The 71,850-nt window shown below is 36.2% G+C and overlaps 4 protein-coding genes across 19 annotated transcripts; 3 read left to right on the forward strand and 1 right to left on the reverse strand.

Annotated features, from left to right (window-relative positions):
* Positions 1-13,947: 13,947 nt before the first annotated feature.
* LOC110809453 (ABC transporter C family member 10-like) lies at positions 13,948-25,597 on the reverse strand. Of its 2 annotated transcripts, XM_088217839.1 has the most exons (12): positions 25,463-25,597; positions 17,547-19,636; positions 17,058-17,378; positions 16,887-16,973; positions 16,151-16,729; positions 15,894-16,058; positions 15,486-15,780; positions 15,158-15,372; positions 14,753-15,058; positions 14,598-14,661; positions 14,281-14,520; positions 13,948-14,185 (listed from the first exon to the last, which is right to left on the reverse strand). In XM_088217839.1, exons 2-12 carry the CDS (start codon positions 19,599-19,601, stop codon positions 14,079-14,081), a joined length of 4,434 nt encoding a protein of 1,477 aa, XP_088073965.1. In that variant the 5' UTR covers positions 19,602-19,636; positions 25,463-25,597; the 3' UTR covers positions 13,948-14,078. The 2 variants fall into 2 exon arrangements, with proteins under 2 accessions (XP_088073965.1, XP_088073966.1); XM_088217840.1 differs by lacking the exon at positions 16,887-16,973.
* Positions 25,598-33,404: 7,807 nt separating this feature from the next.
* Positions 33,405-37,577, forward strand: LOC110809449 (V-type proton ATPase subunit E-like). Its single transcript, XM_022035291.2, has 6 exons — positions 33,405-33,615; positions 33,767-33,867; positions 34,804-34,960; positions 35,422-35,630; positions 36,263-36,362; positions 37,322-37,577. The coding sequence occupies exons 1-6, from the start codon at positions 33,514-33,516 to the stop codon at positions 37,355-37,357; spliced, it is 705 nt and encodes a 234-aa protein (XP_021890983.1). The 5' UTR covers positions 33,405-33,513; the 3' UTR covers positions 37,358-37,577.
* Positions 37,578-38,057: 480 nt separating this feature from the next.
* LOC110809447 (hydroxyproline O-galactosyltransferase HPGT1-like) lies at positions 38,058-54,220 on the forward strand. 13 transcript variants are annotated; one of them, XM_022035280.2, is made up of 13 exons: positions 38,058-38,216; positions 38,324-38,438; positions 38,557-38,629; positions 39,177-39,226; positions 39,353-39,546; positions 40,856-40,919; positions 41,007-41,079; positions 51,159-51,282; positions 51,907-51,994; positions 52,100-52,150; positions 53,028-53,099; positions 53,208-53,320; positions 53,788-54,220. In XM_022035280.2, exons 2-13 carry the CDS (start codon positions 38,326-38,328, stop codon positions 53,808-53,810), a joined length of 1,038 nt encoding a protein of 345 aa, XP_021890972.1. In that variant the 5' UTR covers positions 38,058-38,216; positions 38,324-38,325; the 3' UTR covers positions 53,811-54,220. The 13 variants fall into 13 exon arrangements, with proteins under 13 accessions (XP_021890972.1, XP_021890980.1, XP_021890973.1 ...); XM_022035288.2 differs by having other exon boundaries at positions 38,557-38,624; XM_022035281.2 differs by having other exon boundaries at positions 38,566-38,629.
* A 1,822-nt stretch (positions 54,221-56,042) lies between these two features.
* On the forward strand, positions 56,043-59,380 carry LOC110809454 (Galactose mutarotase-like superfamily protein). 3 transcript variants are annotated; one of them, XM_088217847.1, is made up of 8 exons: positions 56,043-56,671; positions 56,784-56,876; positions 56,976-57,032; positions 57,144-57,307; positions 57,576-57,710; positions 58,088-58,190; positions 58,368-58,464; positions 58,877-59,380. In XM_088217847.1, the coding sequence occupies exons 1-8, from the start codon at positions 56,570-56,572 to the stop codon at positions 59,053-59,055; spliced, it is 930 nt and encodes a 309-aa protein (XP_088073973.1). In that variant the 5' UTR covers positions 56,043-56,569; the 3' UTR covers positions 59,056-59,380. The 3 variants fall into 3 exon arrangements, with proteins under 3 accessions (XP_088073973.1, XP_088073974.1, XP_021890992.1); XM_088217848.1 differs by having other exon boundaries at positions 56,056-56,671; positions 58,886-59,380; XM_022035300.2 differs by having other exon boundaries at positions 56,063-56,671; positions 56,802-56,876; positions 58,886-59,380.
* The last annotated feature ends 12,470 nt before the right edge of the window (positions 59,381-71,850 follow it).

The following is a 71,850-nucleotide window of genomic DNA, read 5'->3' on the forward strand; positions in this document are numbered from 1 at the left end:
ATGAGATCGACACTCATCTATAGATGGACTTAATTATATTAAGTATTTGGATAAATTTTATGACATCATATTTATTAATGATATTATAGATTATTTGTGATTTTGACTTTGTAAACCAAATCAACTATAAATTTATTACACTATTTGTTAGATTTTATCATATTATTAAAGTTAAATATGAAAAAGTAGCATATGATAAAAGAGTAATCTTGTTATTAGTACTAGTTAAACAAACAACAAAAATTTTATAAAATTAAATAATTTAATAAAATTTTATATAGAAGTCCGTTATTACTCAAATGATTGATTTACGGTTAACATATTTCCAACAATAAAAGAAGCTTGCAAGCCTTGAATGAGTAGTACCTATCTTATTTGTGATTTCACCAATGTTCTAAAAAGAATATGTAGCAAAAGCACTTCCATATTCGTATAGTTTAAACACACTATAATTATAGTGATAAATTCGAATTTTCTTACATTTGTTACATTAAATAAAATCACAAATAATCTAACAAACGATATATAAATGACAAAATAAACACATAGGTAAATTTTCTCCTCATATAAAGGAGAATTTAGCATATAATTAACCATATGACTTATTCACAAAAATTTTATTAGTAGCACAAATGTTTATTAAAATAGTAAAAGTTTTTATAAAAAACATGCACATAGGCGCTTTATTAATGTATCATATGTAACGCCCATTAATTTTATAATTTTTATTATTATTATTATTAATTTTTTTTATTTAGTTTATTTTATAATTTTTGAATTTTAATTGATTTATTTAATTTAATATTAATTTAATTTAATAAAAATAAAATAATAATAATGATAAAATTAGGTAAAAATATTATTTGGATTTAATTGAAATTGATTTTGGGAAAAAGGGGTGCAAATTTGGATTCTGGGGGTATTTTTGAAAAGAAAATCGGAAACCGATGGTCAAAACGCAATTTAGAAAAATTGCACCCCGTCAACGCCACGTCAGCGGCCCAGTCAGCAGCCCTGGCCAACCAGGACCTGCCGCGTGGCAAGACCACTCGACCCGGGAACGGGCCACGTGGGCGATCCGCGTGCGCACGATCGGACTGCCCAGATACGTCCCCGCGCGCACAGACGGCCCAGATCAAGTGTGTGCACGGACGGCCCAGATTCAATCAAGTACGAACGGCCCATATTTAATTAAGATGGACGGCTGTGATTAAAAGATAAAATGGTATAAATAAAACCCCCACACCTGACCACAAAAACCCTAGCCGCCTGCCCTCGCCGGAGAAGACGAACCAGACGCAAGAGGAGCTGGCCGCCGCCACCCGCCGCCGCACCGGGGAGTTTTTCAACCGCCGATCGAGGTAAATTTCATACCCCCGGCTCGTTTTTCAATGCTGAGTTCCCCTGTGGCCAAATTGGAGCCAAAATCCCGGCCAAACGGCCGGAAAACACGGTCAAAACCCAGCGGCGCCGCCGCGCCCCTCCTCGGTTTTTGCCTCCGATGAGGCTCTTCCCGGCCTCCGTTTGATACAATTTTTATATCACCGTAATCACCATTCTTTTCTCTACAGGTTGATCAGAGCCAAATCACCAAAACACGAACCTCGCCGGAGAGCCGCCGCACCCGAGAGCACCACCGCCGGTAAGCTTCGGTTTTTCGTAATTTTTTGGCCCTCCGAGGGCCCTAGGGTTGTTTTATCGCAGGGACTGATGCAAGTGTGGCCGAATTCGGCCGGAAACGGCCAAAAACAGCCAACCCGAGGCGAATTGCCGCTGCAAGCGGCGGCGCCGTCGCCGGAGCACGGCGGAGCCGCCGTGCCGGAATTGCGATATTGGCCGAAAGGGGCATTGGGTCTAATTTGGGATTTTTGGGACACGTGGAGGTACCAGTAGTGCATTTCAGTTCCCCGGGAAAAATTCAGGGAAAATTAGGAACAGCCTGTAGGCACACTGTAGAGCCGTATTCAGACCCCGAAACAAGTAAGGACCCCTCACCCTATTTTCTATCACGGTATTAAAGTTCAATAAATGATAAAACGGTATTTCATGAATCAATAGATGTGTAAAATTGTTTAAGATCGCTAATGGAGCCCGAGTCTGGTGTGTTTGTCGGTCAGCTGTTGTTTGACCTATTTTACAGTTTTAAATACAGTATGGAGTCTGATGTTTTCATTTCATAGTTTCGTGTGCATATATCACTGTTTTATTGATTATGGGTTGAATGACTAAGAACCCGATGTTGTATGTTGTCTTGTTTGGCATAAATTACTGGTTTGCTTGTTTGTGTGTGAATTGATGATGCTGACTGAAGAAAAGGGGAATGAAAGGTTATGTAAATTGATAATTGTATAATGTGGTCAGCCTGACTAGATATCTTTAGAGATGGTAGACGGACCGGGTCCGTAGGGAACCCTACCAGGATTGTGGTCTCTCATACCGGACGGGGTATGGGGACGGCCTGTTTCTCCCTTATACCGAACGGAGTATTGAGGTTTATAATTTTGGCGCCCATACCGGACGGGGTATGGGGACGGCCCTGGAATCTGATTACAAGTGTTAAGGGTTCACGGGTAGCGGGACCCCTATGGATCCCCATGGATACTAGTAGGCTGTTAAATGAGGAAAAATATGTTGTGTAATGATTGAATTGCAAAAGGCGTGATAAGCATTATGTTATACAGTTCATATGATTCCATGATGATGATAATATTATTGCTTTCGTATGTTGTTTTATGAATTTCACCGAGGTAAGTGGATAGTAAAAGATTTTATTATTGATAAAAGAATTTGTTGTAAATTATGCTCCATTGGTCTTTTTGTGTTTTCTACCCACCTTTACCTCCGTGACAGTGAGATAGTGTGATGTCTTTACTGGGCTGGTGTAGCTCATTCCTTATTTAATAATTTCATATCAGGAAGACGGCAAAAGGGATGCCTGAAGACTCCGTAGTTATATTTATAGCTTTCATTTTCGAGTTTCTCTTTAGTTAGTTTGTTCTTTTATACTTTGAGCACGTTTTTGGTTTTAGCGTAAGGGATGTTAATCAAGATTTTTATTACGCTTCCGCATTTGACCTTTTTAACACACATATTTAATTTTAAAATTTCGGGGCCGTTACAGTTGGTATCAGAGCCGCGTTTCCTCGAACCCATCCCTTACACAATAGTGTTTTAGAGAAATACTCACCGATAGATCGTTACTCAACCATTCCTTGTGAATGCAGGTACACGAAAATAAGGAGAGGAAGGCCCCCACTAAACCGAGCGGCCCAAGATAATTCGCTTCGGGAGGATTTAGACAGACTATTTGAGATGGTGGAAGCTGTCGTAACTGCCCAGCAAAGGCGAGAGGAGAGAAGGGAGTTACCTGGACCTCCTTCGCTATCGTAGGTTGAGCCCCCGCTACAGCAAGCTGATCCCGAGCCACCTCGGCAGGAGCCTGCTCCTCCACAGTACCACCCGGCACCACAGCCGCGGTACGACCCGGTACCACAGCCACGGTACCACCAGGCACCGCCACAGCACATTCCAGTACCCCCACCACATCAGCAGGTGCCACCACAGGGCCCCCCAGTTCACCCTCAGCCGGCCCCAGTCCCTCTACCTCGGGACCCCGCTCCTTCCTTGATCGACCCTGGCTTCATAGAGAGGTACAGAAGACTGAACCCTTCTACTTTTACAGGGGGATCCTCTTTTGAAGAGGCCCAATACTGGCTGGCAGAGACTGAGAGAGCTTTCGAGACCTTGGGAGTAGTTCCTGAGCAGAGGGCTGCCATTACCTCCTACATGCTGGTAGGGGAAGCAGTACGTTGGTGGGAGCACAAGCGGACCACCCTGCCTACACCAGCTACTTGGGAGCAGTTCTTAACGGCCTTCCACGCGGAGTATCTCCCTAAACACATCCGACACCTAAAGGAAATGGAGTTTGCTCAATTGGTCCAGGGAAACATGACAGTATCCGAGTATGCCCGTAAGTTCCTGGAGCTGGGCCGATATGCCCCGGAGACATTGATGGATGAGGGCCGAAAGGCCAGGAAATTCCAGTGGGGTCTCCGCCCGGAGATCAGACAGGACTTACTGGTAATGGAGCTCGAGACATATTCAGCAGTCCTAGCAAAGGCGCATATCATAGAAAGGAGCTTCGACACCCATTCTCAGCTAGCGGGGAGTTCCCGACCCTTAGCCCCACTCCGCAGGCCAGCACCTACCGCGCCTGTCCAACCCAGTAAGAGGCCCAGACCTGCCATCCAGGCCCCTCCTCAGGCTACGGGGGCAGCACGTGGAAAGATCTGCCAGCACTGCAGCAGGGATCATGGGGATCGACCCTGCTACCGCCTCAGCAACACCTGTCGCATATGCGGCAGTGCCCAGCACTATGCAAGGGAATGCCCGAGGAACCAGAATCAAAGAAGGTCTCAAATCCAAGGCAGAGTTTACAACCTTACCTAGAAGGATGCCGACGCAGACCCGGACGTGGTACATGGTATATATACTATATATGGCCACATTGCTCATGTTTTGTTTGACACTGGTGCATCACATTCTTTTGTTTCACATGTTCTTGCTTCCAAAATTTGTGTATCACCTGATAGACTTGATTCATTGTTGCTTGTATCTACCGCTGGGGGGGAGACATTACTAGGAGAGGTTATCTACAGGGCATGTGCCGTAGAGATAGCAGATAAAAAACTGAGAGTAGACCTGATAGGGTTAGACACGGGGGATTTTGATGTAATCCTAGGAATGGATTGGCTAGCGGCGTATCACGCCACCATAGACTGCTTTAACAAAAAAGTTGTATTTAATCCTCCCAACGAGGAGCCATTTACAAGTTAATAAAATCATTCAGTACTGATTTTCCCTGATGGCGAGTTTTCTTAATTCCCAGTGCCTTAATCTTGTATTTTCTCTAACTAGGTAAGCCTAAAAAGGAAGTTTGTATCCAAGAGATTCCAGTAGTCTAAGACTTTCCAGACGTATTTGCGGATGAACTGCCCGGTCTACCAGTGGACAGAGAGGTCGAGTTCACCATAGACTTACAGCTAGGTACCTAGCCCATCTCGGTTGCTCCTTACCGAATGAGCTGCATTGAGATGGAAGAACTAAAAAAACAGATCACTGAGTTACAAGACAATGGTTTCATTAGACACAGCGTTTCCTTTTGGGGTGCCGGAGTTACTTTTGCAAGGAAGGGAGATGCAACGTTGAGACTGTGCATTGATTACAGAGGGATAAACAAGGTAACAATTAAGAACAAATATCCTTTTCCCCGGATTGATGACCTTTTCGATCAGTTGCAGGGTACACAGGTCTTCTCTAAAATAGATCTACGATCAGATTACCATCAAGTAAAGATAAGAACAAAAGACATCCCCAAGACGGCATTCCGAACCAGGTACGGACACTATAAGTTCCTTGTCATGCCATTCGGGCTAACCAATGCCCCGGCAATCTTTATGGATCTGATGAACAGAGTTTTTAGAGAGTTCTTGGATCAGTTTGTCATCGTGTTCATCGATGATATCTTAGTCTACTCAAAAAGTAGAGAAGAGCATGCTCACCACCTGGCCCAAGTTTTGCAGGTCCTTAGAAACAAGAGGCTATATGCGAAGCTGAGTAAGTGTGGATTCTGCCTTGAGCAGACTGCCTTCCTAGGACACATCATATCGAAGGAAGGGGTATCAGTGAATCCTGAAAAGGTTGAAGCGGTACTTGGTTGGGAGAAACTGACATCAGTTAAGGAAATCCGTAGCTTCCTGGGAATGGCAGGTTATGACCGCAGGTTCGTTGAAGGATTCTCCAGTCTAGCAGCTCCTCTAACTCGACTCACCAAGAAGAATGCCAAGTTCGAGTGGAATGAAGACTGCGAAAGAAGTTTTTCAGAATTAAAGAAGCGGCTGACCACTGCACCCGTGCTAGCCTTATCGAGTGGATTGGGAGGATATACAGTTTATAGTGATGCCTCATATCTGGGGTTGGGTTGTGTCCTAATGCAGCATGGAAAGGTTATAGCATACGGGTCCAAACAGTTAAAGAATCATGAGAAGAACTATCCCACCCATGACTTGGAACTTGCTGTAATCATTCATGCCTTGAAAACCTGGTGCCATTATTTGTACGGAGAGACCTTTCAGATCTATACCGATCACAAGAGTTTGAAATACATATTCACTCAGAAGGATCTCAACATGCATCAGAGAAGGTGGATGGAACTCCTTAAGGACTATGATTGTGACATCTTATACCATCCGGGTAAGGGCAACGTGGTAGCAGATGCCCTCAGCAGGAAAAGTGCAGGTATCTTAGCCCATTTGATGGTTTCATAATGCAGACCAATTGGGGCCACACAACAGGTTCGACTTCATGATATGAAGAGAGTCACATGTTTGGGCCGCTTGACAGTCCAGTCCGAGTTAATTCAGAGGATAAGGGAAGCCCAAACAGTTGACCCCGCCCTGGTAGCCCGCAAGAAGGATGCAGAACAGGGAGGGAGCTCAGAATTCTGAATATCTGCCGATGGACTACTTCGTTTCCAAGACAGGGTGTGTGTCCCAGATGACAGTGAGTTAAAAAGGAACATCATGACAGAGTCCCAATGGCTCGAAGTTTGCCATGCATCTAGGAAGCACCAAAATGTACCAAAGCATGCGACCCCGGTTTTGGTGGCATGGGATGAAGAAAGACATAGCCGACTTTGTATCTAAATGTTTGGTATGTCAGCAGGTCAAGGCAGAGCATCAGCGCCCAGGTGGGTTACTTTAGCCTTTACCGATCTCGGAATGGAAGTGAGAACATATTACCATGGACTTCGTATCGGGGCTACCCAAGGCGCGTTCAGGACACGATGCCGTAATCGTTGACCGACTTACCAAGTCTCCCACTTCCTAGCCATCAGGATGACCGATTCATTGGACAAGTTGGCAAGGATGTATATCCGGAAGATAGTCAGATTGCATGGGGTTCCAGTAATAGTAGTGTCCGACAGGGATCCCAGGTTCACCTCTCGGTTTTGGAGTAGCTTCCAGCAAGCTATGGGAACAAAGCTGTCTCTTAGTACTGCCTTCCACCCCCAGACTGATGGACAATCAGAGAGGACAATTCGTACGCTTGAGGATATGCTCCGAGCTTGTGTCCTTGACTCCGGGGGCCATTGGGACGACCATCTACCCCTGATAGAGTTTGTCTACAACAACAGCTAAGCAAGTATCGGCATGGCTCTATATGAGGCGCTATATGGGCACCCGTGCAGGTCACCGATTTGTTGGGAGGAAGTGGGCGATAGAAGATTGTTCGGCCCGGAGTTGGTAGAGGAGACCACGTCCAAGATAGTTAAAATCAAAAAGGACATTCAGACAGCTCATAGTAGGCAGAAGAGTTATGCAGCTATCCGGAGGAGAGACCTAGCGTTTGGAAAAGGCGACCGTGTGTTTCTTAAGGTCACTCCTTTCAAGGAAATTAGTAGGTTCGGCAGGAGGAAAAAATTAAACTCTCGATATATTGGACCCTTTGAAATCTTAGACAAGATTGGTACCGCTGCCTACATACTAGCACTATCTCCCGAGCTCTCCCGAGTTCACAACGTGTTTCACGTATCTATGCTACGTAAGTACAACCCGGACCCTTCTCATGTCTTGGCTCATGAACCGCTTCCACTCCAAGAGGACTTGTTTTATGAAGAAGTGCCGGTCGGTATCACGGATTGAGAGAGCAGAATACTCTGCAACCGGGAAATATCATTTGTAAAGGTCGTGTGGTAGAACCACACGCCCAGGGAGGCTACTTGGGAACTGAAATCAGAATTTAGAGCCCAGTATCCCCATTTGTTCAACCAAGAGTAAGAGGCAAATTTGGGGGACCAAATTTCTTTAAGAGGGGAGAGTTGTAACACCCACTAATTTTATAATAATAATAATTATTATTATTAATTTTTTTATTTTATTTAGTTTATTTTATAATTTTTGAATTTTAATTGATTTATTTAATTCAATATTAATTTAATTTAATAAAAATAAAACAATAATAATGATAAAATTGGGTAAAAATATTATTTGGATTTAATTGAAATTGATTTTGGGAAAAAGGGGTGAAAATTTAGATTCTGGAGGTATTTTTGAAAAGAAAATCAGAAACCGGGGGTCAAAACGTAATTTAAAAAAATTGCGCCCCGTCAGCGCCACGTCAGCAACCACGTCAGCGGCCCAGTTAGCAGCCCTGGTCAACCAGGACTTGTCGCGTGGCAAGACCACGTCGACCCGAGAACGTGCCACGTGGGCGATCCGCGTGCGCGCGATCGGACGGCCCAGATGCGTAACCGCGCGCACGGACGGCCCAGATTCAATCAAGTACGAACGACCCATATTTAATTAAGATGGACGGCTGTGATTAAAAGGCAAAAGGGTATAAATAAAACCCCCACACCTGACCACAAAAACCCTAGCCGCCTGCCCTCGCCAGAGAAGACGAACCAGACACTGGAGGAGTCGGCCGCCGCCGCCACCCGCCGCCGCACCGGGGAGTTTTCGACTGCCGATCGAGGTAAATCTCATACCCCAGCTCGTTTTTCAATGCTGAGTTCCCCTGTGGCCAAATCGGAGCCAAAATCCCGACCAAACGGCTGGAAAACACGGCCTAAACCCAACGGCGTCGCCACGCCCCTCCTCAGTTTTTGCCTCCGATGAGGCCCTTTCCGGCCTCCGTTTGATACAATTTTTATATCACTGTGATCACCATTCTTTTCTTTACAGGTTGATTGGAGCCAAATCACCAAAACACGAACCTCGTCGGAGAGCCGCCGCACCCGAGAGCACCGCCGCCGGTAAGCTTCGATTTTTCGTAATTTTTTTGCCCCCCGAGGGCCCTAGGGTTGTTTTATCCCAGGGACCGATGCAAGTGTGGCCAAATTCGGCCGGAAACGGTCAAAAACGGCCAACCCGAGGCGAATCGCCGTCGCCGGAGCACGGCGGAGCCGCCGTGCCGAAATTGCGATATTGGCCAAAAGGGGCCCTGGGTCTAATTTGGAATTTTTGGGACACATGCAGGTACCAGTAGTGCGTTTCAGTTCCCCGAAAAAAATTCAGGGAAAATTAGGGACAGCCTGTAGGCACACTGTAGAGCCGTATTCAGACCCCGAAACAAGTAAGGACCCCTCACCTTATTTTCTATCACGGTATTAAAGTTCAATAAATGATAAAACGGTATTTCATGAATCAATCGATGTGTGAAATTATTTAAGGTCGCTAATGGAGCCCGAGTCTGGTGTGTTTGTCGGTCAGCTGTTGTTTGGCCTATTTTACAGTTTTAAATGCAGTATGGGGTATGATGTTTTTATTTCATAGTTTCATATGCATATATCACTGTTTTATTGATTATGGGTTGAATGACTGAGAACCCGATGTTGTATGTTGTCTTGTTTGGCATAAATTACTGGTTTGCTTGTTTGTGTGTGAATTGATGATGGTGACTGAGGAAAAGGGGAATGAAAGGTTATGTAAATTGATAATTGTATAATGTGGTCAGCCTGACTAGATATCCTGGGAGATGGTGGACGGACCGGGTCCGTAGGGAACCCTACCGGGATTGTGGTCTCTCATACCGGACGGGGTATGGAGACCTTATGTGTTTTGGCGCTCATACCAGACGGGGTATGGGGACAGCCCGTTTCACCCTCATACCGGACGGGGTATTGAGGTTTATAGTTTTGGCGCCCATACCGGAGGGGGTATGGGGACGGCCCTGGAATCTGATTACAAGTGTTAAGGGTTCACAGGTAGCGGGACCCCTATGGATCCCCATGGATACTAGTAGGCTGTTAAATGAGGAAAAATATGTTGTGTAATGATTGAATTGCAAAAGGCGTGATAAACATTATGTTATACAGTTCATATGATTTCATGATGATGATAATGTTATTGCTTTCGTATGTTGTTTTATGAATTTCACCGAGGTAAGTGGATAATAAAGAATTTTATTATTGATAAAAGAATTTGTTGTAAATTATGCTCCATTGGTCTTTTTGTATTTTCTACCCACATTTACCTCCGTGACGGTGAGATAATGTGATGTCTTTACTGGGCTGGTGTAGCTCATTCCTTATTTAATAATTTTAGATCAGGAAGACATTTTTCCCGAGCCCGTTCCGTAGGAAGACGGCGAAGGGGACGCCTGAAAATTCCGTAGTTATATTTATAGCTTTCATTTTCGAGTTTCTCTTTTAGTTAGTTTGTTCTTTTATACTTTGAGCACGTTTTTCGTTTTAGTGTAAGGGATGTTAATCAAGATTTTTATTACGCTTCTGCATTTGACCTTTTTAACACAGATATTTAATTTTAAAATTCCGAGGCCGTTACATCATAATTTTTTTTTTATTTTAAACAAAAGTCGACTCATCGTATTTATTCAATAAAAATATAAAAAATGTATAAAAATAATATTAAAAAATTATAAATAAGGTAGTGGAGATGAGTACATAAATTTACTTATAATAATAGTTGTCTCGTTATTATTATTAGTATTGTTAGCATTGTTCTTTTCCTTCTGTATTTATTTTATTAGTTTTTAATTTTACTTGATTATTCATCTTAAACGACACAAAATAGTAATTTACTTTATTACTCTTTAAGAAAAAGTGTTTGAAACAAATTTAAAGTTTTTCATAAAATTTCTTTAAAAAATTCATAAATTAAAATTTTTGACGGAAAGAATTAGAAATCCAAAAAAAAAAAAAAACTCCTTTAACTTGCTCCATATATAAAGCATAGTTTAATTAGGAGCGATAACAAAATTTATTTGAAAATTATAAAAATTAATTGACATGGAATTTCAAGGATTGTTGGACTAATAAATTCTCTTTTACCTAAACAATTTGAATTATGAAATAAATTTTGTGAAATTATTTGATTTATTTTTTAATCGTAACAGGCAAGTGGTTGAAGATTCGTGTTGTTTTAGCTTTTATTTGATAACAAAACTTGACATTTTCTGTAGCGCCCAGAAAGAGGCCGGAAAAAAAAAAAAAAAAAAAGGGCCACGTCAGCAGGCCCGGTCAGCAGTCCCGGCCAACCGGGACCTGCCACGTGGCAAGACCACGTCATTCCAAAAAGGGCCACGTTGGCGATCCGCGTAGGCGCAATCGGACGGCCCAGATCAAGCGTGCGATCGGACGGCCCAGATTTAAACGCACGGACAGCCCAGATTTAATCAAAAACAGACGGCCCAGATTAAAATAAAATGGACGGCTGAGATCAAAAGGCAAAGGGTTATAAATAGAACCCCTACACCAGACCACAAACCCTAACCGCCTGCAGCTCGCCGGAGAAGACGAACCAGAAGCCGGCCGCCGCCACCCGCCGCCGCACCGGAGGAATTTTCGACTGCCGTTCGAGGTAAATTTCGTACCTCCAACTCGTTTTTCCACGCTGATTCCTCCTGTGGCCAAATCAGAGCCAAAATCCCGGTAAAACGGCCGGGATACACAGCCGAAGCCCAGCGGCGCTGTCGCGCCCCTTCTCGGTTTTTGCCTCCGATGAGGTCCTTCCCGGCCTCCGTTTGATGCAATTTTTATATCACCGTGATCACCATTCTTTTCTCTATAGGTTGACCGGAGCCGAATCACCAAAACACGAACCTCGCCGGAGAGCCGCCGCACCCGAGAGCGCCGCCGCCGGTAAGCTCCGTTTTTCCGTGATTTTTTGGCCCCCCGAGGGCCCTAGGGTTTTTTTCTCGCAGGGACCGATGCGAGTGTGGCCGAATTCGGCCGGAAACGGCTGAAAACAGCCAACCCGAGGCGAATCGCCGCCGGTTGCCGGAGCACGGCGGAGCCGCCATGCCGGAGTTGCGATTTGGGCCGAAAGGGGCCCTGAGCCTAATTTGAGATTTTTTGGAACACGTGCAGGTACTAGTAGTGCGTTTCAGTTCCCCGAGAAAAATTCAGGGAAAATTAGGGACAGCCTGCAAGCGCACTGTGAAGCCGTGTTCGGACCCCGAAACGAGTAAGGACCCCTCACCCTATTTCCTATCATGGTTTTAAAGTCTAATAAATGATAAAACGGTATTTCATGAATTAACGAATATGTGAAATTGCTCAAGGTCGCTAATGGAGCCCGAGTCTAGTGTGTTTGTCGGTTAACTGTTATTTGGCCTGTTTTACAGTTTTAAATACAGCATGAGGTTCGATGTTTTTATTTTATAGTTTCGTGTGCATATTTTACTGTTTTATTGATTATGGATTAAATGACCGGGATATTGGTGCTATATGTTGTCTGTTTGGCATAAATTATCGTTTTGCTTGTTTGTATGTGATTGATAATGCTGACTGAGGGAAAAGGAGAATGAAAGATTATGTGAATGGGAATTGTATAATGTGTTCAACCCGACTAGATATCCTGGGAGATGGTGGACGGATCGGGTCCGTAGGGAACCCTACCGGGATTGTGGTCTCCCATACCGGACGGGGCATGGAGATCTTATGTGTTTTGGCGCCCATACCGGACGGGGTATGGGGACGGCCCGTTTCACCCTCATACCGGACGGGGTAATGAGGTCTATGGTTTGGCGCCCATACCGGACGGGGTATGGGGACGGCCCTGGAATTTGATTTCAAGTGTTAAGGATTAACGGGTAGCGGGACCCCTATGGATCCCCATGGATACTAGTGGGCTGGCGAATTAGGAAGATATGTTGTGTAACGATTGAATTACGAAAAGTGTGATAGGTATTATGTTATACAGTTCATATATATGTTTTCCATGATGATGATGATGTTATTGCTTTCGTATATTGTTTTATGAATTTCACCGAGGTAAGTAAATGGTAAAGGTTTTATTATCGATAAAAGAATTTGTTGTAAATTATGCTCCATTGGTCTTTTTTGTGTTTTCTACCTACCTTTACCTCCGTGACGGTGAGATATCGTGATGTCTTTACTGGGCTAGTGTAGCTCATTCCTTATTTAATCATTTCAGATCAAGGGAACATCGTTCCCGAGCCGGTTCCGCAGGACGACGACGAAGGGGACGCCTAAAGACTCCATAGTCACATTCGTAGTTTTTACTTTCAAGTTTCTCCTTTAGGTAGTTTAATCTTTTATATTTTGTGAGCATGTTTTGATTTCAGTGTAAGGGATGTTATTCAAATTTTGACCTCGCTTCCGCATTTGATATTTTTGAATATAAATTCCATTTTAAATTTCCGGGACTGCTACATTTTCCTTCTAAAGTATATATATATATATATATTTGATTTTAATTTACAACATGGACCATCGTCTAAAGTTTCGTAGGTGTAAAATTATAATTGGGTTCCAGCAAATTTTTTCCATTATTAAAAATTTTAAGTAAAAAAGAATCTATTATTATTATATCTCTTAATTATTTTCTCTCAACTCAATCCATTTCCGTTCCCCAAAACCCATAAATTCTTACACGTCCGACCCCCAAAACTCAAACGGTGCCGTTTCGGATCACGCTTCGTCTCCCGGCAAGAGCAGACCCTCTTTCTACTTCCACCTTTTCTGCCAATTGATGTCAAAAGGACGGCGACAAGAAAGTGGAACGAAGTGGAGATCAAGCAACGGATGCCCAGAGGTATATTAGGCGTGCGGGGAATAGTGGAGCTTGGGCCAAGTAGACTAGTATCGCAATAGGAAAGGAGCTTTTAATCGAGGGACTCACAGCAGGTGTTCTCACCGAGGCAATTAGATGCTCAGATTTGCTGAATCAGAAGAAGCAGAGGAACACGAGGAAAAGGCTAGATGGAACCGGGGATCGGGTGACGATTGAGTTTCTTATGATTTTTCTATCAGGAACGAAATTTTAAGTTTGGAAATTCTATTTTTATTTGGTTACTTCGGATCCCGACGAGAGAATGAGAAATGGAAGGGGAGTTTTGGAAGTTTATGGTTGTAACAGATAGGAGGCTGCTAGGGCAAAATTAGGGAGAAACAGAGAGCAATTGATGAGGGAGATTCTGTCAACTTTTTTATTAAAACGATAATACAAAATAAATGAAGTCACTCTACAGGCAATATTTAAGAAAAACCAAAACTTGTTCTTCCTCTCCTCAAACAAAAAATTAGGAGAGTGTCAATTGGCGACTGCATTGTGAGACCAATATTCCTTAACAAGCTGTCCGAATAGTGATCCCTGTCTGCTCATTAGCTTCATCGGCTCATCGTACTCTATTAACTTTCCTGTGAAGTATTACCAAAACCACAATCACTCTATCAAATAACTACACTTTATATATGTTACCTTCAAATGTATAATAATGAAATAGTTTACTCACCATCACTAATACCAACCACCATGTCGCAATCCATTACGGTGGGTATTCTGTGAGCTACTGTTATCACTGTACTCTCTGCAAATTCTGTTCGTATACTTCTCTGTAGAATCAAATCCGTTTGATTGTCCATTGATGCTGTGGCTTCATCTAACACCACTATCCTGCTTCTCTTCAATAATGCACGTCCCAGACAAAACAATTGTCTTTGTCCCATGCTCCAGTTTGACCCATCTTGCACAACTGCACTTTCACCACTTTGATTAATACTCATAATCTTTACAGCAAAAAACTATAGCTCTTTATACTTGATCTCTTACCTAACGAATCCAACCCTTCTCCTTTCTCTTTAACAGCCTCTCGAAGTTGGCACTTTCCAAGAACCTTATTAAACACCAAAAGGTCCAGTATTTTAGCTTGAATTAATTCTATCTTAAGTTAACAATTGCTCTGCAGTATAGGAATATTAAATTACCTCCCAAATTTCTCTATCAGTATGCAGGGATAAAGGGTCTAGATTGTATCTGACTGAACCGCTGAAAAGTGTAGGATCTTGCGGGATTATACCTAGATGAGACCTTAGATCATGGAGTCCAATTGTGGAGATGTTAAGATCATCTATGAAGATTTTCCCATCTGCAGGCTCCACTAAACGAAATAAAGAAGTGATAAGAGATGATTTTCCACTACCAGTCCTACCAACTATCCCTATTTTTTGACCTCCTTCAAATATGCAACTTATCCCCTGAAGAACTAGAGGTGCATTGGGCCGATATCGAACCTGTTTCATGCCATTTTAATGTTATGCATAAATATCAGTATAATTTTGATGCTTCTGAGTAGATAGGACAGTTTTTTTTTTTTTGGTTAATATATTCACCTGCAAATTATATATCTCCACTTTGCCAACAGACGGCCAATCCTGCGGAGGTCGAATACTTTCAATTATCTCTGGAGCTTCACTAGGAATATGCATGTACTGTTCTAGCCTTTCTACAGACACAATTAAATTTGCTAGCAAGCACTGTAACTGAACTGAAGAAACCAAGAAAACATTTAATGAAAGGCCGTAGGATAGTGCCATGCCAACAAACCCTGTAAGGAAAATAAGGTGAACAAAAATCTCAGTTAGAGATAGCTAATACCTGTTGTCATAAAGATTGAATAAAAGAAGATTATGAGAAAGAGTTTGTGTAATGATTGCTAACCGGACGAAGAAGATCCATGAGGAAGCATAGTCATGGCAAGGGTTGAGGATGAAAGAACAATGGCGCACAGCATTTCTAGACGTTGTATCAACCACTCATTGGCTGAAAAATTATGGAACTCTGGCCTTGCATTTGCATCAATGACCTCCAGATGCTTTGAAAAGAACCGTTCTTCCTCCCCGAAAGCTCTGATCGTCATGGCTCCCGAAATGGCTTCAGCAAGATTACTAGCAACAGCGGATTTTGTAGTGCCGGAGATTCGCATTAGCTCTTTGGCAGAAACAGAATAATACCTCTGCTTTGTCAAGACGATATCAAAAGGCAAGCAAATTCTCAACTAGTAATTACTAGAATTTCAAGTAGCAGAAGGGATTTCTATGAAGCATTTCTTGTCAAATGAATGCATACCTGCAAGTACACACTTAGATAGACCATTGGTAATATGACAAATAGGACCGGCCAGGTAAGAACAGCTAGAATAAGGAAGCTGGAATAGGTATTCATAGTTGTCCCAAATGTAAGTGTTAGCTTAAAAGCCACTTCGTTGTCCACTATACTCAAATCAGAAGAAACCTGGCAAAAAGTTCAAAGCAAATGTCAACGTACATGATCTTATTAAATCTAACATGGGGTTAAGGTTAAAGTTTTACTTCAGTAATTCTTACCCTACTTAGTATCCTTCCCAAAGGCGTTGAGTCATAAAAAGACATTGGTGCACGAAAAAGAGAGCCAAGCAATTTAACAAAAATAGATTTTGATGCTCCACAACCTAAAAAGACTATTGAAAAAGATCTGAGGAGCAAAAAGACTGCCAAGGCACACCCAGTGACTGAATAAATAATCAGCAATTTCGATTTGTCTACATGAGAATTGTTAAGGTCAACAGCCAACAAGTATGTCTGTAACATTTGACCCACTATGAATATCATGTGTAACACAATCGCTAGGGTGAAGTAAATGAAACCATTGCTCTGATGGAGATATTGCAGATAAGGCTTGAGGCCAGTGTCTCCTGTTTCTCTTTCTTCTTGCTTAATCAATTGATCTCCTAAAGGTGCTTCAAGCTGTTCTCTAGTATATGGGATCTCTTTTTTGGAAGTTGTAGATCTAATATCAGCAGTAGAATCAACAGTCTTCTGGGTGTTAATCTTATTATGTGCATTGACAAGGTCTTGAAACTCTTGACTAGAAGCAAGCAGCTGATCGTATGTAGCAGCTTTTACAATTTCCCCACCGTACATCAACTGTCAAAAGGAGATTAAGAGTTAGTGCAAACTCATTGCTTAGATTCAAAATTCACTAATAGATCATTTACACATTGTTAGATCAAGTAGAATTTATGTGTACAATGGAAAGACCAATCAATAACTAAACTAATATGGTAGTGGAATTAGTCATAACCAGGATAGAATTAAAAGCTGGCAAAAAATCAACTTGGTGTGTCACCAGCAAGACTGTCTTCCCCGATAGAGCTCCCATGACATATTCCTGAGAACTTTCGACATTAGATTTACCACAGAAAATTCTTTTTGTAGTGAAAAGATCTGTAATTGAAAATAAAATTATAATTACATTAAATAGACTCGTGGCAGTTTGTGCATCTAAAGCGCTGAAGGGATCATCAAGGAGATAGATATCTGCATCCTGATAAAGTGCTCTTGCTAGCTGGATTCGCTGCTTCTGTCCACCACTCAAATTAACTCCTCTTTCTCCTATACCAGTCTGGTCCCCATATGGAAGCATCTCAAGATCTTTTACCAGACAACACTTTTCGAGAACTTTATGGTACTTTACTGGATCCATGACTGCTCCAAATAGAATATTTTCTTGTATAGTCCCTGTCTGGATCCAAGCAGTCTGAGAAACATATGCTATTTTTCCATGCACATTAGCCTGAAAATTTTACACTGAAACTTAGATAAAACATCTTCTGAATTATTCAAAGGCTTAAATGTTGTCAATCATCATAGATGATAAAATGAAAATAGCAAAATTATAAACTAGAATTCCATGAGAAAATATGGGCACATGCTGTGGAAAATGGTAGACTAAGTGACTTACCACCCCACTAATTTTTGGAACTTCCCCTAGAACAGCAGCTAAAAGTGTTGATTTGCCTGAGCCAACTTCTCCACATATAGCAATCTTTTCTCCTGGCTTAACGACCAAATTTATATTCCTCAATGTGGCTTTTGATGAAGAAGTAATTTCCCAGGAAATCTCAGTGGACCTTATAAAAATTGAGTAATTGAGTTGTGTGTAACTGCACCCTTGCCTTGTATTTCTGTTTTCCAATTCTTGTGCATCAAGAAACCTGACTATCCGAGACAAAGAAACTTTTGCTTCAATGAAGGCTCCGGCAACATCAGGGATCAGCCTTATTGGCTCCTGAAGAATACGCAAACTAGCTAGAAATGTGAAAACATTAGCAGTAGTGAGTGAAATTCCTAGAATGTAGCATGTCCAGAAGGTGACAGCTGATACGAAAATGGGAGATGACCAAAACAAAACCAGATTGTAACCCCTTTGCAACATAATTTCTAACAGGCATTTAGATTCTTCTGTCCTCAACCCTTCTATGAGATTCTTGAAATGTGTTTCCCAAGCATAAAGTTTGAGGATCTTCATGTTTTCAAATGCCTCCGAGGTGGCCATTAATCTTTTATCTTGAGCTGTCATGAGCTTTGTCTGATATTTATGCTGCAACTTGACAAGAGGAGAACTTGCAAGCACTGTCAATATGACAGCAACTAGAGCTGCAACAGTTGCCATTCTCATTGAATAGTAGACAATAGCTAATGCAAGGCAGAGCTGAAGGCATGTTGACCATATTTGATGAAACCAAAATGGGAATTCACCAATTCTATAGGCATCAACTGTTACATAGTTCACTATCTGACCTGGAGAATGAGTCATTTTAGCGGCATTTGAGAGGAGTAATTGCTTTCTATAGATTGCTGCAGATAGCATAGATCTTACTTGGAGTCCAATCAGTCTAGTCCTAAAGTACCATTGTCTCTCTGATAATGATTCTAAGCATTTTACAACAAGCAGGCCAATTGTCAGCATGTAGCCCTCGTACTTAAAATCTTCTTTACCCTCAGCTACACGAATAAAGGCTTTAAGAAACAATGGCCCAGTTGACAGAGTAAGAACCTTCATCAAAGCGAACAACCCTGAAACCAGAATGCCCCTTTTGTGGGAGCTAAGAATTATTGATAACAAAATTGGTGTTTCAGGTGATTCCTCATGCTTTTGTTGGCCACGTTTCTCACTATACACAGAATAACATGTCTCTGCTTCATCCAACTTCCGCAGTTGGGGGATATCTTCGTCCTCGAGGATTTTCTCTCTACCTTTCTTCAATACCGGATTTAACCACCAAAACAACATCCTGTTAAAAACACCAACCCTCTCAAACTGGGTAATATTATTATCTGAACTCGTCTCGCTGGTGGGAAAGGATATGTAGGAACCACCATTATTCATTTCTGTGTTCTCATCCTCTATATGTTGTTGTGCTCTTATTGAGTAAGAAAGCAAAAAAATTGATCCAGGAAAACATAAGGTGTTCAACACAGTGTCAGCTGTCACTGATTTTGCTAGGATTGCTTCCCAGAGAGATGAAATGCAAAGAAACCCTGACAAGAAGAAGGAGATAACTGCTGAAAACTTCATGGTTCTTATATATGAAGCATGTAGCTTTTTCATAGAAATCCACAGACCTAGAATCAACCATGTAAATCCTTGGAATAACATAACAAGCCACCTATGCAGAGGCAAAACATCATGATCTCTTGCTAACTTGTTGTAGATTATCCATGCACCAAAGCTAAAATAAGCCAGACCCAAAATGACACCGAACATGGCTGATAGAAACAACCATAAAGGCAAGTATTGAGATTGAGAAGGTGCTGTAATCTTCGTGGTGTATGATTTATGAAGGAAGATGAAAAGGAAGACTGAGACCAGCAGAACGTCAATGGAAATTATGAAGGCATGGTTGACACAAGAATATGGATTGAGTAGGTTTGAAAATTCACAGGCGAATTTGCTTCCAGATTGTTGTGAACACTTGGAGTTGCTACAGAACGCATGCCATGCACCCCACAACATGTTTTATATATGTGTATCTCGGTGACTTGAAAAATCTGCAATTTTAGACAGGAATGTATAGTACTTCACATTAGTTTCTGTTAACATATTGTTTAAATAATAAAATTAAACTATAATTTGTACATTTAATTCACAACCGAGTCAATATCCTTAATAGTTGGTAATATAATATTTGCCAATTAGCTAGAATTTCCATTGCATGTTACTCTCTTGTTATTCTATTATGTCAAGTAGCCAAACTGTTGGGAGGTCCTAATGAGGTGTCTCAGCTACATATGTTACCTAGATATTCTTAACATAAAACAGTATGGATCCATCCAGTTCCTTTACAAAACCTTATATTCTTTCTCATATTCTTGATTCACAGATCTCTTAAATTTTCTAAATTACCTATTTGAGTTCTATCTCTAAAAATTCTTCATTATTGTCCAATTTTTGTCAAGATTCACTATGTTAGGTTTCATGTCAAAAGATCCTGACATATTAGTATTCTAACCATCTTACTTTGACAAAGTGTTTGCTTCCATCATTACAATGGCGACGACCAAAAAGAAGAATGCTATGGTTTGATCATGAATGTGTGTAACAAGTTGATTATTTGATTAAGGTGTAAGATCAGACATTTGAAGAATTTATGATAGAGGACTATAGAACCTCAATCCACTATTGATCATCTTCATGAGATGAAAAGGGCAAATCAATTGCATTTCAAGCGAAGGTTAGAATATTTGACAAACATGTGGCATGCTTGTTGAAAGAACAATTACCTAGCTTTGGCTATGAGGACAAGGTTTCTTTTGAAATAAAGGTTGATCTCATGATTCGAACTAATTCTTTTAAAAGAAAAGTTGATATCAAGATTCATGTCTGTGAATGTTTTTGTAACATCCACCTAAAGAAAATAAAAGAAATGTAAAATAAATCAATAAAATTAGAATTAGAACGTAAATGAAAGAACTTTATAATTTTAAGAATTTTTATTTAATTTCAAGAACATAAATGAAAACATGTAAGAAAAAATAAGGTAAAAACATAACTAAGTGAAAGTAAAAGGGAGCAAAGAAAATCAGAAAAATCGGACCGCTTGAAGAGATCAGATGGTTGAGATTTAAAAAGAGAACGGACGGCCCAAATTGAGTTAGGGAGATCTGACAGTTGAGACGAACGGGTATAAAAAAGAAAAATTAGGGTTTCTCTCTTCATTTGTAAAGCAGTCGAAAAAGAAAGAGAGAGAAGAGAGAGGAGTCAATCGGGGAGAGAGAAAGAAGAAGGTTATCGTACAGGGAAAGCCGAGAGGGAAAAAAGAGAGAGGAAAAGAAGAGGGAGGCCGAAAAGGAAGAAGGGAAAGGAAAAAAAAGGGAAAGGGAAGAAATGTAAAATAAAATAAAACAAAAAAATTAGAATTAGGATGTAAATGAAAGAATTTTACAATTTTGGGGCTTTTTATTTAATTTAAAAAAAATGAGGTAAAAACATAAATAAGTGGAAGTAGAAGATGACAAAGGAAATCAGAAAAAATAGACCGACCCAGATCGAACCGCTTGAGGAGATCAAATGACTGAGATTTAAAAAGAGAACGGACGGCTCAGATCGAGTCAGGGAGATCCGATGGTTGGGACGAACGGGTATAAAAAAGAAAAATTAGGGTTTCTCTCTTCATTTATGGAGCAGTTGAAAAGAGAGAGGAGCCGATTGAGGACAGAGAAAAAAGAAGCCTGTCGCACGGGGAAAGCCGAGAGGGAGAAAGAGAGAGGAAAAGAAGAGGGAGGCCGAAAAGGAAGAAGGGAAAGGAAAAAAAAAGGGAAAGGGAAGAAAAGAGAGGAGTAATTGAGTGGGAAGAGAAGGATAGCCGATAATGGCCGCTGCAAGGGAAGAAAAGAAGAGAAATAGTGGCAGAGGTGGGAGAGTGGTGGAAGTCGAAGTTGAAAGGAAGAAGAAGGAAGGGAAAACGGTCGAGACTCTGTGCAAAGGCGGAGACCGACGCAAGCAAGGTAAAGTTTCGTTCTTCTTCTTCTATTTCTTTATATTCTTTTTATTTTGCTTACTAATCGGTTTGTAGGTTTGAGAAATCACTATCCGAATCTTAAATGAGCTAGATAACCACAGGGTGGCTGAAAGATCATCGGGAGCCAAACTGAGGCCGAATCGCCCCACGCTGGAAAGGTAAAGATTTTTTATGTTTTTGGTGGTTGTTGAGCGGCTGTGGTGCAAGGCTAGTGTCGAGCCGATCGCACGAGCTCGGCTGGGTCGCCCACCCACACGAGAACCGAGGAGCTTTCCTCAGGAATGGGGAAATTGACCCACCCGTGGAAGCCAAAGGGCCTTCCTGGGGAATGGAGACCAAATTCACCCTTTTGGAATTCTAATTCACCGTTCAGGAAGCTGAAAAGTCTTTTTCGAAAATGAGAATCTGGTCTACCAAACGAGAAACCAAAAGATTTTTTCGAGTATGGATCCTGATAATTTCGGATATTCCGTCGGGTTGTCGTTGAAATCCGTAATTTCGATTAAATTAATTTTATTTAGTATTTAAAAATATATTAATTAAATTATGTCGTGTGTGTACAGGGAATTATGACATTTAAGCGGATTCGAGAAGATGCGTAAGAATGTAAGTATTTCTAATTTTCAACTGGATTTAAATTTTGAAAATTGTATGTATTTCATTAAATTATGGTATTTTAAAATTTGAATGGATACTAACCCAATTTTCGATGAAGAACATAACCTAAACTTATGAACAGTGAACCTAAGCAACTGAAAATTTATGAAGAGACGAAAACAGAAAACAGACCCAAAAGACTAATGATTAATTAGACTGTGATGAGATATGAATTTAGAAATTAAGAGAAATTCCTAATTAAGTAGAAAATTGAAACAGAAAATGAAATAAAATAATAAGGTAAAAATATAAAGGAAAAGAAATAATTATGGTTGTGAAATGATTAGTTAAATAAATTTCACAAAAATTAGAATAAGAGTAAAATAAATAAGAAATTAGAAATGAGGAGTTGTATAATTAGAGTATGGACTTTGAATGCCATTTCATTTAGTCTGAATCGAGAAGGGGAGTGTGTGTGTGTGTCTGAAGTTCAGCAGACATGGTGAACCTATACATGGATAGAGTCTAAAACTTAATATAGACGTAGATATGTAGTTGTGAGTGTGAATCACCAATTAAATATACCTGTTGTGGCCATTGTAAGATTTGTATATGTGTTATCCATGCGATGAGGGGATCCATTTCACCTCTCGTCGATGACGACATAAACGACATCAAGTGATGAAACTTTATAAATGACATTTCGAGTGTATATGTGATCTTTCGTGTGTATGTGATTATATTTTAAAATGATGATTGATATTCGAGTGTATTTATGTATTTCGAGAGTACGTGGATATAAATTTGAGGATTGTATATGATATTCGAAAGAATTCAGAAAGTCGACAAGAAACATGTGACATGGTGAAAATAAGAAAATGAACTTTGTATTGAAATATTATTATTATTTTTGTTTCTTACCATGTATTTTGCATAAAATTTTATCTGGGTTGAGAGAACGGGAATATTTATTGAGTTGGTGAAATTTATTAAATTTTACCATGATATTTTTCAAATAAAAAAGAAGAACTAAAACCGTTGCCGGACGAGTTGAACCTGTAAAAATAGTTCCTATTTTGTATATTTTTTACATATTCGAAAAATTTTCTTTTTGTTTTGTTAAACTTTAAATTTTAATATCATATTTTGCATATATAGTTACTGTACATATCATATGGGATTATAGATTATATGATAAATTTTGAACTACGTATGTATATATTTTGTGTGCTCAATGGCATGAACAAGAATTGCGGCTCGAATCGAGTGTCGGGGCGTTACATTTTTTGTGTGTGAATCACCTAATTAATCAATGTATGAATATATTTTAAACAAACATTAGACAATTAGCTAGTAACTCCTATTATATATTTTTCTCTTGTTAATCCCTCAAGTATTCAGATTGTTGGAAGTCATGATGAGGTACATATACATGCATGGAGTTACATTTTAATAAAAATACAGTTGTATTGAATTCTTCAAACACTTGAATACATTTCTTTTCATCTTCTAAATTTAATTTTCTGAACCCTAATTTTTCTTCTATTATTTCTATTACTGTTCGTTCCTTCGTGCCAGGTTAAATTTATGTCCAAAGATTCTGTAATCTCATTTTTATTCTCTTCATTTTCGTACTTAGAGAAAATATTCTAACCAAAAGTGCCTACAAGTATAAATGGTCAGTGTCCTTTAGAACCCTCTGTAAATTAAATTTTCAAAATTATATATTTTCATGGTTATTCTTATAATTGTTGTTGTTGTTAATTAAAAATATTAATTTTGCATAAATAATATTATGTGAAAATGAGGAAATTGAGATTGTTGTAATATGCACATGGCTGTTTGGATTATTCAGGAAGGGGCGAGGATCCAGGCTAAAAATAATCTTTCTTTAAAGGGCTTTTATTGGATAGATTTAATTCTTCTAACAAAAATGATTTACATACATATATATATATATATATATATAGGAAGAAGTAATAATTTAATCAAGACGAGTGTTACTTTCAATAGATGTTTGTTAATTAGGTTTTAGAGTTCCATCTGTTTCCCACGCAATGCATACTAGAATACATATATATATATATATATGTATATGTGTGTGTATGTGTGTATATATATATATATATATATAGAGAGAGAGAGAAAGACTTAAAGAGAATAAAAAAAATTAAGAAGAATGAATGATTCAAGAATATTCAACTAAAAAAGTATTAATCAATTAAAAAAGAATTTTTGCACCACAATTTTTAATTACTTCTAATAAATATTATATTGAGGGTAAAAGCTTCAGTTTTACTTGAATATACCTAATAAATTATTAAATTAAAATTTAAAATTTTACGCATGTTATAATTTAATTTTTAATATTTTTTTCTTAAAATTTGAGTTATAATATTTTTTATTTGTTATAAATGTTCAATTTTATCACAGTTTTATAATAAAAAAGGTAAAATAGTTGAATCAAATTTAGAAACTTTCAAAAATTAATTTTAATTAATTAATAAATATAATATTATTTTAACTTATTAATACATTAATTTAATTGATTAATTAAAATTATTTTTTATCCAACTACTTTCTAAGGCATCCTAATATAATCTAATCATTAAAAATTTTGTTTTATTAGAAAATAAATAAAAAAAAAAATTAAGCAAAAAAATGTTAAGAGTAAAATTGTACAAAAAAATAAAAATAAAAATAAAAATTAGGGATTAAATTTTAATAAATCAATTTATTAATTTACCTATTTTTTTGGTTCAAAAGTTATATTCTTTTTACCTTTTAATAAAAAGCTTTTATATTTATAACTTTTTAATGTACAGAGTAATTAATAGGAAGCTTTTTAACAATTTAACACGATAGCTTTACATTTTCAATTTAAACGTAAATTCTCGTTAAAAAAAAATAAAAATATTTCAAGGACTAGTTGGAATGTTAGTCAAAATTAAGATAAGATAGTTATATAATTAAGTTGAAAAATGTATAGTCAACAGAGAAAACTAAATCTGGAACTTTTGCTTATGGAATTAAACAGTGATTAGTAAACTAAATCTGGAAATTATACGTTCTAAACAGGATTTCGCATAGTTAAACAAAAGGAAACTCAGTGCCAAAGAGAAGCAAGTTTATAATATATGCGTAAATATATAATTATGTGATGAAAGAGGAAGTTGTCAGAAACCTAAATAAGAAACAGATGAAATTGTTTATATCAGCAAGAAGATGAAGTTTTGTTTATATATAAAAGGAAGCGTACCTTAGCATGAACTGATCTTTGCCTCTATGCTCCTGCGGACGATCCTACTCTTGCTCCTCAAGCAATACCAACACAACACCATATATATATATATATAGTATAAGTCAACGTAATTCGTAATGGCCCTTTTTTAAATTTTCTTGATCCACACATACCAAGAGAACTGTCTACTTGTGTTCCCATCAACTAGGTAATAAGTAATTAATTAATAATTACCAGTTCAATTGGGTGTATTGTACAACAATACTACCGTAGTAGTGTATTTACCATAAACTATTAAAAATCATAATAATTTTTATGGGGTTGTTGGTAATTCTCTTCCCCCTCCAACAATAATATTGAAGAAGAGTGTTTCTCTTTTTTCATGCAGTAGGTAATTTATTGCATTCAACAATATCGGGTAGACCTGGATCAGCTGCGAGTTACGAAGCAAATTACAAATTATATTTATGGGTGTTGGTAAAAGAAATTAAATAAACAACTGTTGCTGTTGCGTGACGAAGATATTATATCCTTCTTATGCCGTATCTGGTTTGTCTTTTGGAGTATATTTTAAGCCATGCTGATTTACAGTTTCTTTACCATGTGCACCACGAGTTTTGTAATTATAAACCCCTTACATTCAGCATGCTCCATACACACGGACGTGCACACATACAAGTTAAACATGGCCAAACTGCTCCAGAACCTTTGTCAATGAACAGTCAAAACAAAACTAGCCAACCAATGCTTTTGTATAACTTGTCCCACTGTGAATATCGCGTAGATAGACTTGTGCCCTGATTGGCTTGAGGTTTCTCTTTCTTCTTTCTCAATTCTCTTTATATTTTTCTTCCTGAATTTGTTCTTTGAAATAACTGTTCGCCTCCCAGAAGCATTTTTTCTTAATCCCCTAATTATAATCTGATTTTATCCCTTACAGAACCGAAGACAACAGTTTCTTTTGTTTGAATCCATTCAGTCCGATGAACATTAATCTGCAAATTTCACAAGAACTTGTATCAGTCAATCCTCATCACGACACACAGACTGATGTCCAGTTCTTGATCACTGTAACTTGGCAAATCCGCAACTTCCCAAGGAGACTGTTAGATCTTTTGGTACTTCAACATAGTGGATCAAGTATGATGACTAAAAACCAGAAAAATCATTAATTTACTTTTCTTTTCTTTTTTTTTCCAATTCATTAAATTAATGTGGAATTCAAATATAAGCAGAACGCTTTGATGCTATAAATAGATCCTGGCATTTACTTTTCCACAACCGTAAAAATATATTCATCTTCTCTGAAACTTTTGCACAAAAGCTATCGGTGTATGTAAATCTTCATAAAGCTACTCAATATATTCACATACACGGAAAAAAAAACATCTAACTTGGAAAGCTTGATTTAGATTTATTGAGCTTATAGACTTATTTGCAAGAGTCAGATTTAAAGATTGAGATCAAACAAAAGGTAAACGCCATATATTAGGAATTTTGAAGACAATGTCTGGGAAAATCAATCAGTCATAATGTATGTTGGAAATTTGGGTATTAAAATATAGTAAAATGTAATTTGGGTAACTTGTGAAAATGAAGGGAAAAAAAGAGAGTTTATAATGACGTTTACTGTAGAAGTTGCTTTGAATAGTAGAAATGATGAATTGTAATACGCTGCACAACATGCAGTGAAAGAAAAAAAAAAAAAATTAAAACATATTTAACAGCGAATTTTTAAATTAAAATTATTTAAAAACACGAATACTTTATGAGTACCGACACCAAAATTAACTTTTGTTATTCAACTCTTTAATTAACGGAACAATATATATGTTAAAATTTTCAAACAAAATTTTAACAGAAAATTTCACTAATTTTTCTTTTTGGTGTGAGGTTGATATTTTAATTCAACTCTTCATCTTTTTTCCAAAAAAAAACCCACACACCTATATATATAGGTGGCATGGGTGGAGGAGTTTCTTTTGGACTCATCAACCCTTTTTTTTAACACCTAAATATTCATATATATATATATATATGTTTATCCTTTTTAATTATTATTATTTAATAAAATAATTTTATAAACCAATTTAATTTTAAATTAAATTTTACAATAATCCCAATTATTATAGTAGTCACATATATTATATTATTACACTAATAATATAATAACTAAAATATAAATATTAATTTTTTATTTTAAAAATAGAAAAATTTAATTTATCTTAAATATTAATTATATTCTCGGTACTAGCAAAGAATATGATAATATTATATTTAGACCAAAAATTTTATTTATTTGATTAAATTAAATTCTCTAATTTAATTCTCAAATAATTAAAATAATTAGTATATTCAGTAAAAGTCAGAACACTCGTTAGTGTGTGACCCATAGGTTTAACACTAAACTGGTAACAAATTATTCAAACTAATTTACTAATTAAGGTTGACATTTAGCAACACTTTTTAACATTCGGATAATATGAAATGAACAATTACAGAGATTATCTTATAGAGATTATCATATATATATATCAATCTTTCCGGATCATTAATATATCATTTTGATGATCCAACGACTAAGAACATTTTAAATTAAATCATAAAAAGTTTACTCTCATTATCAAGATCTCAATCTTGATGTAAAACTTATAAGTTTAATTATAAACTTTATCACATAAATTAAACGATAAGATAATAAATATAATAATAAAATACTATTGTCATATATTAAAATAAATTGTTAAATAATAATATATTCAATATATTTCACGAATAATTGGATCGTAGACATAACACTTATATCCCCAATAAAAAATGCCTTTTAATTTGAAATTGGGCTCTACCAATTTGTACTAACTTTTTTGGGTTTCGTTGATTCATGCGTGATATACATTATATATCTATATATAGCCTTTATAACCGCCAATGCCCTCTTCACATATTCTTCTTTTTCTTCCTCACCTTCATTCAGAATTTTCATCTGAACTAATATTCCCAATTCTTCATCACTGACTTTAAATGACTTAAGAACATAAATTATTTGTTCAACACCCTCTCTTAATTTGTAATCTGTACCTACTTTTTAATTTCTTTAAAATTTTCTATTGAAATTATTTTAGTAAAAGTTCTACTAAATCCTCTTTGATACTTACAAACTCTAACTGAGTTGGACGAGATTTGTATAAAGTAATGTTATAACTTAATATGTTTCGTTCTATTATGAAAAATAAAATTTTTTATCATGATGATGGTAAACATATTCTCACAATAAATAATTATTAGATCATTTTCTTACTGTTGCAAGTCTAATAAAATACTTCTTAATCATATATTATGCTACATGATGCATGCTGCATTAGTTATTGTTATATATTCTGCTTCTACTAATGAAATAACTATTATTTTCTTTTTCTTTGATGATCACCAAACTAGTTTGGAGCCCATACAAAATAAATATCTAAATATACTCTTTAATCATGAATCGAGCCTGTCCAATCACTATCAATCTAGGGAACAAGCTTGTTTTCTTTTTTCCTTAGCATAATGAATTCCAAATTTCTTCATGCATTGTATATATCTTAGCATTTGTTTTGTTGTTGCATAGTGGATCTTACTAAGCTCTTGTATAAATCTTTAGATTAGATTGAGTGCAGAAACTATAGTTGGTCTAGTGTATGTTAAGTAAATTAATGAACCAACTAAGCTTCAAATAATCTTTTATATGTCTTTGGTGTATCATCATTTAGTTGTAACTTTTCATTTGTTAGGAAATAGTTAACATCGGTTGCAATTACTTTATATCGAGTGGGGCATGATGCTCACTAGATAATGATATTGGGAAAATCTATAAGAAAAATTAGTTTACAAAACAATCACGCTCAACACTCACTCACGCGTTTTACTCAAAATTAGCTTTTACCCTCTTTTAAGATCACACTCTCAAGTCTTTTACCACTCAATCTTGATGAATAAAAAAAATAAGTTTTTTTTTATTGACACAACAAAGAATTTTGATGAATAAAATTATAAATATATAAGATAAGAGGCAAAACGATAACAAAAGCAAAATTTAAACATATAAATTAAAGAGTATCTTTATTTATTATTAATGTTAAGAAGCTAGAATGTGATCACCTAAATGTAAAGGAACAAACAGTATAACAAAGAAATAAATTAAGAATGCAACGAAAACGATATGAATATAACGTAGTGAATTCGATTTAACTCCTAATGAGAAACTGAATATACAAACCTAAATACTAAAATCTAATAAGATACAATTTAATATAGTGATTTTCTTTTATGTTATATAATGTGATGTATGTGAAGTAAAGTGATGATTCTTGCTAATTTTAATGTGGATAGAATTTGATTAGTAACTACGGATTAAATAACAAGAGACAAAAATAAAGTTATATAGACAAATTTTAAATGACGTGAATAACTATGATAAAACTATTTGAACAAGTTGAGAACTGAATAAATTAAAGAAGAATAATAATGAGCTAACTTGGACATATTATAAATTGATAAGAATATAATTTGAATTGATCAACTTAATGAATATTAACTTGGACAGAATTTGTTACGAGAAAATATACCTTAATTTGATGAAGGGATATTGATTTTGGTCAACTTGAAGCAACAATAGAATGAATTAAATTGATCAATGTGAAACAATAAACAAAAATTTGCAATTATTTAGTATCATACAAGATTAAATGAATTACATTAAAAAAGAAACCAAATTAGCAATTGATGAGCATTATGGTTTGGACAAGATTTTAACTACTAATTTTTTTTTCTCCATGGAACAAACTAAGATAGAAACTTAAGAAAAAAATAAACAAAGCAACTAAGAACAAGAAAAAAACTGAATTTGTTTAAGATGAATCGATTCAGGTTCATCGTGAGAATAAAAGAAAAGAACACAAAATAAATAAGATACATTAAGGTTTATTAAGTGCTTAAGCTCTTATACCAATTTGATGTGGAACCCTAGATTAATATGCAATCTAAATCCACACATACACAATTAGCATTAAAACTTAAATCTAAACAAACCCTCCCTAGTTTTAATTGCAATTAAAGTGATTGGAATGAAGAGAAAATGAATAAACACAACAAAAAAAAAAATTCAGTAAATTGAAACCAATTATTACTGTAACAAGAAAATTAAAGAAACTCACAAATTGCAAAGATAGTCTTACGCCAAAATTATTTATCAATAGCATAATAGAGAAAATAAACATAAGAGAGTTTTATATAGGGAGTGTCACACTAACCTCAAATCTTAGAGTGGGAAATAATTTTATTCTTTAAATCTAATATACTTCTAAAGCTAAAACCCAATCCTTATAAGAAAAGGAATTATTAATTCGTGTGGATTAGTGAATTCTACATGACTATTAAGTCTCATCTAGCCTAATTAATCTTGCTTAGAAATAATTTATGTATTATAAGATTCCACATTACACATAAAAAAAATCAATAAATCTAACTAAATTTTTAACCAATAAAAATATGACCAACACGTTAATGAAGCACATGCATGGCATAAGACTACTTAATTAATTAATTGGGCTTTATTTTTCATGAATTTGAGCTTCGAATTTGACCCAATGACTTGTAGAAGATTAAAAGGCTATTTCTCCATGTGACTTAGTAAAACATATGCATGACACATAACTATTTAATTGATGTGATTCCAGGAGGTTTAAACTTAGTTTCAAAGATGTAATTTCACATCAAGGAGGAATTTCACGGTGATAAGGATTCTAACGAGATAATTACCCACGAGTTTGCAGCCAAATAGTGGATAGCATGTAGGCGCAGTGCACGTACAGGAAAAGGAAAAATCCTTTTCCCACAAGGATTCCTGCAGGTCCCACCCCCAAGTAGAATGGACTGAGATAATTCAAATAAGGCCTGAAGCCCATGAAGAGACCCACTGACTTGGAAAATCACAAGGCAAGAAGAAAAACCTACTTTTGGCCCAACCCAAGAAGGTCCCAAGGCCTCACGACCTAAGAGATATTATGCCAAGACAGGCTGCACAAACCAGCAACTTTGCACACATATGTGGGCATGCACATGCATGAGAAAAGAAGACTCGCACATGGGGGATGTGTCACATGTAAAGGAGTATATAAGGCATGCGAGAGAGTTGTGTTCGCGTGCATGTGCACAAGCACGCATTAGTATTTAAGACTTCAGATAGAAATATGTGATCTTACTACGAGTCAGATTAGAAAATAAAGATTTATAAAAGGACCTTACTCCTTAGGTTATAATCACAATTTAACAATTCAAGAATTCAAAAAATTAATGAAGTTCAAGTTTTTGTTTGCTTCTTAAAATTAGTTTTGTTAATTTTGTGAGTGTTTTTCAAATCTTCAGGTTAGGAAGCTTTCAGAAGTTTTGTTGAGTTAGGGAATTAGGATTGACTTATCGAGTAAGTTGTGACGTCTTTTCTTTTTTTTTTTTAATAATTTCTCAATTATTTTGATTATTACATTCTCTATTGGTGAGTATAGATTTAAGTAGAGAGGAAAATTAGGTGATTGAAATCTTCTAAACATAAGTAGTGTGAGGTTTTAGGAGTATTACGATCATTTCAAGTCATTCCTGGATCATTAATTAATTAATTAGTTTTAGTTTACATGAATTTGAGCTTAGAATTCGGCCCAATGACTTGTAGAAGATTAACATGCTACTTTTCCATGTGACTCAGTGAAATGGTCCACTTCTTTTATGGCTCTCTAAAGCTTTCCTTTTTTATTAATCAATTCATGAATATAATCTTGAAAGGATTGCTTGAGTCTCTTGTCCATTGATCTAGTAAGTGATGCACTTGACATAATGATGTTTGGCCCATGTGATCAATATAGCCCATATACATCTTAGGTTGTATTCATACCATACTTGTATTCATATTAAACATTTTGTTCAACACTATGCTTTATGTTGACTCTATGCTCATCACCTTGAACACGTGTTTTATTATGCTTTTTTTTTCTTGATCTCTATCATATACTCTCATGTGATGTTACTATAAGGATAATGAATCTTTGTAGCTTGTGTTCAACAAATTTGAGTACTTATCTCAAATCTCCTAATTGTTAAAAGCGAATTCATTTTGTTGTGCTTGAAAATCGCTAGAGCCAGTGTCATCCCTTGCATTCAAATCTAAAGTGACTCTTAGCTTGTCGCCAAGTTCATCAACCAAGATAGTAAAGTGTCGTTCAACTGGAAAATAGAAAAAGTAATCAAAGAATTTAGAATTTTACAAAGAGAGTCTGTTTTTCATATAATCAAATGCAAGAAAGCCCTTTGTATGTAAAATAGGACTTGCGCTCAGACTTTTTAGAGCCTGAAATGCTTATGCTATAAACTTAATTTTTGAGTATTTTAATCCTTAATATTTTACACTTAAAAAAAGAGGGTAATGTCAAATAATATTATTATATTTTTATTTTATATCAAAATTATACGGTACACTTATAAAATGTACTGCACAATTAGGAAATGACATGGTTTAAGCACAGTTTTGTGTAAAAAGTAACATATAAATAATTTGATTTTTTTTTTTAACTTTAAGTTTTGATTTTGATTTTTTAAATATTTTACAATTTTTTTGATAAAAATAAATTTGACATGTGTTAATTTTCTTAATTATATGGAGTATTACGTAGTTAAAAGAAATTAAAATTAACGACTATCACAACACAATGAGTTATTTGATCAAGATCATAATTTAATTTGCAAATTGTTATAATTGTAAATGTATGATATGATTTAATATAGATGTAGAATATAATGATGCATTTTGATGATACCCTTATAATTTTCGCTTTTTAATTTTTTAACTGTTTTACTCGAGTGTAAATTATTTAAAAAAAAAAAAAAAAAAACAAACAAACACGAATACAACACAGCACATTGAGTATAAAACTGCTGCTGTACACGCAGGTACAGATGACAACCTTGATTGACGACCGAAGAAGAAGCGAATAGTCTCTCCCTGCTCCAAACTCTCTCGATCTCCGTCTGATTCGATAGCCAAGATGAATGACGCAGATGTCTCCAAGCAGATCCAGCAGATGGTGAGATTTATCCGCCAAGAAGCCGAAGAGAAGGCCAACGAGATCGCTGTATCCGCCGAAGAGGTACTATATCCTCTCATCGATTTTCTCGATTTGCTTTCTGTTTCCCCTAATTTATTCGTGTATCTTACCGCACAACTACTCAATTTCAGTATCTTTCAATCTCATTGGTCTCTGTATATAACTTATAAGTATATCTGTGACGGCTGCGCAGGAATTCAATATCGAAAAGTTACAGCTGGTTGAGGCAGAGAAGAAAAAGATCAGGCAAGAGTATGAGAAGAAGGAGAAGCAAGTTGAAGTTCGAAAGAAGATGTAAGTTTATTTACTATTAATTTTCAATTTCACTCCGTTGCTTTTTCTTTTGCTTTCTCATTAAAATATTTTTAGTTCATGGTTTATTCAATTAACCTGTTTATTTGTGTATTTCTTTGGGCGGTTGCATGATCTGTGAAACTAATTTTGAAATTTGTTTGTCTTTAAATTGACATCATGTTATATGTTACTGGACTTGTATTTCAATGCATTTTTACTGGATTTGGATTTCGATGAATGTCTACTGGTTTATAGTTTAAAACCTAACTTGAATTGATAATAGATTTGAGATTTAGAGGATTGACTTGCCTTAGTGTAAGATATTGGTTTCAGCGACTTTCAAATTCATATAATTCCATTGGAATTATGATTAGATTTTTACAAAATGCACGAAACTTGGCTGATGAAACTGGAAATTGGAAAAGTTCCAATTTCTTTATCTTATTAGTGAATTGGAAATTATATAAGTTGATGCAAGAGTGAGGTTCCTCTTGGTGCCTGAAAACAGTTTCTTAAGCTCCCTTTCCTAGTTTTCATGTACTTGATAGTTAAAAATGAATAGAATATTTAGAAAATGGAAATAAAAATACAGTATGGGTTTTGAAAACAATAAAAAGTGACTTTTAATATTTTCTAGAAAATTATTTTTTAATTTATACTCATAAAACTATATGGACATAAATATGTAAACATGCATATGTTGATAAATATACATAGATACATACTAATGTATGAATATCTACACATACTCTTGTAGAGATGCATATAATATATATGTAATAACTAAATGCATATAAACTATACGCATAAGTATATGTACGCACATATATATATACAGTGCAGAAAAAATGAAAACTAGAAATATCATTTGTTGTTTAGAACCAAGGAATATATTTTCTCATTGTTCTTGTTGTTTGTTGTATGTATTTCTTGCAGCGAGTATTCCATGCAGCTGAATGCCTCTAGGATCAAGGTTCTTCAAGCTCAAGATGATATAGTTGGTAACATGAAAGAAGAGGCATCGAAGGAGCTTCTGCATGTGAGCCATGATCACCATGTGTATTCAAAGCTTCTGAAAGATCTTATTGTCCAGGTCTGTGAAAACATTTGCTTATTAACCTCTTGGTCATGGTTGTCAGGTTCTGATCATTTTGGAAATGTGAACTGTTTCTGTTTATGGATGATCAGTTCCTCGGCATGGTCCAATGAATTATGTATTACCTACAGATACTTTCAGGGAAACGATTGTACTCTGTTCTGCTATGAAAAAAAGGGTTCTTTTAAGTCTATGCATATAACTTCTCAAATACATCAAGTAATTTGTCAAGGATTTACCAACTGTATTTGAGATTATGAATCCATTTTGCTGTCATTTGGGTTGATGGCTTGAATTCTTTGCAATCTTGGTAGTGGTAATCTGTAACTGATTATGTTTTTGGAATCAATGCTTTTCTCTCTTTTATACAGAAACTAATGTTTTTCTTTCCTTCTACGTATGCTTTGAGAAAGTCAAGGACTTATATGACTGCAAGAATTTTCTCGCATGTCTTGCAGTGCTTGCTTAGACTGAAAGAACCTTCTGTCTTGTTGCGTTGCCGTAAAGAAGACGTGCACTTGGTAGAATCTGTCTTGGATGAAGCTAAGGATGAATATGCTGAGAAAGTAAATGTTCATCAACCAGAGATAATAGTTGACCACCATGTTCATCTTCCCCCTGGTCGTCATCACCACATCTTCCACCATAATTCTCATGGACCTTTCTGGTACTCATTTCATTATAATTATGAATTCTAAGTGGTTGAAAGGAATGTTTACCATCTTATAAGTAATCTTATATGGGGGTATTTGCTATATTACAACCGCCGCTGGCTGAGCTTGTGTTATGCATAGCCTATACAATAAGACCATGCATTTCTATTTGGTTAAGTTTCCTGTTTTACTTGCACCAAATACTGCTTCTAGGGTTCCTTAGATATTATAGAGTAATTGTTGTGCATTTGTTCCCAAATCTGGTTTGAAGCTATTGAATTTCCTTTCTTAATGTGTTTTCCTAACTCTTTGAACTGCTCTTCTATTTGGTTAAGTTATATTGCTGTTCATTATGGCAAGAATTGGAATTGTCTCACGAATGTTTATCTAAAATATGTTCTTTTTCAATGGACAATGCATTAAGAAAAAGGATGAGAGGACATAAATCAGACACAATAAGGATGCAAAACAATGCATGTTGTAAGTACAGGGATAGAGTAACATCATACTAAGAAGATATGCTTAGTGCATCTGAAAAATCTGAAAATGAAAGGACACCGGGTGACAGAATGAGATATATACCTCTTTTGATCATAAAAAAGAGTTATGCAATGGATTGATGATAGGATATTCTGTTATTTTGTAGTGCTGGAGGCGTTGTTTTGGCTTCCCGTGATGGAAAGATTGTATGTGAGAACACACTTGATGCTCGGTTGGATGTTGTCTTTCGTAAAAAACTTCCAGAGGTAGTTTGCACTTCATATTACAATTTTTTTTTTCTTGATTTTTGTTCTTGCATTTCAGTTTCAATATTGCGTTTGTGAGATTAAGTCCAGTTCTTTTATCTGATAGCCATTTTGGATAAGGAAACAAGAGAATAAGAATTATTGATGCCAGAAATTAAAATTTACTTATTAATACTCGGATTAGGAGGCCTAAAACTAAATGTGGTCTGTGCAGTCTTTTTTGTAAACTTAGGTCCTTCGCCAACAAATCCACCAAGAAAAAGACGTCCTTTTTCCTTTCTTTCCATTTGTCGTATTTTGTTAGTTTTGCTTTGACTTCAGGGAGGATTAGAAGGATCAGAATTTCTTTTATGAGTCATTGCATGTTAAATTGAAGTCATAAATTGTTCTGGTTGGGGATTTGCGTGCCCCTGCTTAACGCAATTTGTGTTATATGAGATGAATGTGATCAATTGACTGTCTCTTGTTACGGCTTCAAATCATATATTGATAAAAGTTGTAGGGTTGGTTCGAGTCAAATATTTGCTCTGTTTAGGGCATGTTTTGTTTGATTCAATTTCTGTTCTTTTACCACTCAAATAGATCATATACCATTGAACTGTGATCTAGAACTTTGGTGGTAATGGAATGGGAATGAAATTGAACCACATGGGATTCTGTCATTTAATCCTTTTTGTGAGAGATGTTTAGAAATGTGTCTTCAACTGCTCTTAGGGCAGCCAACAAGGTGGCGTTTAGCATTGGAATTCGGTTCAGCTTAGTGAGGGTTAAACTAGCATGTTTTTTTATATTATAGTTAATGATGGAAATGACTTATTAGATCTTTCAATTTCTTCTTTATAGTATAAGCAGATATGATTTGACGAAACTAGCAATCAAGGTTGTCTTTTAGTTTCCAGCAAGTATTTGCTCTGCCATTATGTTTCTGACTTAGTTTAGTTTCATTTTTCTCATTGCAGATCCGGAAGTGGCTCTTCAGCCAGGTTGCTGCATGAAGTGTTGTACTGGATTGAATTTGTTTTGTTGGCCCAGGATTATTCTAATCCAAAGCTTAAGACTTTGGTTGTTGAGCATGTAGTAGTATTATATTGGGCAGTTAAGCTGTTCGTCTGTGTATTTATGATTTCGTTGTTTGCAATACCTTTATTTCATTTCTGACTCTAGAGCTTGGCGGAGTACTCTTTTCAACAATAAATAAAATCTGTGTTTGTTGCACGGGTGAAGTAGGAATTTTAGATGTTATTAAAAAGATGAGTTATGTTCGGAATATACGTGCTTAAAAAAGTAAAATTTATTGATTCACATTTTAAACATAAAATGAATAATTGTAAAAAGAATCTGATAGCATTCGTTAGTTCTTGTTTTTTTTTTTTTTTTTTAAAAAAAGAAAAATATCCTGATGATGATCTATTATATACATAATAAAAAAGTAATAATTTCTAAGATTTTATCATATCATCTGTCGGTTAAAATTTAAAATTTAGTTTAAAATTTTATTTTATATAATCTATTATTACATAACAAGCAGAAACTGAAGAGATAATTTTTTATTTTATTTTATGTACTATTTTTTATCAAATAAAATTAATGATGTACTATTTTAATTATTAAATAAAAGTAAATTTAAATTTAAATTTAAAATTCACACAATTAAATTTTTATTTTTATTTATAAATATTTGTTTTCTTCCAAACTGTAGGCTCTACTCTTTGTTGACCTTCCTGATACCGGCAGACGAAACCGTAAAACGTTACAAAGCTCGAAGCTACATTCTTTCAAGTTTAAACCCACGCCTCTCTGTTATCAAACCCTCCTCTCTTCTTCTCAGGATCAGAATTTTAGACCTCAAAACCTGTAAGATCCAATTCACTAATCAAAACGACTTAATAACAGATTCACAGGAAAATAGGCTTTGAGTTTCGTTTGACGTTCTATATGCGTGTTGTTTGTAAATTTATAAGAAATGCAGGGCCGGGGATCAAGCCACCGGCTATCAGGCTCCTCTTTTGCGTCTCGAGTTTCGGCTCTTTTGCTCGCCATGTTTGCAACCATGGCTACCGTTTATGTCGCTGGCCGGTAAGTTCCGTTTGTTAACTCGTATCTTGGGTACTCTTTCATTTTAAAACTCTTAAATGTTCGTTCATTATGTAGATGATATTATTCTAAGGAGTGCTTTCTATTTATTAAAATGTAGTATTGATAGTCTATGGCAGGACGCAGAAAGTAGGGAATATTTGCTTGGGGAGATTCATAAGAAAACCGGTCAGGTTGATTTTTGTATTTCCATGCTAATTGTACTTTATATTTTGCACTTTCTTTTCAACTGTTGAATTAAGGTCTAATGCTTTATATCATCTACGTTTAAGTTCTAAGTTGAAGATAATTTCTTTGTTTCTTAGGAGCTAATTTTATCATATTGTGGAAATGAACTAACTGGTGAATTGTATTTAGACTCGCAAGTTGAGGTATTTTTTTAAGGCTATGTTTGAAGAACTTGGTTTGAACTGGGCATTTAATAGTAATGCTTTAAATGGGCTTCTCAAATTCTTACAGCACCCATTCCAATCCAAGCTGGAGCTTTTTTTACTTGTGTATGGTTCTAAAACAGAACCTTAGTTTACATGCTTCCACATTTTGTCACCAGACGAGAAGAATATATTGTTTGCATATTTTATGCTTTTTGTCTGTGGATCTGTCAACCTCTTAGTCAAAACTACTGCAACTGGTATAATACTTGATTCGTTTGTAAATAATTAAAAACTTCGGTTGTGATGGACAGGACAATTTTTTTCTAACTGACTCACCAATTTTCAGGGCCAATCTTCCTTATCTGTGGATGATACACTGAAACTTACGACATGCAGGTAACTTTCACATCCCTTTGTGCATTTGGGTAGATAATTTGTTGTTATTTTTATCATCATTACCATCACTACTCTGTGCCTTGGATTGGGTCTACAAGGTTAGAGGATGATGGTTCTTTTTTACAGAGAACATCACAAAAAGTTATCGGCCCTTCAGATAGAGTTGGCTGCAGCTAGAGAAGAAGGTTTCACATCAAAATACTTTTCAGAAAATGACAGCACTCATACTAAGAAAAAGTTCTTAGCAGTAATAGGAATTTTAACAACATTTGGCCGCAAGAAAAATAGAGATGCAATTAGGAAGGCATGGATGTCAACTGGTAAAACTTCCTTCTATTTATTAGCTTTGTCAATTTTTTTAATTGAAGACTTGACTTGGATAATTACATGGTATTAGTACCTAAGAACCCTCATATTTATGTTTTTGCTAATTTTTATACTCAGCTTGGTTTAGCCATGTATGAATGCATGCATGAAGGAGGATAACAGAAAATTTTAAAATGAAAATGTGGAAGGATGCTGTAAAATTCTGTGTTAAGAATAGTTGCATGCGAATAACCTTAAGTTTGTACCTGTGGACTGGAAATATCACAATCACACTAGATTAAGAATCATGGTTCAGTTTGACTCAGAGGCTCGGCAGTAATTGATTTTGTTTGTTTAGCTGTAGTGTGTACTAGGAGGCTCCTGTACGGAGAAGGTAGCTCATAAGAATAGCTGGAATGGGAGAGTCAAGATATGCTTCAGACTTTCAGTATGCTTGATGACATTAAAAATATGGAAACTGACAATACATGTGACTAGGCTGAGCCAATATTTAGATATAACTGAGGAACTTGATTCAGATGGTTCATTTATTGCAACAGAATCTACTCACAATTATGCCCAGGAGAAAAGAAAAGAAAGAAAAAATTTGGGGGTTTAAAGTTCCAACTTCAACAAAGTCAACCAACTGAGCTGTTGCTGAAGGTAATGCGAATATATTTTGTGGAGCAAATTGACATCTCCTGTGCACAATACTCGACATGTTTTAGTGTCAAACAGCAGCTGAAGTCTAACAGCTTCAGAATAGAAGATTGCAACTGTTTCCATTAGCTTGTGTAGTTTCCAACATATCTTTTTACTAATTTATGTCCCTAGATATGATTAGAGTAAGTGAATATCTATATGCATGTAGCTTGGGGTTGCCATATCAGTTACATTTTGAATATACTCAGAGGATAGGAAAACTTACATGGGCTCCTACTACCCTGCCACATTTCAGTTAATAGCTTGTATGCTTCGCATCTCATACACCTGCGAATGAAAGTTATTCATGTGAATGTATAAGGATATTTGACGATTATGGGCTGTATCTTTCACTGAAGTATATCCTTTTTAATCTTTCCAAATAAATCTTAGTTCCTTGGTGTATAGACCGCTCTTCCATCTACCTTCAGACCGAAAATAAGCTCCCTTTTGATAAACATGAAGGTTATGTAAACCTGAGAACATCTATGAGAGCAATATGTCATTTTTTGTTGTTGTGATTGTTTACAGAAACAACAGTAGATCTTACAAGTATCTCTTGCTGCCTCTGGTAAATTTGTTTCTTGAGGGGGTTATTGACCCAGAAGTGCAATTGTGCAGGTGTTGCCTCAAAAAAACTGGAGGAGGAAAAGAGAATCATTGTGAGATTTGTGATCGGAAAAAGGTGTCTTTGATTCTCTCCCTTTATCTTTTTAAATTGCATATCTTATTTAGAGCTTCTATACAGTTAAATTATTATGTATTCCTGCAGTGCAAATCATGGAGACAATTTGGACAGGGAAATTGAAAGTGAAAATAGGCAGAGTAATGACTTCATTATTCTTGTATGTTCAACTCATAATTAGACATTTCAGTTATGCAAATACATACACGTAATATATATGTATATATCATAGAAAGAGAGGAGCTAGTCTTGTCAATATTTATCTCTTTTAGGAGAGCTGTAACTTCATATTCAAATGCATGATGATTTTTTCGTTTGCCCAGTATGAGCCATGATTTAGCATAGCAGATTATGATTTAGATAGAAAAATTAAAGAAAACAAAAGATGAATCCAACTTGCAATCACAGGAATTGGCAGTAACCACACAATTGCAGGGTTGTTAAGCACTCAAATCAATGAGAAAAAATCAATAGTTTTATTCATATTATTAAGCAGTTTATGTACTATGGGGTTTTTACATAAACGTAATATGATTAGATTCTTTAATAGGAAAACAATGACAAAATAAGACTTCTAATTAACTAAGCATTGACACCTCAAGAAAATGTAAAAGTAGCTAAAATATAATAGATGTAATAGTTATGTTAGTAGTCCTGTATTAGTAAAAACTATGCTAGATGGCCCCACATCACTCTCCCCTCTCTTCGAAAGACCTTTGCTCCAACAAGGAATCTTGAATGTAATAAACAAATAGATGTAGATCCATCACAAAAGACTCTTTGTTTCTTCATAGAGTGCTTGAGTTTGGATGACCCTTGTATGTCACAAGGATTCAGTAGAAATTTCCACCAATAAAGGCAATGTGTCCACTAACCAAAAAATCTCCATGGTGGCTGCTAGCAGGATATTAGAGCATTAAGAACCTGAATATCTGCAAAAGCACTAATAGGAAAATTAGGAAACGGAAAGCTGTATCAGTTAGGAAACAAATCCTCTGTGTTGAAGACTCGATTAATATTGATATTACTAGGTAAATCAACTAAATAAGTATTAGGTCTGAGCTTTCTCAAAATGAAAAAAGGGTATAAGGCTCGGGAGTGCAACTTCTTGACAAAGACAAGATAACACTTTGGTTAAATGCATATCATGACATAGTCACCAGTAATAAATTCCTTGGCCCTACACTGCTCAATACAAATAAACCAGTAATAAATTCCTTGGCCCTACAATGCTTAATACAAATAAGTTTATAATTTGCATTACTATTTGTAGTTTTACAGTTAATCTTAGTATCCATTGTGGAATTTGTAGGAAATTGGATATGGTTGGCTTAGAAAGTGGAGCATAATGGAAATAAATATCAAACTAATATGTGTTTGTGGTTGGAACCATGAAAGAAAGGTGAAAGGTGCACGCGGTGAGCATTGATAAAGAAAGAGGATAGGGCATGCTTCCGTAGTGGATTTGTAATAATTGAACCATTATAACCAAACTCAATTATACCAAAAATTGAAGCTCAAGTGCTCAATATTGATTTGAAAATGCAAGTAACAAGTCAAACAAATCACAACTAGCTATCCAGTTGAACACATCATCAACATTTTCCTTTACACTTGAACAACGATTAAGAACACATCAATACTTACTAGAGAATTTGACCCAATTATCACGACCATGATGCAATTTTAAAAGACAAATACCTCAAAGTTAAGTTATCTAGGTATGAGATAATTGTTCTTAAGTGACTCAAAGTTAAGTGAATGATTAAGATCCTTAGGAAAGAAGTAAGATCACCAAGGATAATGTTCGTTTATCTGAACAAGAAGTTCCTTGTCAAAAGTGCGACACTCTTGTCTTACCTCACAGAGTATATTGTTAAAAAACACAATAGGAGGACTATCTTTCTTAATATCACTCCATATCCCTATTCTTGAATAATCACAAGAAGTATTGGGCAACTTCTCTAAATGAGCCACTAGGAGATTATCATATTGATCTAAGAAGAACATACAATGCCCAAGGAAAGAACTCTGTATCTCCAATCCTTAAGAATAGTAAAGTCTTGGCCTCCCAAAAAAATTGGACCTTTATTTAAGAGGATCTAAATTTTGACATTAGAATTATTAGATGTCACAAGAAGTTTACAAGTGAAATGATTTATGATTTGGGTCGTCGCCCTCAGGAAAGGCATAAAACTTTTAGAATGACTGAATGATGTAAGACAGATAGCATTGAATTTTTCAATTGGGAATTTGGGGATAAAGAACCTAAACATCATATTTAAGGTTTTTAAGCATCATATCTAAGAAATCTTAAGCATTACATTTAAGAATTTGATTAGACTACACATCCAAAATTGAAAAGGCTCTCAAAATATTTTATTGAATACTTGAATGCTTTCCCAAGAAGTGAAATTAAATATATTCATAGTGCTCCCTAAGTAATCTTTACTAATTAAGAGTAAACAAAGACATCGTAAACTAATAAGATTAGGAAATTAATATTAATAATCGTAGATATACCAATCATAATACAAGTAGGAAATATTAAAACAAGTAGGAAATCTAAATACTAAAAAGAATAAGAGTTACTAAAACTACATTAAGACTCCTAAATAGTATAATAGTTCTATATTTAGAAAAATTATTCTTTCTAATCTATTTAGCCATAACCTATTCCACATCATTTTTCTTTGGTTCGAGAAAACTTTGTCAAAATTTTGAAGTGGCAAAAGATGTAAAACCTTGATCCTTGATCCTTGAGCTTTCTTATGAAAATTTAACAAACTTTGTGCACTCATTTTCCTTAATAGCAAATATAACACAAAAGCACATAATTATTGATGTGTATGAAATCCTAGTGGGAGAATGAAATCAAGATATCGACCTCGACTTGTATTTCATTTCTGAGCTGAACATCACTAGACCTAAATTATTGGCTTAGGTTTTTCCTTGCTTTGAACTTCCATAGAAATTCTTTTAGGTAGTGAAAAGTCTTGAGTAACCTCAAAATCTGTATTCTTAGGAAGACATGATAGTCTTCTGGTTTCTCAACTTCAGTAGGCCCCTTCTCTTTATCATTTTCATTGACTGCTAGTGCTTTTGGATGTACATTTATATGACTCTTCTGTGGTCAAATTTTTTAAAACTCTATCCTCTATGCAAGCATAAAATGACATGTTAAGTATTTTGCAGGTACCATGACACATTAAGTATGGGTAGTTTCATCATGTTAAGTATTTTGATCATAAAGCCAATGGTGACTTAGAAGAATATGTACAAATATAACAAAACTATATCACACAAAATTAGATCATCGCAGGTACCGTGACAGATAGATACAAGACATTACTGAGTTACCAAAATTCTCGAACTATCCATCCAAGCTAATATATATGGTTGGGGATGGGGGTTGTGTTGTTAAAGATTGAGACATTCAACTATAGATATTAAAATAAGATTTCTGCAGCAATCTTCACGAATAGCAAGTTTCTTATGTTTATTTCCACAATGGACTACATTTTAAATTGGAGAATACTTATGATCATTTTTCACTTTAATTGCATAGTTGTACTTAGCTACTCTAAAGAAAGACTTGTCAAATTCTATCATCCTTGAGCGATATGTCATTCTGTTCCTTACAATTCCACATGTTTAAACCTTTTCCATCACAGTAAATTTTGTGAAAGATACTACAAAATAAGAAGAATAAATAAGAATACCTCACTTTAAACTCCTGAAAACCGATTTCAGATGGATAAATTGGTGTAGGTCGATTTAGTCAAATTCAGTTTAAAACAATCAAAATAGAATAGATTGAGCAAGGTTTATGATGGGTGTCGAATCCACCAAAAGTAAATTTATATTCAAACAACAAAATAATATTGTAGTAGCAGTGAATAGAGTCAAATCTACAGAGAATTGAGAACCAACACTCTCTTTTATGGCCAATATAAAAAATAAAAGTTGAGGGTTTTTGTAATTGAATCGAAGCAAACAAATAAAATAACAAACGTTAGAGCAATTAAAACAGAAAGTAAATCAGCGGAATAACGAAGTAAAAATAAGTTGTGAATGAGTTCTAGTTAAAAAAGTAATATCGATTTCAATGTATAAGATTGATCATTGATGCAAAGATAATTCCTACCAACATTCAATAAACCGGTTTTAGTTAATTAAGACGCTTATAACAACTAATCTTTTCTTAATCCTAAATTAATCAAGAGACACTCATTGAGATATCCTTACTAATAAATAACCTCAAAAACGCTCCTAAAGTTTAGTTTATTAACAGCCTTAAAAACTACAAATACTCAATTCTAACCAATGAAGTCAACCGTATGGTTTATTAAAGTCACATTATGTATCCCCTTAGTATGACACTAATTTACCACTGGTATCAAGATAGTCTGAATGATTACGGATTCAAGAATCGTGAATGGTAGTATGCTATCACGCTATATGCACAATGGGTCCTATTGAATAGATAATAGACAACAATGGTTGTATGCGCAGCAGGATAAACAAATACTATAGTTTAAATAAGCATAAAAGTAACACAATTCAATCTCACAATTCTGAAGCTAAAGTTCCAATTAAATCTCTAACTGGAAATAGCAAGGTTTAGCCGCTCATCTTGAGTTTGATACCCCTAATGTTGTTTATAGGGTTTTTCAGAAAGAAGAAAAAAATATAGAAAATCTAAGCTTATTGCAGTCCTTGACGGCTACTTCTCTTTTCCTTCGTTCTTCCTATTTAAAGGCCGAGAGGATCTGTTTTGCCGAGATAGGGTTTCACATGAGCATCTCGGCTTCTCTTTCTTGCTTTCCAAAATAATCTTCTCCTTAATCCCGGATTTTCTGCCTCCCAGATGTGTCGAGATCTCTCTTTTAAGTTTTTGAGGCGCGTCGGGTTTCAAATCTGCAGTTGTCAGCGTCTAAGCCTTGGCCAAGGCTTATCTATGCGCGAATTGGTAATTCCTCCGACTGTATGGTCGTTAACCTTGCCCGAGGGTTATTTGCATCTTGATCGGTGCTTGTCCACTGCTGCTAAAATGCAAGTCTTGCCCGAGACTTACATGTGCATTGGTTGGTGCTTCTACTGCCGTGATAATGCAAGCCTTGCCTTGCCATGATAATTCGAGGGAGCAACCTTTATGGTCAAGAATTGACCGATTTTTTTATCTCTAACGATTTGTTAATGCAGCTTGCAGGGTTAAGTCAGAAAGTGTCAAACATACCCATTTCGGACCATTTCCTCATATGCTTAACTCCGAATGGTATTATTTGGGGGCCCAGACCTTTTCGGTTGGATAATAAGTGGCTGAAGGTGGATGGTTTTAAAGAATTGGTGTCAAATGCCTGGCAGCAGTCCAGTGTGAAGGGTATGGTCAGTTTTCAGTTTGCTCATAAATTAAAGGCTTTGAAAAATAAGATTAAAGATTGGAGCAGATGTGAGTAGGGCAAAATGGAGAGGACAATTAGTGACAATTTAAAGAAAATTGAGCTGCTAGACCTGAAAGAATGGAGGAAAATTTTGGGGAGGGAGATAGAGAGAGAAATAAGTATATTAAAAAAGATTTAGCCACAAACTTGCATTTGGAAGCTATCTTGTGGAGACAAAAAGTAAAGGAAAAGTGGTTGAGTGATGGTGATAGAAATACAAGATACTTCCATAGTATGGCAAATTACAGAAGAAAAAAAAATTATGTGGAAGAACTATGGGCGGATGGGGAGGCTGTGAGAGGTAATTAAGCTATGAAGGAAATGGCTAGACTGTTTTTTCACCACCTATACAGTGAAGATCATAGCAGAAGACCGAAACTTGATGAGCTCGATTTTAAACAGCTTAGTAAAGAGAGCAGGGTTGGGCTGGAGATTTCTTAACTTGATGAGCTCGATTTTAAACAGCTTAGTAAAGAGAGCAGGGTTGGGCTGGAGATTTCTTTCACTGAGGAAGAGGTCCGGGGGTGTCTTGATGTGTGTAACGGAGACAAAGCTTCGGGTCCTGACGGATTTAATATGAAGTTTTTCTAAATTTTTTGGGATGTCATTAAGAAGGATGTCATAGCAGTGTTCAACGATTTTCACATATCAGGATCCTTTCTTCAATCTCCCAATACTTCTTTTTTGGTTATTATGCCCAAGGTGATTGATGTGAAGGAGATTAAAGATTTTAAACCTATAAACCTTGTGGGTAGTATTTATAAATTGATTTCCAAGGTTTTAGCGAAATGCATGACTAGTGTTCTTGGCGAAGTGATTGGGGAGAATCAAAATGCATTCGTGGAGGATAGGCAAATTCCCGATGCTATTATGATTGCTAATGAGGTGGTGGATGAAATGGTAGGACAGAAAAAAGAAGGAATTATTTGCAAAATTGATGTGGAGAAAGCTTATGATCGAGTTTGTTGGGATTTTGTGGATTACATGCTAATGAGATTGAGGATTGGGAGTAGATGGAGGAAATGGATTAGATGCTGCATCACTACTACTTCTTTTGCTGTTATGGTGAATAGCGGATCTTCGTCATTATTTACAGCTTCAAGAGGGCTTAGGCAAGGGGATCCCATCTCCCCTCTTTTATTCCTTACTATGATGGAGGATTTTTGTAGGTTAATGGATCGAGCGGGGGAACTTGAGTTGGTGCGGGGTATTTCGGCGGGGAAGGGGGCTGATAAGGTGAGAGTTTCCCATTTATTTTTCGCTAATGATGCTCTGGTTTTGTGTGAACCTGATGTTAATGCTTTATTGCATTAGAGATGTATATTACTCTATTTTCAAAAGGTTTCCGAACTGAAGATTAAGATGAGAAAGACAGAATTGGTGAGAATTGGGAGTAGAGGGGATGAAAGGAGGCTGGCGCAGGTATTGGGTTGCAAGGTCACTACTTTACCAATCAAGTATCTTGGGATCCCGTTGGGCGCTAAATATAAAAATGTTAATACTTGATAACCTGTGGTGGATCTTTTTGAAAGAGGTTGGCGGGGTGGAAAAGGGTGTTCTTATCTAAAGGGAGTAGACTCACTTTGATTAAGAGTACTCTTACAAACCTACTTATCTATTATCTTTCTATATTAACTATCTCTGCTAGCATTGCGCATAAACTTGAGAAGATTCAATGCTGATTTCTTTGGGGCAATGATGGGGGTGATAGAAAGTACCACTTAGTTAAGTGGAATGATGTGAAGAAGCCCATTAGAGAAGAGGGGCTGGGGATAAGATCCATTAGAGAGTTGAACACTGCTCTCCAAGGAAAATGGCTTTGGAGGTTTTCTGTAGAGAAGGAGCGGCTGTGGAAGCAAGTTATTGGGGCGAGATGGGGCAATTGGGAGAAAGGAGAGTGGGAGGAGGCAAAAGTTCAGACAGATTGGGATGGGGTTATGGAAGAAAATCAGGGAGGGAAACAACACTTTTGAGAAATGTTTGGATTGGCAGGTTGGTAATGGAGAGGATATTCAATTCTGGTTGGATGAATGGGCTGGGGAGTTCAAACTTAAAGATAAATTTCCTAGAATTTTCTCTGTGGCCAGCGACAAGGAGTATGTGGAGCTGTTGCTGTGTTTATCTAATATTAACATTGCTGAGAATAAGGATAAAAGAATTTGGAAGTTAGACAAAAAGAGGGGCTTCTCTGTTAAGTCATACTATAAATTCATTTCCAAGAGTGAAAACAACAACACCCATTTTGCCCCCTTCATACGAATATGGAAATCTAAAGCACAACTCAAAATTGGATTTTTTGCTTGGGAAGCGGTTGAAGAGAGGATTTTAACCATTGACATGCTTAGAAGAAGAGGGAATGTGCTGATTAACATGTGCTTCTTATGCAAAGCCGATGAGAAGACCTGTTACCACTTGTTATTGGGCTGCCCTGTCACTTACAGCATTTGGTCTTCTGTTTTGAGGCTTATTGGGGTGGATTGGGTTATGACGGGCAGTGTAAGTAATGAACTTTAGGCTTGGGAAGGGTTGTGTAAAGAAAAGGGCAGACATTTATTTCTTATTCCAACCACTTACTATTTTTTGGGTGATCTGGAAAAAAATAAATATTAGAGTTTTTGTAGGGGTTGAGACTAACTTTGGTAACATTAGGGATAAATGAATACATACTTTTGGATCTATCTTGTTGGGTCATGATATTAAAGACCTAAATGATATGGGTGCGGTCATCGACCGATAGATTTGTAACTATTTTGTGTATGAGTGGTACCCTTTTGGTATCTTGTACATAATAAACTTCACTTTTATTTCAAAAAAAAAAAAACTTACATCTGTTATCGTGGCCCTAAAGGGAGTCTTGGAGGATGTCATTGCTTATTGATTTTTCAGCTCCCACTGACTTAAAATAAAAACTCATAACACGAGGATTGGCCTCTTTAATTGCTTCAGGTCCAAGACTTCAGGTATACACATGCCTATTGTTATCCCATTCTACTCATAGTGAGGGTTGGGATTAGGATTCCTGAATTCATGCCTCTCATGGAGTTCAACCTTTTCTAAACTGGGCATATATATGCTAACTTAGGATCGTTGGCTGGACTATGCTGGTGAATATTCATACTACAGTTACCACCCTTGTAAAGCATCTTTGGGCTGACAACCATGTGAATTTTTTTATATTTCTACACATGGGCCAAGGTTACATTGATTTTCCAATGGATTAGTCATGTTGGGAGTAGAAAGAAATAGGAGAGCAATACTAGATCATATAAATCAAGAAAGTATTGCAAACTAACAACTACTATGATGAACAGCCTAAGGTCAAATAATTTACTTATCAACGCTTATTTCATGCATGGGTAGCAATAGAATAAGAACAAGTGTGATTAAGGGAAATGGGGGTCCATGACTAATTAGAAATGAAACAAGTAGCTAAATTCTGAAAAGACTGGTTTTTTGTTGGTGTTGTTTTTTCCCCCAACTAAACAGAAAGGCTAAACAGATCAGAAAAATATAATGATGTTAAGAAATAGAAGGCCCAGACTTTCAGACACAAAAAACCTCATGACTTTACCTAAAAAGTGTTAAACAGATCAGAAACAGACTACGGAGTGTAAATCTGCCAAGTAGGACCTCAAAAACAGGAAGGGTGCATTCAAAAACCTTGGGGATCAATGTCAATTGATCAAGAACAGGTCTGGAGGGGGCTGAGCCAGGCTGGTCAAACTGATCTTGTCAAGTCTGTATGAACTGGTCAAACAGAGAAGTCACACTACAGACACACGTGCATGCAGTCCATGGATCCATCTCCTGTGACCTTTGGACATTGGGCTTCTGGGAAAGTTGCATCTCGTGGTGCTAGTTCTGAGTCTAGTGTCATTGTCCATCGATGTGACTAGGAAGAGCTGATTCCAGCAAGGAAGCAGTGATTCTAAGTTGTTGCTGGTGAGTGGCACTTACTCCAGCAACTTCACAAGCTAGGTTTAAGTGTTTTTGCTGGCTGAACTTTTCTGAGCTTGATGGCTGGGGCATGACACGTACTGCTCAGGCTTTCCAGTAACTAAGTAAACACCAATTCTTGCAGGCTGTGTTCCTCTCTCCTGCGTTTTTTTTGTGTCTGCTGCTTGATTTAAGGTTTTAAGGCTTCAATGATTTGGGAGATTAGTGATATGTAATAACAAAATCACAAATCTTACCTCCGGCACCAAAATGACGTAGCAAATCAGATTAGGATTTAGAAGCAGAAAAATTCCAAAAAAAATATGAAAGATAAAAAACCCAATCCACGTCACAAAGATTGACAACAACCATAATTACCAAGTTGTCACAACCACAATCACCATATTGTTAGGCACTCAAATCAGTAAGATGAAATCAATAATTTTATTCATAAAAACACCCATGTTTCTTTATGTTTACATAACTCAATATGACTAGAATTCTTAAATAAGAAAATAGTAACAAAATAAGACTTCTAACTAAATAAGAACTAAAGCATTAACAAAGTGTAAGGAAAAAACTTGCTAAAATATAATAAGTATAATAATCATGGTAGTACTCCTATATTTATAAGAACAATGCCAGATGGTCCCATATCAATCCAGGCTCCTAGGCTAACATTGGGAGCCACTCTTTTGATTTATCTGTATATGTATGTTCTAATGTATATTTTTCTGGACATTCTATAGTTTTCATACCATATAATAATCCACGAGCTGCCAGTGCACATCTTGTTGATTTTAGATTACATATAATAGAACAAATTATAGCACATCTTTTCTTTTTTGTGCCTCAACAGGATGATCATGTGGAAGCACCTGAGCAACATCCAAAAAAGTCAAAACTGTTCTTCATCCATGCTGTAGAGAATTGGGATGCTGAGTTTTATGCTAAGGTCAACGATGATGTTTATATTAATATTGGTATGTAACATGAATAAGTTCACTCAGGTAAAAAAGCAATATATCATTGTGAAAGTGAAAGTATCCATATGAGGAAATCAGAAACAACTTAAGCATCCTGCTTTTTTGCCCCACATAGATCCGGTAGTATATTAATTTGACCCTCTAGCAACCCTTAACTTGTGGCCTTTCCATATTTCTGCATGCCTTTTGTTGGCCTGGAAATTAATGTTAGGTTATTTTGTTTGGCCTACAGAGGAGCTTGATGGACATTAATGAACTTCCAGGCTTGATTGAATATTTTTAAGTTGTTGATTATTTTCAACTTTTTAGGAGAAAGAGGGGCTTCTATCATAACTAATTGCCTAAACATATAATTACTTCGAAGAGAAAATAGTGTCTCCATTATTCCCTCCCCCTATTCTCACTGAAGATTGAAAACAAACAAACTCAGGGAAGAGGAAGAACAGTTTATTTTGCTTTAGAGTCCTATTGTTTACTGAATCCCATGAAGTCAAGATTTCTTATTTTATGAAAATAGGGGAAAATAATACTTAGGGTTATATTGGAAATTTTGAATGTTATAAAACTAAAGGAACCACTTGCAGCTCTTTGACGTCATAACAATTTTACTTTTTTATACAGATGGCCTAGGAGCAATGCTCTCCACTCATTTTGATAAGCCTCAAGTTTATATTGGGTGCATGAAATCTGGCGAGGTTTTCTCTCAACCGTGAGTTTAATTGTATTTTTTGCATCTGATGATGAAATCTCAGGGAGATGAAATAATGTTTTGTTACAATTTTCCTTGTATACTTTATTCTAATCACTATTACAGGACCGACAAATGGTATGAACCAGACTGGTGGAATTTTGGAGATGGAAAATCGTGAGTTGTCAAAGTTTTTTATTTTTCCTTGTATCAACAGAGCAAAAATCTGTCATGCTTTTATTTATATTTGTATCAAGCAAGTGTAAGATGTAGCCAAGATTTTGAGATGCTGATTTTCTTTCAGTTTTTAATGATGATATTTCTAGTAACTTGAGTTGTTTTGCATGTTCAAAAATCACTGCTTTCGTTTGGTTTCAGTTTCAAGCACTATTGTTCCCTTAGGAGTTTCCTTTTCTGCTTATCATATTTGTTTTAATTGTTTTTCTGGTTATCATGTCTGTTGTAATATTTCATCTGCCAACTTCACTGTAGTTTCAAGTGTCAGTTAAAAGCGGTCAGGTCTGCTAATTCAATAAATATTGAGGTTTTCAAAAGAAGAAACATTATGAAATATAGAGAAGAAAATAATTCAAACATGTAGGAAATCATGCTAATAGAAGGGCACAATGATGTGGTTATGGCACAAATTTAGCAGTTCTATAGGATGAGGAATATTTCACTGTGTTTTAGTGTCAATTTGGGAGTGGAAAGGGTAGGGGAGAAAAGTAATTAGAGTAATTTAGTCATTACAGAAAAATTTTTGTCTACCTTGTTGAGATACTTTTATCTTTATCAATCCTCCAACTAACATTTGCTTCTGGGAATAAGGAGACCAAATAACCTCATTCTTTCCTCTCTTCTACCCTCTCAAAAGGCCTTAACGTTTTCTTGTGATTCTGTTGGATTTTAAGAATTCTTTTCATTGTATATGACAACAAAATCACATTAAACATTTATTCATATATTCTTAGCACTCGTGATATTCTGATGTGGTGATGCTTCTGCTGCTGCAAGTGGTTCATTTATGTTTTAAGTGAATTCCTATATGTTGCAGATACTTTCGCCATGCTTCAGGAGAAATATATGTTATTTCACATGCTCTGGCACAGTTTATTTCAATTAACAGGTGCATTCATCTTGTTCCAACCCTAAAAAAGAAACATTCTGGTATTATAACATATCTAACATCTGAAAATGATCAGCTAGGCTATTTGACTATCATGCATGTTTGCAGGTCTATGCTTCGTACATATGCCCACGATGACGTTAGTGCTGGATCGTGGTTTATTGGGATTGATGTTATGTATATTGATGAACGAAAACTTTGCTGCTCACCCTTGTCAACTGGTACCTCTCTCTCTCTCTCTCTCTCTCTCTCCAGTGACGAAGCATGAATTGATTTTTCACAGAAGATTGACTAAAGATAATTATATCATGCGCTTATAATGTTCCTCTGGAATTTCTATGGCAATTCTTTCTTCCCATCTATTCTTCTTTTAAAAGACCTACATGGATGTTTAATGATACTAAGGTAAAAGAGTTTATATGTAAATGAAACATGGGATAATCATCCACAATATCAGACAACCCCTAAAGCCACATTATTGTTTCCGCTATAACAAATTTTTGTCAGTTTCATGGAACTGTTCTTGGCTGACGTCTTATAAATATTGGGAAAAAATAACAACACCGAAACTGAGTACATGAAATTCAAATTTGAGACTCAGAGCCTCAGATAGCTAAAAATTCAGTAAGTTGTTTATTGAGGAAAAGCAAAACGATTGAGCTTTTAAAATTTTGTCTAAACATTTCAGGAGCAATTTGTGCAACAGTTTGATCTATCTTGGCCAGATACTATTAACACAATCAGTTTATATAGAGGAAGGCCATTGTTTTCCTGCATGGTTCTAAATACTGCTTGTGACCTGAACTCAAGAGTTTGAATGCTCATTTATGCCGAAAGCTGATTGTGACCGACTCAGAAGTGTGGATATGCTGATCTGATAGGTTTTTGCGGGAGCATACTGAAAATACTTTGTTTTTCTGGAATATCCTGATGTGAGCAATGTATTCAGCTTTGCCAAAGATTTCTACAATGTATTATTTTAATCATTCCTCTCTCTCTCTCTCTCTCTCTCTATCTCTTTCTCCAAACAATCTTCTCTGCTCCTTGAATACCAATGACTTCATCTGTAAGTGCAATGGTGGCTCTAATTTGAAAATTTTCTCCTTTATTATCTCCAATAATGATGAGATCCTGTCTGTATATACATTATCCCAACTTACCAACTTTACTTTTAAGGAGCAAACTTGAGTCAACAAGTGCCATTGTAATAACCACTCTAGAGATTAGTGTTGCTTCACTCCAAACAATGCCACCTTGAGTTAGTAAACATAACATGGTTGAACCTAACTCTCAAATCTTTGATGCTGCTCCATGTATTATTTGACTCAACTCTCTATATAAAAATGTATTCTTTAAATTCATTTATTAATAACTTAATTAACAGTAATTGTTAATAAAACATTTATGTATCATTGTTGAACTTTATTAAAACTACTTGTGAGTTACTATTTAAACTTTATATCTCTTTACTACCATCATATGTACTCTTCATTTTACATACCCATTTGCATAATATGGTATTTTATCTTTTTAGGTCTTGAACCAAATTTCATTCATTCATGTCTCATTTTATTTCAATGAATTTTTTTTTCTTTCTCCATTTTTTCACTTGAAGGTGCATTTTCATATGTTTTTATAATAGATTAATTTTTAATATTGAACCTTACTATTTTAATATATTCGTTTATATTTGATAAATTCTTATTTATGGTAACTAAGTTTTGATTAATAAAATTACATATATGTGTTAATTGATAGAATTTAAGAAAATAAATATAAAATTAAATGTTAATCAATAAATTTCGGAATAAAAAAGTTTTTGACAGGGGAGTTGGTACGCCTCTCTATAATAAGATATTATAGTTTTAAGTTAAATTATATATTTTTTTTGTATATTTTTATTAATATATTGTGTTATGATGAGTGTGTGTAAAACCTAGTCATACTTGTACGAGGGATATATATATATATATATATATATATATAAATATAAATTGCCGTGGGGGTTGGGTATTTTGGGAAATATGGCTGGTTTAAGTGTGGGATGTGGAATGGGAGGAAGGTGTCGTGGAAATGCATGTAGTTTTAGTCAACTTTGCAGGATGTAGGTGTGGATATGGTCAGCATTTAGGAATAGGTCCAAGAAAATGTTGGAGTTGATAATTTGATTCAAATGTCAAAGATAGATAGACAGCAACGTATATTGACTCTTTTGGAAATTTGATTTCTCATTCGTGCTCTTCCCATATCCAAATTAGTTAGTGCTTGTCATTCACTCTCGATTAAACCTTAAATCTTAATCAGATTTGTGGGGTGGAGGAAAATACAGAGATATATATTAATATTTATTTTTAAATAATAATTATTATTATTATTATTTTTTAATAATAATTGAACAGTAAAAAATGTAGAGATATTATGACTGTAGAGTAAAATTGAATATCTTACCTTTTTTTTTGGTTTAATTTTGTTTGGAGATGCAAATATATAATTTTTGTTTCTGTAAGGGGAAAATCTTTGTTCAAAGAATAAGAGAAAACATTATTTGTTTGTTAAACCATCTTTTCCCACTTCAAGTGGGCAAGAAGACTTGTTTTAATATAAAGTGATTATAGAGTTTTAATTAAGATCCCAGACAAAGATGCCAGCTTGTTTTTCATAAAACAATTTCATGTGTCGGCAGTAGAGATAAAATTATGATGTCTCCCTTACCATTTTATTATGTATAAATATATATATAAACAAATTAATCAAGTTATTTTTATATTTGAATTATTAAAAAATAAAAATTCCACCTAAACGAAAGTAATCAGATCACAGCGAAAAGAAAAACTAGTTAGAATGAAGATCTTCAATGGGTAGTTGGTTTCAGTTAATAATGGAGACTATTCGTCTATATCAACCCTAAATTAATGTTTGTTTTTGACTTTTATATTCAAAGAACCCAAAGACTTCTTAAATGAGGATTGTAGATTTGGATTAGTATTAACAGAGAAAGGGTCATTTATATTTATATTTATGTATTACACAACTAAGACAATTCTATTGATGTTTCTTCAAACGGGTGCTGTTGACCCTTCTTCCCACTTTCTGTGGAGTATACATGTATACAGACTTGTTTTGTATGTATACATGTGGAATTGAAAGAAATCCTATCTGGCTAAACCTCATGAGTCTGTGATGTTTTTATTTTCATGTGATTTTGAATCGGTGTTTACGTGTTCATATGTTTCACTGGTAGTTAAATTGGTGGTTGGGATCTCAGTTTTCTTTCACGAGAAATTTCATTTTTGTCACAAGAAATCTCTCAACTCCAAACTTTCTCTCATCTCCTTTTCCTTTCTTTCTTTCTTTCTTTCTTTCTTCTTCTACTTCTTCTTCTTCTTCAAATCTTTGTTTTGAGAAGAAACAAATAGAGAGAGAGAGAGAGAGTTGTTATTTGGAATTAAAAAACTCGCTCAGTGTTCACCATGAATCAGACCAGTGATGAAATAACACCATTTCAAATCACCAAGGATAGAAATGGGATTGATCAGGTGCTGCTTAGGAATCCTCGAGGGGCTTCAGTTCGGGTCAGATTCACACTCTTTTTTAATCCCTTTCCTTTTCTTTTTCTTTCCCTTTTTAAATTTAATTTTCTTAATTTTATTCTCTCTACTCAAACTTTTGTTTTCTCAACTTGAGATTGTCTTTCTGGTTCAGGTAAGCCTCCACGGAGGACAGGTTCTTTCATGGAAGACTGACCGTGGAGAAGAATTGTTATTTACCAGTTCTAAGGTCAACTTTACCCTCTCATTCTTGTACATTTTTCCCAACATTTTCTGCTTCTAAACTGGTGTTTATGTTTTCTTTTCATTCCAATTTTATGTACACTAGGCAGTTTTCAAGCCGCCGCATCCCGTCCGTGGAGGAATTCCCATATGCTTCCCCCAGGTATTTTTATGCTCTACTCACCACTTCCATTCATGCATAAGTGTTATATATATAATATATATATGCGTATATATATGTGTGTATTCTTTCTCACTACTCATGTGTTTCAAGTTTGGACAACGAGAATCACTAGAGCAGCATGGATTTGCAAGGAACAAGATCTGGGCCATTGATGCTAATCCACCACCCCTGCATCCAAATGATTCCAATGGAAAACCCTCCATTGACCTCTTACTTCGCCCATCTGAAGACGATCTCAAGATTTGGCCTCATAGGTATATTTGTGTATTTATATGTGTGTGTGTGTGTGTGTGTGTGTGTGGATATCATCTTATACCCTGATACATTTAAAACTATTATCCTAAATTACTAGGCTTAATCATTTTTTCTGGTCCATCTGAGACGAATACAACACTTCAATTTAATTATCTTCTCAACATTTTGCATTCACTATGATAGAAATTTTGTTTATATCTCAGATTACCTTGTGGACTTAGGCTTGTACTTGTTAAATCTGCCTACTGATTTTTCTAGTCCTTCCAGTTACGAGTTCCGTCTCAGGGTGTCTTTGGGAGCAGATGGGAATTTAACCATGATAGCTCGCATTAGAAACGTCAATTGCAAGCCTTTCAGTTTCTCAATTGCGTTCCGGACTTACTTCTCCATATCTGATATTAGGTATTCGAAATTCATCATGATTATAGGATCTGCACCTGTGTTTGTTTTCATTTTTTGACATCTTATTTATGGTTTGCATACTGTCTAATGTACAAAACATCAAAATGAATAATTTAGATAAGATATATTATCATATCTACAAGGACTGTATATATTTTACCCCCCAGAGGCTTCGCATTCATGTTACAGTAAGTATGTTTGTGTGTATATGCCTAGTTATCATGACCAGTATTCCATATCTTCTCACATTAATTTCTCTATGATAAGTTTTTGAAATGTGATCTCATCATCCTCGTCATCATCGGCAGCAGCTTATGCATTTTTATTGGTTGTGAATCATGTCCGGATGTTAAATGAAAATTTATTTGCCGTGCCAGTGAAGTGAGGGTTGAGGGTTTGGAGACACTGGACTATCTTGACAACCTATTGCAAAAGGAGCACTTCACAGAACAAGGTGACGCCTTAACCTTCGAATCTGAGGTAAGAGGCAGCCTCCATTGTGTCAAAAATTGGGTAATGAATGATAAATTAAAATGTCCCTATAGCAAGTTTTCTCAGAGAAACAGATCCAGGAAATGGAAATGTGAATTGGCCTTAATGGTGTCAGATTTCCCGAACTTGAGGTCAGTGACTTGGTGCTTTCTTTCTAATTTGCAGATAGATCGAGTATATCTTAATTCTAGAGATGTTGCCATTTTTGATCATGAGAAAAAACGTACTTTTGTCATTCGGAAGGAAGGACTTCCCGATGTTGGTAAGATTCTTTCCTTCAGTTTCAGTGCTTCAAATACACTCTTTTAAGTGATATGAAATGGTGAAGGAGAGCGTTCCAATATCTCACCTATGATGCTTTGAAAGAACTTACTACTTGAATGATTATCACCTGTAATATCTACTTGTTGACAATCTATATGCTATTTGAATGCTAATAGAATCTTACAAGCTGCTTACTTGCAGACAATGTTTAAGTTGTTTTATTGTACAAAAGGTTTTTGGTTTTTTGATTTTAACAAAATTATGAAGACAATTTTTTTTTTGGATTGTTTTCTTGATTGAAAGAACTCTCTTTGAGCTATGCGTTTGGTAAATGTTCCCCGATACTTTCTCTGTTGATTATAACTTCACTGCAATTGACTTGGTATGGTAAATACTATTGTTGTTTGGAGTTGATGCAGCCGTTTGGAATCCATGGGAGAAAAAGTCAAAGGCAATTGCAGATTTAGGGGACGAGGAATACAAGCAAATGATTTGTGTGGATGGGGCAGCAATTGAGAAATCAATCACGTTGAAGCCAGGAGAGGAATGGACCGGGAGATTGGAACTTTCGGCTGTCCCTTCAAGCTAATTCTTGATTCTCAAAGTCTTGACTAGCTAACGCTTTAATGATTGAATGGTAAATAAATGACTAGTTGGATACATATATATATATATATATATAACACCTTTCGGCAGAGCAGCAGTATTTGAAGTTGCTCTAATCTGTATATTTTTTGTGGTGCAAAAGCCTAAAAAAAAAAAAAGGATTAATAAGAGCATCACCTTCTAACTTGGAACAGTGATGAGAGGCAGTTGTTTTTATGTTTCTCCACGATTAGTTAAATGTATGTTACATGGATTGTAGAATGAATGAAAATATATTTATTCTTTCAATGCCACTAAGTGGCACAGCATTTGCTTCTTCAGTATTTTTACCTTGTTTGCACCTCTTCTCTTCAGGAAATATTTAACGTAATTTGGGATTATACAGTAAAAGACATATACATCTATATGCGCGTATAATGAGTAGGCATGAGCAAAATTCTACTAGCAGAAGAAGCCAGCAACATCCAGCAGGTACTAAACAACATATGGAAAGCAAGCAAAAATGTCAAATTCGGACCAGTTAGGAAGGAATATTTTCATCTACAGAGAGACATGGGCTTCTGGGTTAGAATTACTAGGCTCCGTCTATATCTCCAAGGCAATATAGCTCCTTTTGAATGTTCATTAGCGCCAAGAAAAAATATGCGCTAGAATCGAGGAAGGGTAGCAACAGAAACAGACTGCAAACATTTAACGTAGGAGAAGACGCCAATCAGAAAGTTGAAAAGCTTGAGGCGGAAACGAATAAAGAAATAGAGCCGATACAGATACAGCCCATCATCACATGTATCCGTCAATCACATTTATCAGCAAGAAACAAAAGGAGTAGAGTTGAGACATACAAGCGCAGCTCAAGAACATTTTGGATGGACAAACAATTTCAGGTCAAGAGGAACTTGGAAAAAAGAGTGAGCCCAGTGTAAGGGCTAACTCTGTGAGCTTGAATAACCTGATGATGTTCCTCATTCTAGAGCTTTTGTCAATGAGATCTTCCCCAAAATATTTGTGTGCGCTAAAATATGGAAGATGATTGTTTGAATACTAATAAATATGAAAGCTTTCTATTTAAAAAAATAAAAATTATGATTTGTTTGTTAGCACCAGTTAGGTTTTAACTTTATTGTAGAATTAGTTATAAGCAAGTCAAGATGCAATTAGGTTAAAACAGGAAAGTAAATCCGAAAGTATGTTAGTTGTTGGTAGTTGGTGCTTGAATAATTACATGAAAAGCACATCACTCCAATTTTGCCCCATCAAATCAGTCTCTACTTTCCTATTTTTTGTTTGACACCACACACGTCATAACTTGCACATCACCTATCATCTTAATCTCTACTTTCCTATTTCTCATTCTCTGCAACTTTACTATTTGCTCATTTTTATAAACTGTTAGTGATTGTAGATGATGTTGTCATGTCAGTTAGTAAGCTATTAAATCAGGATTTTAATTTTTCAATGTCCCAAAATAAAAACCAACTAAATAATGTAATAAGTTTCTGTTATGTAGTATTTATTATAATTTTTAGAGCTCTAGAATTTGTCAAACTATAGATAGAAATAATAATGTGTCGAATTGACAACAGATTTTACGAAATATAAACCCGACCATCATAAACAGCAAGAACATATATCGGTTCCCAATCTAGTGCAAAAAAGACATTTATTTCACGCCTGTTTATTCTCACATTAAACTGGCCTTGCTTCCCCTCCCCATCCCTTCCATCATAAACCCAGGAGATTACAATTACTGTGGGTCGTAACAGTAAATATGAATAACTACTATTTCTCTGTTTATGTTTATGTATGTGGGTGTCTTTTTTTAATCTTTAGACCTCCTCATTAAATTAGGCATTTAATTACGTTGATTGTGAAATGTTATAAATTGCATGATCCCAAGACATAAAAGAGGAGTTGGGTGGATTTGTGTTAAGGAGAGTAGTAGAGAAGAACCATAAAATTGGAAATGGACAGAGACGCATAATTTAATAAGCTTTTTTAGGTGAGGAATACGTTATGTTTTCTAACGAAAGTTGTTACTTAACAACTTGTTGGTCGTTGAACGTAAGAAAAGTGATTAATTACCATAATGACTTAAAAATATGTATGAATTATTAATAATTAATAAAAATTGTTTCAAAACAATTTATTTCTCCTTCTTTGCTCATAAAAAAAAATAAAAAAAAAACAAAACAAATCATTCACATAAAATTTTAATAATTAGTAATTTTCAGTAACATCAATAATTTAATTAATATATGTAGTTGTAACATCCTTAATTAATTTTAATATATTTAAATTTAATATATAAATATAATTTTTAAATTTTTATTTAATATAAAAATAAGTAGGTGATAAAATTGAAAACAATTTTGAAAAAAATGAGTCAAAATTTCGATTCTATATGTAGGTCAAAATGCAATTTAAAAAGATTGTGTCATGTAGAACGCCCAATCAACAGTCTCGACGAACCGGATCGTGCCGCGTGGCAAGGCACGCTGATGCGGTGCCACGCAAGAGGCCACGCTGGCAATTTGCGTGCCCACGATCAGACAGTCCGGATTTGTTCTTGTACACACGGACGATCCAGATCCGTTCTCCATTTAAACGCGATCGGACGATCTAAATCAAATCGCGATGAACGGTCCAGATTCACTTTCTAGTTAAATGCGATCGAATGGTTTAGATCAAATCGCGATGAATAGTTCATATTCACTTCCTATTTAAACCCGATCGGACAGTCCAAATCAAATAAGATGGACGATTCAGATTAAAATGAGATGGATATAAATATTCATCTTCACACCAAACCCTAACCCTAGCCACAAGACCAACCCCCTCCCCCCCCCCCCCCCCCTCTCCCGTCAGAGAAGAAGAGCTAGTTGCCAGGAAGGGAGTCGATCGTCGCCTGCTGTCGCGGTGGAGCCACTTCCGACCGCTAAAAAAGGTAAAATTTTCTCTATTCGCTCGAAATTCAATTTTGAACACCCTCATGGCCAAATCGAAGCAAAAAGATCAGTGGATAAGCCAAAAACTGCAGGTAAAGTCCGGCAGAGCCACCGCGAAAAAAAACAAAAACTGTCTCCGATTAGGCCCTTCCCGATTCCCGTTTCGTATAATTTTTCTACAATTGTAATCATAATTCTTTTTTCTACAAGTTGACAGAAGCAAAACACCCAACCGTGAAGGTGAGCTGGCGGAGCCGTCGCACCGAAAAATTCCACCGCTAGTAAGCTTAAGTTTTTCAACTTTTTTCGACCAACCGAGACCCCTTAACGTATTTTATCGCAGGATTGGGTACAAAACTGGCCAAAATCTGTCAAAAATGATCAACCCGAGGCAAACCACCGCTGCAAGCGGCGGTGCTGTCACTGGAGCATAGTGGAGCTACCGTGTCGGAATTTCAAAATTGGCCAAAAAGAGTTTCTTACACTGATTTTAAATTTTTTTGGGTATTTCTAGGTACTTGAAGCATGTTTTAATTCCCGAAGAAAAATTCAAGGAACCTGGGGACCACCAATAGGCGCAGCTGAAAGTCTAGCATTTCAGACATCAATTTGAGTAAGAATCCCTCATCCTATTCCTTGTTATGGAATTGAAGTTTAATTATAAATAATGTGGTCTTTTGTATAAATTAAAAAATATCCATAATTAATTACATGTTACTAATGGAGCCATAACCGGCTATATATTACTGTTTTTTATGTTTAACTGATTGATTGATTTTATAGTTTGAATGCATGATAATACACTGGAATTGGTATGATAACTCAATTGTGTTTCCCTTATGCATGTATTGCACGTTTTACCTAATTTACAATTAAAATTGAGAAACTAAAAATTAAAGATAAACGAGAGATTGTTTGATTAAGTGAAATGATGAATGGTAGTCTTATTGGATATCTTGGGAGATGGTGGACGAATCTAGTACGTAGAGAACCCTACCGTGAACGTTGCCTCATACTGGACGAGGTATCGAGAAATGGTAATACCAGACGGAATATGGAGACGGCCCGTTTCACATTCATATCGGACGGAATATGGGGACGGCCCGTTTCACATTCATATCGGACGGAGTATTGAGGGATGGTATTTCTTGGTGTTCATACCAGATGGGGTATGGGGACGACCCGTTAGTTGAAAATATTGAAAAATGATTCACGCATAGTGAGACATCCTTATGGAACCCATAGATACCAGTAGGTTGATAAATGAGAAAGTTGTTGTTCCGACCGATTAAATATGAAATTATGATATTGTTATGTTATTGACTCTATAGATCAGTTTTTGAAAATCTCGCTACCGTAAGCATGCGGTAAATGATTTTATTTATGATAAAATAATTTTACTTAAATCAAGATGTTCATTAGTTGTTTTTATGATTTCTACTAACCTTCATTTCTGTGTTGGTGAGTAGCGTAAAATTCTTACTGAGTTAGTGTAGTTCACTCTTTTAATTAACCATTTCAGATTAAGAGGACTAAGATCCAGAACCCGATCCACAGGAGGGTTGCGAATAAGATGTTCAGTTTATTTATTTTTCATTTATTTCTTTGATTATTAGTTATTTTTTTATAATGGTCATTTCCGTACCCCTATTGGGTATCATGATTTATTATGTAAGGAATGTAAATCCTAACGCTATTATTTCGCTTCCACACTTAATTTATAATTTACTTTCTTTCAAGTTCATGGGCTGCTACAGTTGTTATCAGAGCCACGTTCCTCAGAACTATTCCTTACACAAATAGGAAACACCAAAAATCATGAATTATCACTCAACTATTTTTTGTTAAATGCAGGTACAGATAAATAAGGAGATGAAGACCCTACTAAACCGAGCAGCCCAGGAGGGTTCGCTTCGAGAGGATGTTGACCAGCTATTTGAAATGTTAGAGAGACTCATCGCTGCCCAGCAGGCTTGGGAGGAAAGGAGGGAACTATCTGATCCTATCTCGCTGCCACAGGTTGAGCCACTCCTGTAGCGAGAGGATTCTGAGCCACCCCGGTACGACCCTACTCCTCCACAGTACCATCCAGCACCACCACAATATGATTCGGTGCCCTAACTACAGTACCACCTTGCACTACCACAGTATAACCCGGTGCCCCAACTGCATCACCTGACACCACCATAGTACAATCTGGTGCCTCCACCGTTTCATCCAGTGCCACCACAGGGCCATCCAGTCCATCCTCAGCACAATCCAATCCCTTTCCCACGGGACCCAGTTCCTCCCATGATGGACTCAAGCTATATTGAGAGGTATAAAAGACTACACTCATCTACTTTTACAGGGGCATCCTCCTTTGAAGAGGCTGAGTAGTGGTTGGCTGAGATAGATAAGGCCTTTACGACTCTCGGGGTTATTCCCGAACAGAGAGTCATATTTGCCACCTACATACTGGTGGGAGAGACAAGCTGCTAGTGGCAACTCAAGCAGGCCACCCTACCCATTCCAGCCACTTGGGAACAGTTCTTGACGAATTTTAACGTAGAGTACCTTCCAGAGCATCTCCAACATTTGAAAGAAATGGAGTTTGCACACCTGGTCGAGGGTGACATGATTGTATCAGAATATGTTTGAAAGTTCCTAGAGTTGGGCCGGTATTCCCCTGAGAGCATGATGGATAAAGGCTTGAAGGTAAGAAAATTCGAGTGGGGTCTCTGTCCTGAGATCATACAGCAGTTGTATGTGTTCGAAGTTAGTACTTACTCAGCTGTTCTGACCAAAGCACACCTAGTAGAGAGAAACCTTCGCATTTTTTCTCTAATAGTAGAGAACCTCAGGCCTTCGGCTTCACACTGCAGACCAACACCTACTGCATCTATTCAACAAAGCAAGAGATCTAGACTGATGACTCAGGCTCCTCCTCATATTCCAATAATAAGAAGTGGTAGGACTTGTCAGCACTGTGGCAGGGATCATGGGGACCGACCCTACTATCGTCTAAACAATACTTGGCGCATATGTGGGAGTGTCCAGCATTATGTGAGGGAGTGCTTGAGAAACCAGAACTAGGCCAAACCTCTTATCTAGGGTAGGGCTTATAACCTCACTCAGCAAAATGCAGATGTCAACCCAGACGTGATGTAGGATACGTCCACTATCTGTAATCATCTTGCATATATTTTGATTGATACTGGTGCCTCACATTCATTTGTTTCACATATTTTTGCATTAAACTTGAATGTATTACCTGAAAGACTTGAGTATGTATTATTTTGTGTCTACTCCTGAGAGTAGGACACTACTGGAGGAGATTATATACAGAACCTGTGTCATAGATATGATAGATAGAAAATTGAGCGTAGACCTAATAGAGATTGATACGGGGGACTTTGATGTAATCTTATGAATGAACTTGGTAGCGGCGTATCACGCCACTGTAGATTATTTTCATAAGAAGCTTATATTCAACCCTCCTAATGAGGAGTCATTTACAAATTAGTAAAATTCTTTAACATTTGTTCCCTCATAACAAATTTTCCTATTATTAAGTGCTTTAACCTGGCTGTTTTCTCTAACTAGCCAAACTCAAGAAAGAAATTTGTATTCAAGAGATTCCAGTAGTCTGAGACTTCCCGGATGTGTTCTTGGATGAACTACCTGAACTGATAGTGGACAGAGAAGTTGAATTCACCATAGATCTTCAGCCAGACATCCAGCTTATTTCAGTTGCCCCTTACCGCATGAGCCATGTTGAGATGGAGGAGCTGAAGAAACAGATCAATGAATTATAGGATAGTAGATTTATCTGACATAGTGTGTCCCATTGGGGTGCTGGAATCACATTTGTAAGAAAGGGAGATAGGACGTTGAGGTTATGTATCGACTACAGAGGTCTGAACATAGTCATGATCAAGAACAAGTACCAACTCCCCAAGATCGATGACCTTTTTGATCACTTGTAAGGTGTCCAGCTCTTCTCCAAGATAGATTTGTGTTTAAGTTACCATCAGATAAAGATCAAGGCAGAAGACATTCCCAAAACAGCTTTTCGAACCAGGTACGGACACTATGAGTTCCTAGACATAGCATTTGGACTAACCAACATACCCGCCATTTTTAGGATTTAATGAACAGGATTTTCAGACAATTTTTAGATTAGTTTGTCATTGTATTCATCGATGATATCTTGGTCTATTAAAAAAGTAGAGAGGAACACGTTCATCATCTGACTCAAGTTTTACAGGTTCTTAGAGAAAAGAAGTTGTATGCAAAGATAAGTAAGTGTGAATTCTGTCTCGAGCAAACTACCTTTTTAGGGCACATTATATCAAAGGATGAAGTGTTAGTGAACCTTGAAAAAGTTGATGTAGTGCTTGAATGGAAAAAATTGACCTCGGTCAAGGAGATCCGTAGCTTTCTAGGGATGACAGGTTATTACCGCAGGTTTATAGAAAGATTTTCTAGCATAACTGCTCCTCTGACTCAGCTCAGAAAGAAGAACATCAAGTTTGAGTGGAACAAGTGCTGTGAAAGGAGTTTTTCAGAACTAAAAAAACGGTTGATTATTGTACCTGTGTTGGCCTTGCGGAGCAGATCGGGTGGATATACAGTTTATAGTGATGTCTTCTACCTAAAGTTAGGTTGTGTTCTGATGCAGTATGGGAATGTCATAGCCTATGGGTTCAGACAGTTGAAGAATCATGAGAAAAATTACTCCACCTATAATTTAAAACTTACCGCGATTATTCACGCCTTGAAGACTTGGCGCCATTACTTGTGTGGGAAAACCTTTCAAATCTATACCGACCATAAGAGCTTGAAATATATATTCACTCAAAAAGATCTCAACATGCATTAAAGAAGATGGATAGAACTCCTCAAGAACTATGATCGCAACATTTTATATCGCCCGAGTAAAGGTAACGTGGTAGCCGATGTACTCAGTAGAAAAAGTGCAGGTATATTAACTCACTTGATGGTTTCAGAATGTAGGGTGATAGGGGCCGCACAACAGGTCTGACTTCAGGACTTAAAGAGAGTCACCTGTTTGGCCCACCTGACTGTTCAACCCGAGTTAATCCAGAGAATAAAGGAAGCTCAGTCCGTTGACTCCACCCTAGCAGCCCTCAAGAAAGATGCAGAATAGGGAGTTAATTCAGCATTTCAAGTATCTGTCAATGGGTTGCTTAGATTTCAGGACAGGGTGTGTGTTCCAGGTGACAGTGAGTTGAAAAAGGACATCATGACAGATGCTCAATTCTCAAAATTCGTCATGCATCCCGAAAGCACTAAAATGTATCAAAGTATGCGACCTCGATTTTGGTGGAACGGAATGAAAAAAGATGTGGTTGATTTTATTTCTAAATGTTTGGTATGTCAACAAATCAAAGTAGAGCATCAATGCCCCGACGGGCTACTTCAGCCATTATCAATTCCAGAGTGGAAGTAGGAACATATAATAATGGATTTCATGACAAAATTGCATAGGGCACGCTCAAGACATAATGTCATTTGCGTAATTATTGACCGGCTCACCAAGTCTTCCTACTTCTTAGCCATCAGGATGACCGACCATTTGGATAAGTTAGCAATAATATATATCTGGGAGATAATTAGGTTACATAGAGTATCAGTGACAGTAGTGTTCGACAGGGACCCCAGGTTCACTTCTTGATTTTAGTTTAGTTTTCAGCAAGCCATGGAAACGAAACTATCACTTAGTACTGCATTCCACCCTCAGACCGATGGACAATCAGAAAGGACGATCCGCACACTGGAGGATATGCTCCGAGCTTGTGTTCTTGACTTCGGGGGCCATTGGAATGATCATTTACCCCTAATAGAGTTCACCTACAATAACAGCTACCAAGCAAGTATTGGCATGACTCCGTACGATGTGTTGTATAGTCGTCCATACAGATCGCCAATCTATTGGGAAGAAGTGGGTGATAGAAAATTATTCGGTCTAGATCTTGTAGATGAGACTACAACCAAAATATTTAATATTAGGAAGAACATTCAAACGGCTCAGAGTAGGCAGAAGAGTTATGCGAATACCCGGAGGAGGAATTTAAAATTTGAGAAAGGTAATTGGGTATTCCTTAAGGTCACTCCTTTCAAAGGAATCAATAGGTTTTGCAAGAGGAAAAAACTAAATTCCTAGTTTATTGGGCCACTTAAAATCTTAAATAGAATTGACACCGCCGCCTACAGATTGATACTGCCTCCAGAGCTATCTAGAGTTCATAATGTGTTTAATGTGTTCATGCTACGGAAGTACAACTCAGACCCCTCTCACATCCTGGCCCACGAGCCCCTTTTGCTCTAGGAGGATTTGTCTTATGAGGAGATACCAGTGGGTATTGTGGACCAAAAGAGCAGAGTACTTTACAACTGAAAAATTTCATTCGTTAAGGTCTTATGGCAGAATCACACATTGGGAGATGCCACATGGGAGCTAGAAGCAGACTTCAGAGTTTAGTATCTCCAACTGTTTGATTGAATGGGAGGGAGACAAATTTGAGTAACCAAATTTCTTTAAGGGGGTAGAGTTGTAATACCCTTAACTAATTTTAATATATTTAAAATTAATGTATAAAAATAATTTTTAAATTTTTAAATTTTTATTTAATGTAAAAATGAAAAAAAAAAGGTGGAGGATGAAATTGAAAATAATTTTGGAAAAATTAGGTAAAAATTTGGGTTCTAAAGGTGTTTTTGAAAGAAAAATCGAAAATTGGATGTCAAAACGTAATTTAAAAAAATTGTACCACGTAAGACGCCCAATCAACGGCCACGACGAATCGAAGAACGCCATGTGGTAAGGCACGCTGACGCGGTGCTATGTGGGAGGCCACACTGGTGATCCGCGTGCCAACGATCAGATGGTTTGGATTTGTTCCTGTGCGTACGAACGGTTCAGATCCGTTCCCCCTTTAAACTCGATCAGACAATTCAGATCAAATTGCGATGAACGGTCTAGATCTGCTTCTTATTTAAATGCGATCAGATTATCTATATCAAATTGCGATAAACGGTCCAGATTCACTTCCTCTTTAAACGCGATCGGACGGTCCAGATCAAATGCGATAGACGGTCCAAATTAAAAGAAGACGGATATAAATACCCATCTTCACACCAAACCCTAACTCTAGCCGTCAGACCACCTCCGCTGGAGAAGAAGAGTCAGTTGTTGGGATGAAATTGAAAATAATTTTGGAAAAATTAGGTAAAAATTTGGGTTTTAGAGGTGTTTTTGAAAGAAAAATCGAAAATTGGATGTCAAAACGCAATTTAAAAAAATTGTATCACGTAAGACGCCCAGTCAACGGCCACGACGAACCGAAGAACGCCGTGTGGCAAGGCACGCTGACGCGGTGCTATGTGGGAGGCCACACTGGTGATCCGCGTGCCAACGATCAGATGGTTTGGATTTGTTCCTACGCGTACGAACGGTTCAGATCCGTTCCCCCTTTAAACTCGATCAGACAGTTCAGATCAAATTGCGATGAACAGTCTAGATCTGCTTCTTATTTAAATGCGATCAGATTATCTATATCAAATTGCGATAAACGGTCCAGATTCACTTCCTCTTTAAACGCGATCGGACGGTCCAGATCAAATGCGATAGACGGTCCAAATTAAAAAGAAGACGGATATAAATACCCATATTCACACCAAACCCTAACTCTAGCCGTCAGACCACCTCCGCTGGAGAAGAAGAGTCAGTTGTTGGGAAGGGAGTCGACCATCGCGTGCCGCCGCGCTGGAGCCACTTCCGACTACCAAAAGATTTTATTCATTCAAAATTTAATTTTGAACACATCCATGGCCAAATCGGAGCAAAAGGACTGACAGATAAGCTAGAAACTGCAGGTAAAGCCCGACATCACCGTCGTGAGAAAAAAAAAACCGCTTTCGATGAGGCCCTTCCCGATTCCGGTTTCGTGTAATTTTTTCACCATTGTAATCACCATTCCTTTTTCTACAAGTTGATCGAAGCAAAACACCCAACAATGAAGGTGAGCCAGCGAACCTGCTGCACCGGAAAATTCCACCACTGGTAAGCTTTAGTTTTTCGACTTTTTTCGGTCAACCGAAACTCCTTAACGTGTTTTATCACATGGATGGATACAAAACTGGCTGAAATCGATTGAAAACGGCCAATCCGAGGCAAACTGCAGCCCTAGGGCGACGATGTCGTCGCCGAAGCACAGCGGAGCCGCCATGCTGGAATTCCAGAATTGGCCAAAAATGGTTTCTAATACTGATTTTGGGCTTTTGGGGGTATTTGTAGGTACTTGAAGTGTGTTTTAATCCCTAAAAAAAATTCAAGAAACCCAAATATTGTCAATAGGTGTAACTGAAAGTTTAGCATTCCAGATATCAATTTAAATAAGAATCCCTCACCTTATTCCTTGTTATGAAATTAAAGTTTAATTATAAATAATGTGGTCTTTTGTATAAATTAAAAAATATTCATAATTAATTACATATTACTAATGGAGTCAGAACTGATTATTTATTACTGTTTGTCATGTTTAACTGATTGATTAATTTTACAGTTTGAATGCATAATAATACATTGAAATTGGTGTGATAACTCAATTGTGTTTTTTTTATGCATGTATTGCATGTTTTACGTGATTTACAGTTAAATTTGGAAAACTAGAAATTAAAGGTAAACAAGAGATTGTTTGATTAAGTGAAAGGATGAATGTTACTGGATATCATAAGAGATGGTGGACGGACCGAGTACATAGGGAACCCTACGGTGAACGTTGCCTCATACTAGGCGGGGTATCGAGAATTGGTAATTTGGCACTCATTGCGGACGGGGTATGGGGATGACCTGTTTCACCCTCATACTGGACAGCGTATTGAGGGATGGTATTCCTTGGTACTCATACCGGATGAGGTATGAGAACGACTCATTAATTGAAAATGTTGAAAATGAGTTCACGCGTAGTGAGGACATCCCTATGGACCCTCATGAATACTAGTAGGTTGATAAATGAGAAAGTTGTTTTTCCGACCGATTAAATATAAAATTATGATATTGTTATGTATTGACTTTATAGGTCGATTTTTGAAAATCTCACTACCGTAAACATACGGTAAATGATTTTATTTATAATAAACGAATTTTATTTAAATTAAGAGCTCCATTAGTGGTTTTTATGATTTCTACCAACCTTCATTTCTGTGTCGGTGAATAGTGTGATATTCTTACTGGTTAGTGTAGTTCACTCTTTAAATTAACTATTTCATATCAAGATGACTTAGATTTAGAGTCTGATCCATAAGAGGGTTGCGAATAGGACATTTAGTTTGTTTACTTTTCATTTATTTCTTTGATTTTTAGTTGTTCTTTTAAAAGGGTCACTCTCGTAACTTTATTGGGTATCCTGAATTATTGTGTAATGAATATAAATCTTAATGCTATTATTTCACTTTCGCACTTAATTTATAATTTACTTCTTTTTTAGTTCACGGGCCGCTACATGTAGTCATCAAAATTAAAGAATTAAAATCAACTCTAGAAGTTTCCGGTTGAAATTGTTTTGAAGTTTAATTTCATCCTTTTAATTAAGTAATATATATTTCAAATAAAGTCTTAAAAAATAATTTTTTATTTCGAATATTTTCTTAAATTGAATTGCCAAGATCAACCCAATCACATAAGAAATTGATCATAATTTTCAATCATGTTAAATTAACTTTTAAAATTTTCCATTATTTTTTAGTTTAATTCTTAAATTTCTAAAATTATTATAATATGTAACTCTGTTAATAAAATTGTGACAAACATTTGAAGTGCAATTTAG

This window comes from Carica papaya, chromosome 4 (genome assembly GCF_054855325.1).
Source record: "Carica papaya isolate Zhongbai chromosome 4, ASM5485532v1, whole genome shotgun sequence".
In the NCBI taxonomy this organism is placed as follows: Eukaryota; Viridiplantae; Streptophyta; class Magnoliopsida; order Brassicales; family Caricaceae; genus Carica; species Carica papaya.

Excerpts from the sequence above, each read along its gene's own strand:
- LOC110809453 (XM_088217839.1), bottom strand. The coding sequence starts at position 19,601 with ATGTTGTGGGGTGCATGGCATGCGTTCTGTAGCAACTCCAAGTGTTCA. Across the intron at positions 17,379-17,546 it reads TTCCAAAAATTAGTGGGGTG|GCTAATGTGCATGGAAAAAT; the intron begins GTAAGTCACTTA and ends TAAAATTTTCAG. Across the intron at positions 14,186-14,280 it reads GGTGGTTGGTATTAGTGATG|GAAAGTTAATAGAGTACGAT; the intron begins GTGAGTAAACTA and ends AATACTTCACAG.
- LOC110809449 (XM_022035291.2), top strand. The coding sequence starts at position 33,514 with ATGAATGACGCAGATGTCTCCAAGCAGATCCAGCAGATGGTGAGATTT. Across the intron at positions 33,868-34,803 it reads GTTGAAGTTCGAAAGAAGAT|CGAGTATTCCATGCAGCTGA; the intron begins GTAAGTTTATTT and ends TATTTCTTGCAG. Across the intron at positions 36,363-37,321 it reads TTCGTAAAAAACTTCCAGAG|ATCCGGAAGTGGCTCTTCAG; the intron begins GTAGTTTGCACT and ends TTCTCATTGCAG.
- LOC110809447 (XM_022035278.2), top strand. The coding sequence starts at position 38,298 with ATGCGTGTTGTTTGTAAATTTATAAGAAATGCAGGGCCGGGGATCAAG. Across the intron at positions 38,630-39,176 it reads TTCATAAGAAAACCGGTCAG|GGCCAATCTTCCTTATCTGT; the intron begins GTTGATTTTTGT and ends ACCAATTTTCAG. Across the intron at positions 40,920-41,006 it reads AGATTTGTGATCGGAAAAAG|TGCAAATCATGGAGACAATT; the intron begins GTGTCTTTGATT and ends GTATTCCTGCAG.
- LOC110809454 (XM_088217847.1), top strand. The coding sequence starts at position 56,570 with ATGAATCAGACCAGTGATGAAATAACACCATTTCAAATCACCAAGGAT. Across the intron at positions 57,033-57,143 it reads TTCCCATATGCTTCCCCCAG|TTTGGACAACGAGAATCACT; the intron begins GTATTTTTATGC and ends ATGTGTTTCAAG. Across the intron at positions 58,191-58,367 it reads CCTTAACCTTCGAATCTGAG|ATAGATCGAGTATATCTTAA; the intron begins GTAAGAGGCAGC and ends TCTAATTTGCAG.